Source organism: Poecilia formosa, unplaced genomic scaffold (assembly GCF_000485575.1).
Source record: "Poecilia formosa unplaced genomic scaffold, Poecilia_formosa-5.1.2 Scaffold184, whole genome shotgun sequence".
Lineage (NCBI taxonomy): Eukaryota > Metazoa > Chordata > Actinopteri > Cyprinodontiformes > Poeciliidae > Poecilia > Poecilia formosa.
Window position 1 is genome coordinate 517,778 of NW_006800123.1, and position 66,821 is coordinate 584,598.

Consider the following 66,821-nt stretch of genomic DNA (forward strand, 5'->3'; position numbering starts at 1 on the left):
ATGACAAAAAGTATGAATATGTGGAAAAAGCACTTTATGCCCAGTGTAAACACAGTGGAGGAATACTGTGATCCCGCGTCTCTTCCAATGATAATACAAACCTTTTTTAGTGAACATCATCATTTAGCAACAGGCCAAAATGCAGATGGACATATAATTAGAAATTGCTTACAGCTCCTCTTGTAATTTAAAATAACAAGAAGGTTACAGTGCAGCAGAGATAGTGTGAATATTTGCATGTTGTTTGCATGTTTGCATGTCAACACATTCCTTCTGTGGAAACATTTGGGGACATTTGGATGTGATATTGTCAAACTTTACAGAGCACTTTTTGATTTATCAGCTGTTAGCTTTAAAGTCACAAGGATGCATGTTAAGTGCTTACCATGTGCTTTGCCTTGTCAGAGCGTCTTTTTCCCCATTTAAGCATCACTGTTTTACAGTTTTCCATCACATAATGCTACTGCTAAGTGCATGCAGGTGCATATACGTGCGTCTGTGGGGTGTTGAGATGAACTGCTTTTACCAGAACAGTTTCCCTCTCCACAGTCATTAATTACAGCTGAATTGTCGTTTCTTGCCTCCACCATAGCTTCCAGTAAAGATCTTTTATTAGTCCCTGGCTCTCCTCTCTGTGAAATATAAGTGCTCCGCTTCATGGAGCTACACAGAGACACCCTGTTTCTCTTTAGATTACTCTGTCAAAACATGGAAACTCGATAGCTGATTGTTAGGTAAGGAAAGGGAATTTTATTATTTATGCAGCACATTTTCAGCAGCAAGGCAATTAAAGTGCTTTACGCGAAATAAAAGGAAATACAAACAAAATAACAAACCAAAGGAAAGAGCAAAAGAAGAAGAATCTAATAATTTTGATCCAAAGTATATAAACTAGATACTCTTGTTCAGGGTTGCTAGATAAATATAAGTAAGTTTAATTCCTTTTCTGGGTTGTAGGAATAGGAATCTAAAAAGTAGTTGCTAAGGTAATTACTTAGCAACTAGGTAAGTAGTTGCTAATTTACCTAGCAACTCGTAATCTTAGAACTACTTACTAATAATCTAGGTTTGTTCTAATCCCTGTTCTGGGTTGCTGGATAAGTGTGAGTATGCGTCCTCTGAATTTTCTAAGTATGTCCAAATCTGTAAAAGTAATGAACTAAATGTTTCTATTATGGAAGTAGTTTTTCTGGTTATTAAAGTTGTTATTAAAGTTTTGACTGAATTTCAGCTCTGATATTGATATTTTCATGTGGCTTAAAATGTGTTTTCTTCCCTAAAGACCTTGAAAGAGGTTCGTCTTTATATTTGTTTTCAGTCCATTTCTGTAGCATGGGGAGAACAATTATTTATTATTATTCAACAAGAGTACTGTGGTTAAGCTACCAGTTCAGATTCAAATTAGAAATCTGACAAATGCATATAAGAAACTCTGGGCTCTTTTACTAAGATAGTATTATTTAAAGACTGTAATCTTTTGTATTTGTATTATTTTTGTATGTTTATTGAAATTTATGAGATTGTTTTATGAACTTACATTTATTGCCGTTGTTCTTCAACGCTTCGATGCAACTTTGCTTGTTTTGGAGTACAACATGAAGAACACAGTGTTCTTTTTAAGACTTTGAGCAGTCAGAGGAATTAAATGGGAACACATGGAGATACCTTAATCAAAAAGAAAAGCCCAGAGAGTCATATTCAGACAGGATCAGCACAAATAAAACACATAAGCTGTTTGAATCAAACCAAAAGTTGATTTTGGACCCCACAAACCCTCAGCAGCCTCTTCTGGGAGCGCTCTCCACTGGCTGTCTGGAAAGAACACATCATTTAAAGCTGGTTTTGTTTAGAGTTGGAACAGAGGCAATAAATGAAGGGTAGCTAATAAGTAGTTAGCAGAACTTATCATGGTTAAGAGGAGAGAAAAGTATACCACTATCCTGTTAATGCAAAAGGAGATGGACACTGCAGGCTTTGCAGACCTTTGCATTCCTTGCATAATTATACCCTGTTGTCAAGGAGGGAGGAAGGAAGGAGGGAGGGAGTGAGGAAAATGGGCAGCGGATCCAGAAAGCTCAAACTCTCTGAACTCTGGAAACTGTAAACAAGTGGGTGAAACGAACAATACACTTAAAGCAATATATCTTATCTTTTTAATATTTTTGGTTTTACTTTTTAAAGCTATGGAAACCGTAAGTCACACATGCAAAATCCCAAATCATAATCAAGGAATACAAAGTGATGATTTGGTTTTTTGGATTTCATATTTATGACATTTAATGTCAAAATCATGACTTCAGAACAAACCGTTTTGACTTTAAATTGAATGATTATAACTTCTGAAGTAAAAATTATGACTTTTTATTTTAAAACTATGGCTGTAAAAAGCCAAAGTTCTGACTTGGAACCCATGGTTCCCCTTTTGTATCTCATGATCATGACTTTAAATGTCAAATTTGGATTTTTTTTGCCTCCTATTACTGTCTTTAAATCCATAGTTACTTGTCTTATTCGTTTTCTGTTCTGATTTTTTTAATGTTATTTATTTATTTATTTATTTATTTATTTATTTATTTATTTGTTAGCCTTACTTTAAACATCCATACTTCTGTTTAACTTTAACTTACTGTTGTAGGCCAGAATTTCCCCACTTTGGGACAACAATGTATATTTCTATTCTATTAAGTTCTAATTATGAAACGCATGACTTTAAATGCGAGCATACTTTTTGTTTTTTAATTAAAAACAATTTTGTATCTCACAATCGTGACTCCTAGGAGTCAAAGTGTAATTTTGTATCTCATAATTCTGAATATCACATTTAAAATTAAAATATTTTAATAATGAAAGTCAAAATGTATTGACATCAACAAGTGGCTGGAGGAAGCTCAATAAAATTACTAAATATGACTAAAATACGTAATTGTGGCTGCTTCTCTTCAGAATTATTTAAAGATTCATAATTTTCCTTTCTCTTTCTCAAAACTACGATTTTAATTACACTTATAAAGTTAACGTCATCATTTTAAAGTCACAAAAAAACTCAACTGACTCACATTTTCGTTTTTTTTTCTTTCTTAAAAGTGGCTAAAATTGGCTATTTAAATCAGCTTCGCAGAGGCGCTAAATTAGTCTCTGAAGTCAGTTGAGTGTTTTCCCCTCAGTCATGCCACGTTTGACAGTACTGACGGGTTGAGCTAACCCTCCTCTTTCTGCTCCTCCTGCTGCTGCTCCTCTCTCTCTCTGCTGCAGCTGTCCGACGCTCTCAGAGGGCAGACGGAAAACTTCCCGAAGTTGCCTTTTTCCTCCGGCGCAGCGTTTGGGTTTCGGAGCTGGTCCCAACCTCCACGACAGCCCCCCCCAACCCCGCGGCAGCAGCCCCGGCATGCCGGACTCAAACGCCTGAAGGGCGGGATGGCATCGGCCGTGTTTGAAGGCACGTCTCTGGTCAACATGTTTGTCCGGGACTGCTGGGTTAACGGGATCCGGAGGCTCATCATCAGCCAGCGCGGAGAGGAAGAGGAGTTCTTCGAGATCCGAACCGAGTGGTCCGACAGGAACATTTTATACTTGCATCGGAGTTATTCCGACCTGGGGCGGCTCTTTAAAAGACTGCTGGAGTCCTTTCCGGAGGACAGAAAGGACTTATCTAAATCTCCGCTGATAGAAGGTCGGTAAGATGGGAGAAACAGATTGAGACAGACAGGAAATGATGACAGCCACTTAATATTAAAGCTGGTTGTTTAGACTGATGGAGAAAAATGCGCCAAAGGAATGCGCACTTTTACAAATATTGCCTTTTGAATGATATTACGCATACATCTGGCAGATTTTCAACCAAGGTATCTCTCAAAAGATAATTAGACATAATGAAAGAAGTATAAAAAACATTATAATTGTATTATGATCGAAATTGTATGTATAGCCAAATTTTGTTATATAGATTGACTGAGTTTGCTGGCTTTTTAATAGAAAGAAAAAAAATCCACCACATGCCTTTATCAGGAGCTGATTCCCTATTAGTCCCATGTTTCAGTGTTTATTAAATAGCCTACAGGATGATGAGAGTGGGTCCTCTTTGTACTTGGAAGCTGGATTTTCAAAATTCTGACAGAAACACAAGAGTCGGAATTCTGACTAGGAAAGTAAATGCTCACAAAACAACCCTGAGTTTTGCATCCAATATGGCTGCCAAGCATGTAAGATCTCAGGACAGTGGTGGGGTATTGGCACACATAGTGGTGAAAATTAGGGAGCCTGCTGCCTTACTGCTTTTGAAATCAATACATGATTTGGTTTGTGTTACTAGTAATAGTTATTCATAAGATGGCAGATCAAATCCTACTGTTGTCTGAGTTGCAAAGAGAGCACCCCCGACTAGGATGTGACATCTTTCCCATCTTGGAGCTCTGACCACCATGATAACTCATATCAAATTCATTCTGTTTTAGCTTCTATTTTTTGCCTAATCTCCCCAAAGCTTTCAGTGGGACTCCACCCTGCAACCCTTAGAAAACTTATGAGCATCTCTCCTGCATTGCAGAAATCTAACGTGCAGGAAATGTCCTCTTTTTGAGGTATTTGCAAAGTTCAAGACTCTTTTCCAGAAACTTGCATTCAATTGAACAGTACTTTTTTGGGGGGATATTCATGATTCTGCCTCAGACAGTGCAGCAGCTGTTGTTTTGGATTTCACCTATTTTTTTCTGTTGTTTGACCCCAGAACAGCTGTGGAAATAATTTCAAAATGTATGGGTTTGTTTTCAGCTTCAACACACTGCTGCGCATTGACTTGCAAAGTCTCAAACTTGTTCACATTTTATAGGGTCAAACTTCAGTGCATTTAATAGGATTTTAATGTGGTAGGCCACCGGAAGGAAGTGGAAGAAAAATACCAATGGGAACTCTGGAGGACTTGCAGAGATCTGCCGTGTTTGTGGGAGAATTTGACGACAAGACACCAATTAGTCATTTACTCTATTTGGATTTTATAGAGATACACGCCACAAAAAAAGCCCCTCTTAAAGTTTGCTACAAGCCAGGCAGGGAACACAGCAAACATGTGGAAGAAGATGTTTTTGTTAGGTGAGACAAGAATGAAACTTTTCACTTAACAGAATAGATCCAAACAAATTCATATGTTTTGATGGGCTAGCAAGTGTCCAAACTGATTATGCAATCTCGAATCTCCAGTTGGATTTGAAAAATGTATGCTCAGAGATGCTCTCCATCCAACCTGACTGAGTTTTAGCAGCTTTCAAAAGAATGGGTAGGAAGTTTCTGTAGAGTCAAGTGTTGCTGCTGCAACTGCAGCAAAACGTGCTTCTATTAACTCAGGGAGCCTGAAGGCAAATGCACAGGAATCACTTTCCTTTCACTTCACAATTATGCGCTACTTTGTGTGGATCCATCACACTGGTCTAAAAAAACGGTTGTGAATACTTTTTCTACGGCACCACATAAAGACTCCTAGGGATTATTATGATACAAATACAAAAGGATGATGATATGTTTAATAGTGGATATATTTGTTAAGGCTTTGAGGATACTCTGAGCTGCTCATATATAGCATTTACTTCAGCCTGTTTGAACAAGTTAATGATCAACAAGTTCTTCTTTAGGATGTGTTTGCAGCAGCCCTGAATGCAATTACAAATCCCTTCATCTTTATGCATCATAGTAAATGTCCATAGCCTTTGTACAGGCTGTTGGTTGATGTGTTCAATGAAAGGAAATTGTGGGATTTCTTAGTTTTGATGCATTAATCTGGGTTTTTAACTGAAAGCTCTGCTTTGCTCTAAGTACAGATGTTCAGATAAGCGTTTGTTCTCAGGATGTAAGTAAAGCCATCATATCAACCTCCCCCCCCCCTAAAAAAAAAACCTAACAGGTAAATTACTGTTTTGTGCTAAAATGACACCAAGGATCAGTTCAAAGGGAACTAAGGAATAATTTACTGTTGGAAGAAAATGAAACAGAAGTTGTTGTACCACTTAAATCAATGTCATTAAACCTGAAAGATATGAGTTATTTTGCTGTTCAGACAGGAAAAATAACTTTGCAAGAGAAAAAAAATTATTTAATTGCATGGCAAACTAAACTTTTTTGTTCTGCAGCTTCAGCTTGAATAACAGCAGAGTTTAAAGTTTGTGTCATCTCTATGTTGGACCTTTAGCCCTCAGTATTTTCAGCTTTGGGCGGTTCTATGCTGGAGTTGCCTCAGATTTGGCAGAGTTTCCTATTTATTCAGTGTTTGAGTTTCCTCTGCACTTCCCCTTTGTCTCTGCACCCCGCGAGCCGATGCAAGTCTTTCGGAAACATCCCTTTAGTGGAGGCTGGAAAAGCTCTGCTTCCTGCCTGGGCCCTGAAAGAGCTGACGGAGTTGTTGACAGCTCGCTGCCTTTCCTCTTTCTCTGTAGTGTTTGGTGTATTTTTGGGAAGAGGCGTTCTGGGTCACATGACCGACTTTTTGCTTCTTTATTTTGTCCGTCACACCTCTTATCCAGATCACAGCTGAGCAGTACATGCCAGGTTCATGTAGTCTAGGAAAGTTTGGATGAGTGAATATAAAATTTGATTGAAGTTTTTCCAGGTTTGAATAAATTTGGATTGAGAAAGCAGAGTGTTATTGATCTAATTTTCCTTTTGAATAAATAAAGCATTTTTGATTTTAATTAGAATAATAAAATGCCTCATTTATATATTTTATATTTAAATATAAACGTCTGAAGTTCTGACCTTCCTCCCATGTCCTTCTTTTCTTCCTTGTGCCCTCACCTCTTTTCCTCTTTTCCTCTTCCTTTTCTTCCTTCTGTCTTTCCAACATAAGAAGACAAAAGTCTTTCTCTCAGCCCGTCTTCTTTTGTCCTGCTTACCTCCTTTCCTATTCTTCCTTGCTCCCTTCTCCGTGTTCCTCCTTTCTATCCTTCTGCCTTTTATCGTTCCCTGTGTTCTTCATTCTCCTACCTCTTGTCCTTTCCAATATCCTTCCTTCTTTCTTTTCTTATAACCTTTCATCTTTCTTTCCATTTATCCTTCCTAGAAGAAAGTAGTTTTTTCTTTCCTTAATTACTTTTTTATGTCCTTCAATGGCTATTTCCTGTCCGTTTCTTTCTTGTTGTCTTTCTTTTTTCCTGTCTTCTGCCTCTCATTGTTCTTTCTTTCCTTGTGTCATTTCTCCCTCCGTCCTTTTAATGTCTCCAACCTCTCTTCTTTCCTTGTATCCTCCTTCTTGATTCTTATGTCTTTCCTTTCTTTGCTGTTTCTTGCTTTTCCATTTTTGTTATTAATTTTTTTTTCATCAGGAAAATCTCCACTGAGATTAAAAATCTCTTTTGCCAGAGAATCCTGGCCAAGACTGGCAGCAGGACACAAAATGCTCCATATTTAAAACTGCAGCTCTTCACTGTAGAAATTTTATGACGGTCTTAAGTATTTTGAACTAAACGTAGAGTATTGAAAAGTTTAGAATTTTTTCATGAAGTGTGTAGGAACTCTGTCAATGGATGCTGTTGATAGTTGAGGTAGAAGTTAAGCTCCTTCAGTCACTTAGGACCGCTTCAACAAGCCACCAGTATTCCAAACAACATGGGTTTAATTACATTCTTTCACATTCAATATTTCATTTGCGTGCCTCGAGCGCTGTTTAGACTGACGGCCCTTTCCCAGTCGACTTTCAAGCTGCAGTCGTGTTTTCCTGTAACTGTGAAGTACCCGGGCAACAAAGAAGGCGTGTAGGGCTTTTCAGACTGATGTCATGATGAGAAAGAGATTTCGAGAGCGACTGAGGGAGGAGGGGGACTGGCCATTTTTAACCTGGTGTTTACATGTGACCTCAGTGTGAACATCAGTTTCAGTTGGACACGATTGCTCATGGTTCATGTGAAGTAGGTGTAATTAAAAATAAAACTGGGTCACTGCTTCCTACAAATTAAAGACTCTAATTAAAATTGTTTAGGACTGATGAACAGTAATTTTCTTGCTGTTTTTGAATATTTTAGTAAACCATTGGGTTATTCTGGCATTAACAAACTATTGGATTCTGTGGCCCCGCCCACTACAAATAGCCTTTAAAAGTAAATAATGATGTTTTTGTGACATTCCAGGCTGCTCTTATATTGTTCTATTTATATAGACATGAAGATTAACCCCTTTCTTTCTATTAATTACAACAATCTGTAAATATTCATAATAAGGAGCAATTCTGAATTTAAAAACCACTTTCATCCTGTGAAATGATTACATGTGTTTAAAATACATTTAATGTACAAAGTCATTTGTAGCATATAATGAATATATTTTAGACCAGTTTCACTTAAAAAATGCAAACATATCTGATAAATGAGAGAACGCAGCAGCAGGTTTAATAGCTGCCTGGATGAAGATGTTTACAGACGTAGAGTTGTCAGCTTGTTGACGGCGACATTAAGAAATAACACGCTGACCAAACTGCTGTGTGTTGGTGGTTGAGTGATTATGTGCTAAACTGCTGACATATCCTTATCAGATCCTCACAGATGATGGTTGTGACTCTTACAACATCTTTTGACTATTCTAAGCTCCCCATTTAAAGATGAATTTGACATTTCTGAGCTCATATGTTTGATTATGTATTATAATCCTAATAATTATATAATTGCTATTTAACCTCAAACGAGGCAGTCTCTTGATTCTACCCAAAACTTACTGGCAGCTAAAAGGGAACGTCTTTAAGCTCTTCATAGTTGTCAGCTTTAAGGCCAGCAATCTAACTGAATAATCTTGGAGAGCATTGCATAATGAGTTATAGCATAACATCAGGAAGACAGGAAATCCACGCAGGAAATAGACGCTTAAACGGGAAATTGAAGGAAATGGTCTCAGGCATTTTAGTTGGAAAAACAAGACAGATTTGCTATGGCATTTTTTTCTGAAGGATAACTGGACAATTAGAAAATCTAAGCTCGTATGAAAAACATAGTTGACTTCGGTCTTGTATTGTGCTAATTGCAAGCGTGGCAAAAGAAGTGGTGCAGACGGGGTTTCCAGCAACACTGAAAGTACCATCTTCAGTGGGAATTTTCTTCTTATGTGGTTTAAAACCTTTCTCTGTCCTCCACCGCCGTTGATTGTACAAATCCTGGGAGACACATTTTACAGTGATCAGCTGATGTGAGTCACACACTGACTAAATAATGAAGCATATACCTTAGAAAGAGCAATGAGTGGTTCTCCTTCAGTTTCCTCACAGTGACTGCCCATGTTTTTCGTAACCATAGCTACAATAAAAAGTGGTGGCGTTTTCTTTCAGCCAGTTCATCAGCTGTTGTTCTATATGTATCCACAGAACAACAGAAACTTTCCAGCATTATCTGTATCTTATTAATGAGCTATAAGGGACTTGTTGATGATAATCTTTTTAACTTTTTAAAGCTTGAACAATGATATTGTCAACCAGTCCAATCCAGGCAAACACATTTTTAAGACTCCATGCTAAGAAAAACGTCTGGGCATTAAGATTCTCTAAATGTTTGAGGATTTAACCATCCAGTAATTCTTCAACCCCCTGGGAATGATGTAATCACTTTAAATGGTTGAGGGTGTGGGAGCACATAGCACCAGTTCTTCTATGCAACAGTGCCTGTTTTGTTTGTGCTGTTTAGATGAGACAGCGCCTCGTCAGTTTGACCTCAGTATTTGTTCTTCATACTTCTCACCACATCCCTTTATGTCGACATGGCAGTAAATGACGCCTCCCTGACCGCCCGCTCTGAGGGGTGGCAGCCTCATATCACCAAACGGGATGATATTTATCCACCCACTACCTTCCAAATATGCATTCCCTCTTTTGTTCAAGGCTTAAATTATCACAGACTTTGGTATGCAGCATCTGTTATTACCGTTCTGTGTTATTATGTGCTGTTAAACAAATGCCAGTGGTTGCACGGTAATTTTACAGCAACACTTTATGGAGTTTCTTGTGCTCCTGTTGCAAGAGCAGGTACCACGCAGCATTGTTGAGGAAAAGGTTACTTTAATAAAAGCTTGGCCACTTCTTTTATGCATCTAGATTGACCTTTTTTTAAAAAAAAAAAAAAAAATCGAACTTTTCCGATTGCTATGTCCTGACTTTGCAGATAGGTAACGCTCCGTTTCAGTAAAGGTCACAGCAACAGCCTTGATTAATTGTCAAAGTACAAAAATAGTTGTGCTTGGCATTTCAATTTTGGCAGTTTCTTTGTGTATTAAAGGTTTCTGTACATTGCATTGCTGAGAGGTGGATGGATACAGGGAGCAAATCCCTCAGCAGTGTAACAACTGACTTCGCAAAAACGTTTGGATTCTGACAATCTGTAATATCCTGATATACACATTTAAAGAAAAACATGCTGTACTAATCTTAGCAATATAATCATGATCATACCACTTACATGCAGTAAGCTACCAAATAAACAAACAAAATATTTTTTTTAGTATTGCTGGCCTTCTTATTATATTTATGTGATAACGCCAAATATGTTCTCCATATATAAAAATATATATATATCGATATTTTCTTCCCCCATCCATACATTCATTTTTTTTTCTTTTTTGCAGGTCTGGTGAAAATCAAAGATGCACATGACATTGAGGAGAAGTTGAATGAGGTGGAAAGACTTCTAAAGAATGCCATCAACATGCCATGCAAGGTTAGTAATTTAATTAAAACTGTTGGTATATTTTTAATGTGACAAGAAACTCTATTCATAATTATGCCATAAAATGGAGGGAGCAGGGCCAGAGAGATACCAAAGTCAAATAGCTACAACAAACCCTCTTGCCCAAATTCCATCGACTAAATAAATAACATACTGGTCCATATTTAGAGGATTAAATCATTAAAACTGCATCACATAACCAGCACCAGTATGATCATACAGTTGATTATAAGTTAAAGTTGATCACTTTATCTTTTAAAGGTGATATTTTGACAGATAAAATAAAATAAAAAAATTAAATGAAAACAGCAACAAAACCTTAAGAAGATGCAACAGATTCAGTATTATTTAAAAGGTCCTGTTTCGTCTAAAAACTTCCCTCCTCCAGTTTTCCAGGTCAGAGGTGATGTTGACTTTCTTTGAACGCTCGCCGCTGGACCAGGTGCTAAGGAATGACAAAGTCCACAGAATCCAGCCGTGCTTTCAGAGTCCAATCAACATATCAGGTACATGTACATGTGGAACATATTGATCAGTGAACTTATTTCATCCCCCAGCCTTTGATAAGTTCACGTGTGACGCAATGCTGCACTCTGTACCTTTCAGAAATCATGCGGTCGAACGGATTCTGTCTGGCCAACACAGAAACCATTGTATTTGATGATAGTATACCAGAGGAAAAAGAAAGGCCGTCGTCCACAGACTCCGGAGAGCACACGTGAGTATTGAGCTTACTTTGTAAGATAAGCTTAGAAATACTCTGTGCATGAAAAATCACATTGATCATGTCATTCTTGAGCTAACTTTTAAGTAAGATCATGTCAATTTTGCATCAAGTTTATTTTTTATTTTTTATTTTTAACTTCTGAATTTGCTATTTTTCCCCACAAATCCTGCTATTTCCATGTTCGCTTCTGAGTTGTTGAGTGATGAAGTCTTTAAATGTGACTGTCCAGCGCCTTCGTGCATTACAGGAAGTATGTCTGTACACCTCTTCCTTCCTTCTTTGTGTAGGAAGCAAAAGCGGAACACATTCCTTTTGGTACTTGCCACAAAGCAGCTTTTGAAAAATAAGAATGGGGTCAAAATGTCACAATTTACTGCTTACAGTTAAAATTATACCTATATTTTCAAATATATACATCCATATACACGTTTTAATGTTTAAGAAGTTCATCAAGATAATTTGTCATATTGTCAATGAACTCTACAAGAAGAACTATTTAAATGGCTTATTAAAAGCCCACAATAAATATGACATTTGTGCTTATGATGAGTGTAAACTTTTGACCGGACCTGTTTTGGGTTTTTCCCACAGGTACGAAGACGGAACAGAATTTTTGCCAATGGAAGCAGACGTGTGTGACCAGGAAACAGAAGCGTATGTCACCAACCTCTCCTACTACCATCTGGTCCCATTTGAAACGGACATCCTGGAATGAACACTTGTGGATGGATATTTCTCCTTCAGCCGAACTGAACTATGCAACTCTGCACATAGCTGCTCCAGCTCAACGCTGCTGCTCCTGAATGCAACCGTTTCTGGAGTTGGTGAACTTTGGAAGAATGCCGCAGCATCACCACTTCATTCCCTTCACGGGACGTCACCGGTGTGCCTCGTTTGGAGTCCTAACTCTTTATCATAAGTGTTACAGATCTGATGGTTTCAGCTAGACTAAGACATTTCTTTAAGATGCTAGTCATCCACTTTAACAGGACTAAAACCGATCAGCATTTGTAATAAACACCAGGTTGGGGGATCCATACATCAGTAATACAGCTGTAATTCATTGGACCATTCAGTGTTAATGTAATTGACCAGCAATCAATTTTATTGACTGGGCTGTTTTATCCTTTCTGGATTGCACATTTAAACCGCTAACCTGCTTTGCTAAGATATCCGTCATGGGATTTGTTGTCTGCTCTCCACCTACACGACTTCTCTCAAAACACTGTCTTAGAAAAAAGCTGTATTTTCACCTGTTTTCACTGTGATAGCTGTGATTGCACAAATGCTTTTCTAACATGTCAGCACTCCAAGATCCTAGTGAACTCAAACTCAGTTTGTTTGGATGCCAACTTATGGAAGAAAATGGAATCCTTTTCTGGGACAAACCTTTGTGGGAAAGTTAGGGATGCAACAATCTAAATTTTTGGTCCTGATACTGACACTAATCATTTCAATTACTGTAGGCATGTTTTAGTACCAATTTCAAGAACAAAAGTACATTACATTGAAATCATTGAGATCATTATTAAATGTTCTACATAGTATTGTGATTTACCCCCACTTAACTCTCAGACACCAGTGATCTTCAGGATACAGCAGCTTCCTTTTACAATAAATCCAACAAATAATTTTCCCCTGTTGGAGTTTCTTCAGCTCAGCCTAAGCCTTTAGCACAGTCACCCCAAATACATACTCATTTCACAAGTAGGAATATTGCTGAAAAGAATCATTTTCTTTCCAAAGTCCGTTTGTCTTAGTGATAAAATGTACATGTGTTGTTGTGTTTATTTGATGTAACAAGTGTGAGCCCTAATCCTGAAAGCTAAACCACTTCAGTGCTGTTGTTGCAGTTGAAGCGAGGAAAAGAAAGCTTTGTTTTCCAGCCCTGCTGGAGTCATTTCTGTCCCGCCCTGTGACATGACATGAGTTTGCTCAGTCAGCTTCGTTTGAGCGTGGGAGTCTGCGGCTTGGCCTGGGACGGCTAAACAAGACTTTTCTTTGTATGTAAAAGACAAATCACTTTGCTTGTTTGAATGTATGGAGAAAAAAAAAGATCTTTATTGGTCCTCCTGTCACTATAAAGAAGACCCTTACAGTTCTGAAAGCTCGGAGCTCAAAGGTTCATTGTATTTGTGTTGTTTTAGATGTTTTCGTTTCTATGTAAGCTAACAGCTTGTGCCCAGGTTTCTGCCACAGCAATTACAAAAGCATTCACATACTTGGCACATGAGCCGGGAGCATGTCCTCCGCATCAGCCCGCGTAGCTGCTCAGTCTTGATCTCTATTCACCCCCGTGAGAAAGTAAAGCTCTTTTAAGGGTGAGACACAACAAAAGCCCTTATTTATTTTTTTTGTTAGATTATCTTCTGAAGCAGCACATTACCTACGTTTTTGTTTTGCAAAGGTTTTGCAAAGGACCAAAAAGTTTCATTTTTAAAACTCGCAAGTCAGCTAGAAAGTTAGTTTAAGATGCGTTTGCTTCCTCAGTGCATGGCGTTGTGACTGCAGTTGTACTAAAGAAGTGCAATGTAGCAAAGGAAATGAGGAACAAATTGCTGGTACTTCAATTTCTGTGGTATTTTGACACATATCAATGCCTAACATGCCAGCTGTGTGTTTAGGAGTAATTGAAGCAAGATGGAATATAATATAACAAGAAATACATATGTGATGTTCAGCCATTTTCTGTGAATCAAACAATTCTCTGTCATGTTTGCTTTCATTATGTCTCATTTGAGGAGATAATTTGCAGTGTAAATATATTTCAATGAAGGTAACTAATTATTAAGTTGTTTGATAACCTAGAAACAATTCAGTATTAGATTCAGATTATCAGTCAGAGATGTTCTCAGACAAATAAATATGTTTTCAATAAATCATGATACTTGTTTTTGTTATTTATGAGTAATACACAATAATAAAGAATATAGGGTCAGTTTGAGGAAAACTCATTCAAATAATTTGTGCAATGAAGCACACTTGTAATATTATTTAACAGACCTTTGTGGGAAAGGTTTGCTAGAAATTGTTACATTTCTCATTTCTCAAATATTAAAGAATATTAAGATAGAAAATGATTGCTGAACTGTGGTTACCCACTTCAATGGGTATCCACAGACTTGGGTATACCCTATAGTTTGTTGGTTGTTTTAAATCATAAAGGACATAGTGAAATCTCATGGATGCAGAATTTTATTTTATGTCTCACATGCTTAGTAGGCTGACATTTTAGTCAGCTAGTTTAGAGGGACACCTTGTGGCCGATATCAGTAGTGACCTTCACTCTTATTTCCTTTTAAAAAAACATCTCAGAAGAGCATGTGGGGTGAAATAACTCAGAATACTGACGGTACAAATAGACCCACAAATAAGCACACCCCAAAACTACAATGACATTCATGTTTGCCTTTGTCTGTATTAGTACATTGCTAAATTGCAAACAAACAAACAAACAAACAAACAAACAAACAAACAAACAAACAAACAAACAAACAAACAAACAAACAAGAAACAGTGCACTAGAGCAAGAAAAGTAAATTATTATATAAAAAAGATAAAGATAAACATGCAATATGTTAACATGAATAAAAAATAAATAAATGACTTGGATATCCACAGTTCAGCGATCATTTTCTATCTTAATATTATTTAATATTTGAGGAATGAGAAATGTAACCAAAGTCAGAAAGTTAAAAGGGTACAACAACAACAACAACAACAACAACAACAACAACAACAACAACAACAACAACAACAACAACAAATACTAAAAGGACAATTAAATACAGTTTAGCTAGCTATGTAACAAACTAATAAAAATACTAGCCAATGGAATTTCCAAATTATATTACCACTAGTCCAAACGTTTTTTTCTTAAGTTAGATAAATTCAGTACAAAAATTACATGTATTATATATAACTGACAACAGATGCTCTATTGCTAATATATTATTAACATTTCATTAAATATACATAACAGTAAAGAAATGAAAATACAGAAATACTGAAGGAGTCATGAATAAAAAACATATTTAAAAACAAATGATCAGTTAATATAAAAATAAAGACATCTTACATTACTCATAATGGTATTCTATATTATTAATGATTTATGAAGTGTCTTCATCAAGACAATCAAGACAACTAACATGAAAAGTAAACATAAATGAACAAAAAATGTAAAAAGTTATGAACAAGGGTATTGTATTCATGTTCTAATATTTAATTCGCACCGTAATAAAAATCAGCTACTGTTGTACAATGAAAAGCGAAACAAAGCGAAGTAGAAAAATAGACTATTAAAATATATTATGATCTATTGCTGTTTGTTCTAATGTGTGAGTCTTTTTTCCCCCAGGGACCTGAAGATGTCCTAACATTTACACAGTATACGTGCTGTTCTTCTAATGTTTTATTCATTATCCACAATGATATTTTTCAACAAAAAACAAAACAAAACAAACAAACAAAACCAAACAAAAAAAATCCTGGAAAAAAAAAATCCTGACGTAAAGCTTTTTGGACTGCTGCGTAAATCTGCGCATGCGCATCGACCACAGCGTTAGCAGCAGCATTTCCTGCTTGCTCTTTCTACTTAAAGCAATGGCAAAAGTCAGGGCTTCCGTGATTTGTGGAGGTACGTTTACTTTCTTGCCTTTTGCACCCCCAACAGTTTAACACATACACTTTCATGTCCGGCGTTTAGAACGACGTCTGAAGCGGCTGCTATATTAACTTTGGCCCAGACTGAGGCACAGTTAGCCTGGGAGGGCGACAGTAGCTTTAGCTGGTGATGCTTCAGTCATTAGGGGCTCATAGTTGCAGGTTGTCTCTAATTTAAACATGCCAATTTTTTTCTGTCTTTCACTGTTGCAGTTCTGGCAGCTTTCTTGAGCTCAGCGGTGTTTGCTTTTGTTGAAGATCTCGATGAAACGTAAGTGATGCTTTTCTAAATTAAATTTCCAGCTACAATGTCTGATTGAAGCTTGACCATGTAATAGTGCAACTTCCTGAGTTTACAAACATGCTTTGTAAAACCATGTTTGTATGCATGGTTGGACAGTGATTGTTTAAGGTGTTAACACCTGAAAACGCGATACTTGTTAATGTAATGCATGACTTATATTGGCATTTTGGAAATTGGAATGCAAAATTTCTCTACATATTTTTCATTTAAATCGTACAAAAACAATTTTTTTCTTTTGTAAGCTTATTAAATAAAACCTTAAAAGTTTAAGATTTTATTTCTATATTCTTGATTCGGTGTTTGCATGAGCCAGTTACCGGTATCAAGATGCACCATAGTTTGAAAAAAAAAAGTATAATTTCAAAACTACAAAGATCCATAGCACTCCCACAGTTTAAAGTCCTTTAAATGAGAAGTAAGAGAAAGTAGCCAACCAGCATAGCCACAGATTTCTGCAGCTGTGTGGAGTTTAGAGTAATGTAGCAGTCCCCTCTGCCCCATCTGTTGCTGCCAGTTCAAAAGACCCACTACACGTTTCTGTTGGTTATGAAAGAGAAATGTGACTGTTTGGGAATCCCTCAGCTTACAAAATATACTAAAAGTTGTATGAGAAAACTAAAGCAATCACCTTTTCCCTCATTTATTAAGGTAGCAATACAGAGCAGAACAGCAAGACAGTAAAATATGCCGCATTGCAAACCTGCAATGCGACATGCATCTTTTATTTGAAAGATGTTTATCTCATAAACATAACAGATAAACATAACAAAAAGAAATGTTTCCACATTTAAAACTAATAATACATGAAAAGTTGCTTAATAAACAGTAGGAAAAATGACAGGTTCCAAGTTTTTAAATGAAGATAATTAGATTATGTTATAAATCTATATTTTCTTTTAAATACTTGTCTTGACACCACACACAGTATATCACTCAAATAGAGTTTTTTGGTGTCTTTAAATATCTGCTGAATCAGTATAACTTTGTTTTTTTTTCTTCTAATTTTCTGTGATAGATTTAAAGACACCAGGGCAAATGACATCTGGCTGGTTGACGTGAGTCTGACATTTAACACACATGCAAACACAAAGTGATTCACTGAATCCATTGAAGTGTGGTTAACTTTGGGTTGAGCACGCCGCTGCCCGGATCATCTCTTGTGGATGTGGTGGCTGCTGGGGAGGGTGTGCGCGCGCCGTCCTCTGTGTTGGTGATTAGTTAAGAAGTCAAGCATGCGGAGAAAAGCCCAGGGGGATTGGAGAGCTGTGGTGTTTGGGTCTGGGTCAAATCAGTGGCAAACGTGCCTTACCAGCTAGTTTGGTCTCCAGGAATAACTTCTGTTATTAGGGTTATTGGAACATTAGTGTTTGCATAAGCTGTTGCAACGTGGAAATATAAAACGTATAACACTGACCAGAGGCCCTAACCTGTATTTGAAGTTTTAGGGATGTATTCATTAGTTTTGAATCCAATATCTAAAGATTCAACACCAGCGTTAAACTAATGAAGTTGGCAGCAAATAGTACAATGCTTTGAGAAAGTGTTTGCCCCATTGCACATGTCTTCCGGTTTTGCCTTTATGCTACACTTAAGTGTTTAATATCATAAAACTGATTTTTGCTTTCAAAGATGGCATGAGTAAATATAAAAAGTGGTTTTCAAAGCCATTTTCTATGTATTAGAGGGGACAAAAACAAAGTCAATCCTTTCCCGCCTTCATTTACTAAACCATGAATTAACTATGTTTAGTTGGCAGACTGAGTTCAGCTTCACTAAGCACACCCAGGCCTGCTTGCTGCAAGTCCTGCAGAATCAAGAAATCCTTTAAATGTTACATATCTGACCGATTAATACAGTATTAACTGTTCTTAAGTGTCTTAAAGTTTCTGTTTAGTCTTGCAAAACCATTATTATGGCTTTTATACTTGAATAAAACACAATTGCAGCGATGTCCACAATTGGATAAAACACAGAACGATGTTGAGCCTTCCTCGGAGGGGGTGGCCTATCAAAATGACTCCTAGAACACATCCATGACTATCAGGAGGTTACAAAACCCCAAAAGCAAAATCTAAAGCACAGCAGGCCTTACTTGCCTCCACTGCTCATAATTCTACAACAAAACAGAGACTGGACAGAAACTCCATATGAGAGTTTCAGGGTGAAAGCAGAAAGGCTTGTCCCACTTTTCCTAAAAGCATCTTGAATTTTTGGAAAAACTTCTGTGGGCTTATGAAACAAAAGCTTTTGGAATCAAACCAAATAAATCACTTGCAAACACATTATGCTATATCTCAACATCAGTTATGCCCCTCTGACTTTAATAATACATGTCTTAATAGACTGTACAATAACACCACAAACAACCTGTAGACACACGGGGCGTTTTTTAGTCATTAGAAATGAATGAATCGGGACAATGAGGTGTGAACAGTGGCGCTTTAGATTTTTCTTTTGTATTTGAGAGTTGCAGCGTGAAATGCTTTTGTTTTCAGAGAGATAACTTTCCTCTTGTTCTATCTTCCAGTTCTACGCTCCGTGGTGCGGTTACTGCAAAAAACTCGAGCCGGTATGGTACGACGTGGGAGCAGAGCTGAAGAGATCGGGGTCACCGGTGCGTGTTGGGAAGATGGATGCCACTGCATACTCAGGTGAGTAAATCATTTTATAAATTACATTTAAGTAGATAAATATCCTTGCGAGACTAAATCAGATGGCTACCTCAAGATTTAAAAAGACAGTGGTCTAACTATTGTTTCTGGTGTAATGTGAGTGTTATTTTTATGAATTGCAGGAATGGCTTCAGAGTTTGGTGTTCGAGGCTATCCAACAATAAAGCTGTAAGTGTTTACCTTTGATTTTCTGGAAAATACTCACAGGGCTACTAGTGACAAGCATTACATGCAAAAATACTATTTAAAAGTTCCCATAATGCATCTGTTTTTGAAAAACTTTGCACACATCAGTTGTGCAGGGCTAGTTAAAAAAGATGCAGTAATTGTGGCCAATTTCCAATCCAGCTTTATCTATGAAGCATTTCAAAACATAATGCAGGACCAACTTCTAAAATAATATAACATATGCATCATTACAATTATAATCAGATTCTCTGTAGCATTTATTTATTATTAAGATTGTATTAAACAGACTTGAGCATTAATGTTAAACACAATCTAAATTAAGTAGTTTTCAGGTTAGGAAAACTACTTCCTGCTGTTCTGTTCATTACAGACAAACGACAGGATAACTAGTAGGTATGTTCAGGTTCTTGAGTTGTTTCTTAATGGCCAAGGTGTCTGTGCATCCTTAAAAAGTCTTAAATTTATGCTTCAAACAAGTCGAGCAAACTCAAGTCATTCTGGCATCTCTTTAGAATGACTTTAACTTTTACAAAGAATATGATGCAATAAGTTTTATGCTTTTTAAACTGACTTTTTGAAACCTTGTTATGCCTTTATACCAAAATTACTCATACTTAAGTTGTTGCAACTAACTGATGTTACTTTGATCAACTGTTGATTGGCAGGACAAATACCAAAATACTGTCATTTCTTTCTGTCAGTTTAAAACCTTTATATGCTCAACATGCAGTTATGATGTTATTCTCCTCCATTTTTGTTCCTTAACCTTTTTCTAATTTGTGTCATTATTAGAATCGTGTGTTGGCTCTGTTTATGCCTCGTCCCCTGAGAGCCAACCAGTGGGGATACCCTAAGATAACTAACCATATTCAGGAGGGGAAAATGTGTTGTTGTGTTTTCCTGGAGGCATAACTAAATGACAGGCTCTGTTCACACATTTTGCACTTGAATTTGATTACGTTTGGCTCTCCCAGATGCTGTCAGTTATATGTTAGAATATCTAATGCTCGGTTTTATTTTTCCAGCATTATTTACAGATATGCTCCATAATCCCTGGCTTCCTGTTGGTGCCATTTTCACTGATCCCGTCTGTTGTGAGAAACGATTTCTTGAATGACAAGTGACATCTTCCCCATTAAATCTCTGGCTCTATGTAGACGCCAGCTGCGTAACGGCAGAGCGCATGTTGACATGAGAATAAATGATCAGGGTCTCCTCCATGTGTTTGAAGCTGGGCCATTTATCAGTGGCGCTGCCATAATGGGCTTCCCATTTGGTTTCATCTGGTTCATTTGGGAAAGTGCCACAGGATCACGGCGGGGCTCTTGACATTAAACCTAGCAAGTGATGAAACAGGCATCGAATCGCACGAGATGCCTCCCTTGATGAGAGGAGACTTGATTTAGAGGCTGTTTGCCCCTGAGCTCATTAGGCCCTGTGGGCTGATGAAACCTTGGTGATCCTTAATGTGCTCTGCTTGGAACGGGAGATAATTAGGACAAAGGTTATTTTGTTTTTATTTTCTTTTTTGGTGCTATATTTTAGACTAACCTGACTTTTGATGTGTATGTTTTTTTTGTAGTAAGCCTGATTGGGACAATACTGACAACTGAAGCTGGATTTACTTAAGATGAATATTCATCAGGTTCTATGTTGATCATTTAAGTTCAAGTTATAATTCAAGACAACTTTGTGGCTAATAAACTGCACACAACACATCACTATAACATTTGCAAATAAATCCTCAGGGCTATGACATGTTAAAAAAAAATTACATTCTGCATCAATATTTTGCTTTCTTTCCTTCTGTTTAGCATGAACTATATTTTTTTGTTATTCACATTGCTCTTTGTTTATTGCAGAAGAGCCTTCTGCAATACATTAAGATTCACATTAAGATTCTCCTTACGTAGAAAATTAAAGTTGCTTTCGAAGTGAAAGCAGCACAACTGGATTTGTGCGTAGATTTACAGATGCGTTCATGCTTGGTTTAACATTTTTTTATGTGACCCAGATGAGAAGATGTAAGGGGCGAGGCCTGCGGCTTACAAAATGTTCAGATATAATACACACTATCGTATTCACTTTTGATGACTGTGGCTTTAAATGGACAGCATTGTAAAGCTGATCAGGCAATAAAATCCCAATTGGCTTGTTGAATATTTAACGTTACATTCTGGTGTAGTTTTTATTTTATTTATTTTATTTATTTTTTGCTCCAATGTGTAGGTAAAACATCTGGTCAAATACCAGGTCTACATGGAGCTGCATCGCTGTGTGTGCATGAGTCATGGCGTTGATGTTAACAGGGTGTGAAGAGGTGGGGGTGTTCTTTTCTGCCGCACATTTAAGCCCCGAATACCAGCTGAGCCTTACTGAAATTCTGTGGTACGTCAGAGTACTGATGCTGACTCTGTGCAGGCCCTAATGGCCTCTACCAGCATGGGCGGTTGGCATTATCACACCAACATGTTAATGAGGTCATTGGGTTTCAATGGCCTCCAGAGTCTCTCAGTGCCACGCTGCACCTTTGGGATCTGTCTGAAAGTGAGAGCCATGGCATTAACAGGCAGCTGACGAATCTGCAGCAACAGTTTTATGAATGTGGGAGGAATGTGTCAGGGTTTTTTATTCTTTATTGAATCTCATGCATAAAGTATTAGCCCTACTTTGTAAGTCTGTGTGTGTTACTCTAAAGCCTAAGTTGTATTAGGACATTTTATTCCGTTAAGCCACCAAGAATCTGAAATGCTGTCTAAATGCATCATTTTAAGCCTTCATGTAAAGGGTGGCCTAGCATAAATTTGTATTAATGTGCAGCCAAGATGTTATTTGCAAATTACTTATCAGTTTATGACCAAATCACATCAGGTTACTGTCTTTTTGTTGTATACATAGCACCATATTACAGAATAAGAACATTTCTCTGGGATGTACAACAGATTAGTGTTGATACCTCCCACAAATGGATGAAACCAAAAAATAGATGAAATGTAAAATTATAGTTTCACAAAGGAATATGTTACTAACCAGAATTGGACAATTTTTCCACTTGGTGGGATCTAACCACGAGAGGCGGAAATTTCTGCAACTTTCTGTATTTAGTGGAAACATTAAATACAGAAATGTAGGTTTCATGAAAAGTATGTTTATTACCTATTTAATGGTTGATATTTTGAAAAGGTATTTGCAGTCTGACAAGTGAGCATCAATGGAATGCATATTATAATTTATTGATGTTAAAAATAAAGTTGGAGGATGAAGGAAAAAACAGTTTTAAAGCTTTTAAGATCATTTTCTAAAACATGCTGAGACATGTCTGCTGTTCATTCAGGCTCTGTGTGAGAACAAGACTTTAAGGTGAGAACAGGAAGGGTGAAAAGTATTGTAAAGTTGTATTCTTATGAGCTTTCCACCTATGCATTTTATTGAAAATGCAGAAACCGGCAATGATTATTGAAAATTGTAGAGTTAAGGCAAAACTCTTATTGTTTGAGGAATACACTCACATAACACAGTTTTAACAATGTTACCTGGTAACTTTAGTAATTTCTAATAGGTGATGCCAACTCATAAATTGATAATTTGATTAATAAATTTGTGTCAGTTTAGTTTGACACTCTTGTTACTATGAAACTTGAGGATTTTTCCAGAAGGTTCTCAAATAAAAATTCAAAGCTGGCCGTTAATACGGATGTCTTTCTTGCATGCTTGTCCTGTCGACTCAGCCATTGCATAATACGTCCATTTCCCTTTCCTTCAGAAAGTCTTGGGTTCCTCTTGCATTATGTTCTGGGTCACTGTCCATTTGTGTCTGGCTGTGAAGTGTCACCCAAACAGTTTTGGAGCATTTGCCTGAGTTGGAGCAGATGGTTCATCCCTGAACAGCCAAGAATTAATCTGTCGTCTTCTGTCTTTTTAAAGAAAGTGTCTTGTGACCTGTTGTAACAGGAAGCCGTGTCTGTCTGTCTGATGTCTCATGCTGAAAGTGGATTAAATGAGTTTGTCTGAAACCTTTTAGCTGAGGAATATGTTGACATTTATCATATTTGTCTGAAAAATGCTGTTTTAGATCGAGTTTGAGTTATTAGAATGTTATTGTGGGTTTTTAATTTGATATCAATAACTATTTTTCTCCTTACCTTTTATGTTGTACATTTTTTTTTCTCTGGGATAATTACCCGGATACCCCTTAGTGAGTTTTCATCACTTAGCTGGATGTTGTGAGGTGTTTTTTCTTTTGTTTTTGTTTTTTTCATGGAGATGATGCCTTCATTATCTACTGTTGGTTTCTTTAATGTTGCTGAACTCATCAGTTTTCAGTGTAACAGCTAGTTAATTTGGCCACTGTTAATGGGCTCGCCGTCTCTTTGATGGGTTTGTTTTAAGTTTTGGACCCAACTCTCTAATATCATGGCAGCCTTTATTTCCAAGTACCTCTTAAATTTGGAATATGAAATAGCTCAAATTAAAGTGATGGATTTTGACCGTCTGATGGATTTGTGATGAGCTCCTACCAGGAATAGGAGTGATTTCAGGATTTTTCAGACACTGATGAGTATAGACAAAGAAAGTTGGAGAATTGAACATATGTCTTTCTAGACTGTCTAAATGTTCTTTCCTTTCTTTCTTCCTCTCTCCCTCTCTCTGTCCTTCCTTTCCATCTTCCTGGCTCATTTTTCTTCTCCTTTCCTCACACCCTCACATCCTTAACTTCCTTCTTGCTTCATTGTGCCTCTGCTTCTGTCTCTCCATCCTGGCTTCTAACTGTCCATCTCTCTTTCCTCCATTCCTTATTTTTGTCTGCCTTTCTTCTGTCCTTGCTTTATTCCTTCTATTTTTATTTCTTCCTTTCTAACTTCTATTTTTTCCTTCTTTCCTTGTCTTTTAATCTGTCCTTCCTTACCTGTGTCCCACCGTTACTCCTTTCTTGTTGTCCTTTTTTGTGTGGTCCCTTTTGTCTTTCATTTAATTCCTCTTTGTGTTATTCTTTTGTTCCTCAACAGTTACAGTTGCTTGAACCAAAAGTGAAGCTTTCCTGCAGTGGAAATACCTGTCATGAAAATTAAATTAATAGATCTTTTTTTTTTTTTTTTTGCATGATCATAAATTATTTAAAAGTCTTGGCTTTGAAATGTGTAGACGTTGGGTTTAGATAACAGCTAAAAGAGCTTTATAAGGATTCATGTGTGACAGTATGACTTTGTCTACATTACATCAGTATTACCTCCTAAAACTTGCTTCCAGTCATGTGAAAACCATAAACGGCTTTTCACCCCTGCTTTGTCTCTCTTTGTCGTGCAGGTTAAAGGGCGACCTTGCCTACAGCTACAAGGGACCCAGAACAAAAGACGATATTGTGGAGTTTGCCAACAGGGTGGCGGGGTGAGTCTCGGACCGAAACAATATGACATGCAGCTAAGAACTCAGCAGAACTTCCCCCTTTATTTTCCAAGTGCCACATGCTGTGCTAATGAAAGCTCATCCAAGCCTGCTTTATCAACACCGAACACAGTTGTTTCATAGCTCAGCGGATGCCTCTGATGCTCCACTTTAAGCCACTGCATAAAGCGAGCCCGACAGATTTTCTCCTCCTTCAGGGGAAATCAAACTCCATCCATGACAGAGGGGATGATCAAAAGCTTGGCCCCAGCTTGAGAGAGGGAAACGTTTTTTTCCTCTTAGCAAACCTCCACTAGGTGGAGCCATCAGTGTATAAATCAACAGCTTGACTTCCCTGAAAGTGCATGTTTTCGCTGTCTCCATTTGAGGTAACGACCCATCCAAATAAATCATATTTTGTGGTTTTTTTTCCTCCAGACCAGCCGTCCGGGCTCTTCCTAGCAAGCAGATGTTTGAACACATGTTGAAGAGACACGATGTTCTTTTTGTGTACGTCGGTGCAGAGTCTCCTTTGAAAGTAAGCACCACCCATGAAATGAGACGTTGTTTTTGTTCCAAGCCTTTTCAGAACAGACGGTGCTGAAAATGTAGACTGGATAAATAAAAATCACACTCATCTTGTTCCTTTATTACCGTTGAAAACAGTTAAAAGCTGATTTCTTTTTTTCTGTTTGCAGGAGAAGTACAATGATGCGGCGTCTGAACTTATTGTTTATACTTACTTCTTCTCAGCTTCAGAGGAAGCTTTGCCTGAGGTAAATCATTTGTTTGTGTATTTTCAGTTCAGTGAAAGGACCTTTGATACAATTTTGTTAGTGCTTTTTCTATGCTTCCTATAATTCTCTGCCAAAATCAGAATTTTCAGGCAAGCTTTTTAAAGATTGTGATCGTCCATAAAACTGCAATCGGTGCATCCTACTATATGAAGAGGAAAACTACCATGTTCATCATCCTGAACACACCACTACAACATTAAGACTTCAACTTTACAATAAGACATAGTCCAATTTAAAGCTTATTTATGTGTCAGAATTGCTCAGTATTTACAAAGTTTTTAATTCAGGGGGACAGAAAGCAAATGTAAGCCACACTTTTCAAACTTTACAGTTTATCATGTTGCTCTACTTTCTGTTGGTGTAAAACATGAAATCCCAAATAAATATCCTGAAGTTTGCAGCTGTAACATGACAAAAGGTGAAAAAGTTCCATGTGTATAAATGTCTAAAACTGTATGCACTTCACATATGCACAGAAAGTCTCACAGAAATTCTGAACTATCCCTTTAAAAGTGCTGTGAAAAGGCAGGTCTTTTGGTAAATGTAACAAAACGAGATGACGGTAAACCTCATAAATTGCTCCATGCTTTCTTTTAAATCATATTCTTTGACTTTTATTGTTTCCTGTAGTGTTTATGTTGCAGTTATTATGATTTATAAAGTTGTAGTCAAATCAGCTTCAAGTGATCTTTTAATGACAATGAAGTAACACCGGGTTTTGTTTTTTCCCCAACAGTCCGTGTCTTTGTCAGAGCTGCCCGCAGTCGTCGTCTTCAAGGATGGATCCCACTTTACTTATGATGGTAGGTATCTTGTTACTCTGGTCTTTGTCTAACACATTCTCCCTTGTCTTGTACTTTTCTTTCCCGCTGTTGTTCTATCATTTCCCTCACCGCACAAGCTTATGGTGTGCCCGGCTCATCATAAACCAGCCTGGGCTCTGCCCTCTATTATAGCCGTGTGGTTAGGCCAGGGATGTCACGGTGGTTTGTCTCTGGGCGGACTTGCATAGTGGGCCTCGCTGTTGGGGCCTGTTCTGAGTGGGCGTTGGAGACCGCGGTTTCAGAAAAAGAAACAAGCACCATGCTTGTTCGCTGTCTACACAGTTAAATAAAGCTGAGAACTGAACCGACACTGAAGCAACGACAAAATCCGAGCTGAACGGTTTGATTTCTCACAGACGGGCTTCCTAGGTAGTCAGAAATTTTCTGGAAAACTGTGGAGTTTGATCCCAGGTGTGGATATCAGTGGAAAAATACAGTAGAGAGTGGAAAATATGTGCATTTAAGAGACCTTATATTCCATCCATTCTAAGCTTCAAAGAAGTAGTTTAGGATAATCATGCTTAGTTTGGATAAGTAAACTAAAAATAAGATTCACTTCTATTAGTCATATTGATTCCATTTAATAATGACTTATATTGAACAGTGACACTTTAGCATTTATTCCTATTAATGTTAAAGTTTGTTAGCAAATTAAAACAACATTAAACTGACAGATCTCTCTCGTGGAAATAGGAAAAAGGAAAATAGTTTATGAGACACGGGTACCAATCAGTTTTTCAGAGTTGGAACACCGTACTGTGGTCCAGGTCTTGGGTCACCTAACAGCAAACTGGACTGGGTCTCAGCTCAGCCCACAGGGAATCTCAGCACACAGCTGCTGTTTGACCCAAAGGCCGTTCTGCTTGCAAGATATAGCCGCTCGCTCTTCTGGCCCAGATCATTGGATGGTTTCCCACTTTGGATAACGCTGGAGCCAAATAAGAGATGAAAAAACAAACTATTTAAGAAGTTGCTGAGTAATGTCGATCATTTTGAGGTTTTGAGGGAAAGTGAGAAAACGTGTCATTACAAAAATCTATCTACGGGAACAAAAAGGAGACGATACATAAAACTCTCTTCACAACTGAGTTCTCACGAGTTAATCAGGATTTGTCTGGTGTTCCCTCTGGATTCTGCATGTTTCTCTGTTTTACTTTTTATTTTTCTGAGTCATCTTTCAATCCGCTCTTGGGATCAGACAGCCAAGGATGGAAATTAGTCACCTGTGGCTTTGTTGTATTAAACAGCCAATAGGAAAAATATATTTTGTTACAACCTTGAAAAAGAGGAAACATGTAAGTAACTGCTTTTTCTGAGTCCAGCTTAGAAATAGACAGTGTTAATAAGATTTTTGAATGTTTAAGTTGATCAAATAAATCATTCAGATACTTTGACATGCATTACATTCAGTCAGTTACATTCTTTTGGGCTTATTAACTAAGCAAGGTCATGAAAATATGAATTGAAGATGCCATTGGCAAGAGATAAAAGATTGTGATCACTAACTGGAAGAGTAATGAAAAGAAGTATTTGTAGAGGACAGCTCAATGTGTTTGAAAGGTCAAATCTGAAGTGGACTCGGTCGCTACAGATTATGATTTCATGTGACCTTTCCTCCTTACTCTGTTCGTTTTCTTCTTCAAATCTGGATTCTGTACAAATATCTTCTAAAAATCATTGCTTACTTGGTTTTAAAATTCAAAAGTCAGCTAAAAGGAATGGAAAACTTCAGATTTAAATCTTAAGTATGGCAAAATGTGTAAGAACCATTCACAGATGTTAAGAGGAGCTGGAATTATTATAATGCTTAAGGGATTCACTGATCCCTAAGGAGATACCAGTTTCTGAAAAAATATTAAATTAAAACCTATTCATATACATATTTTTTTATTCTTAACCCTTTAAAGATTTGCATGGTTCCTTTGTGACATTCGTTGATGTGCTGGTCAGTCTTTTAAAGATAAATATTCTTACAAAAGGAAACAACCAGAAGATGAAAAATGTTTGCTCTCAAATATATTACACACACATTCATACAATAATCTAACATTATCAGTGACACACACTACAAGACACACACACTAGCTCTTGTTAAAAGGAATGTAGTTTCAAAAATGGCATTTTCAGTGCTTCCTAATGGGACATTTCTCTCAACACAGAAATGTCTGCTATTGTGTAGGTTTAAGGTTTGATTGATTGCAGTTTGAGAAATTCAAGCTGTATGTATCCAACAAAGCCAAACTAGCTTGAAAATAAAGAAACAAACATTACAAAATGTATTTAGAAACTCTTCCGATTTACGCTTTTCACCGCAGCAGTGTGAGTTTACCATGTTGCTTCATTATGCGTTGAACATCAACGCCGGATTCAACCTCGACGGGCAGCCTGAAGCGGAAGTGAAGAGCGTCGAGGCACAGTGCCAGTACGAACGGCCCCCAGTAGTGGCTGTTGGGAAGGTTGGGTACACGCCGCACGGCCCTCAGTAAAAAATCCATCTGCGTTGGGGTCTTGTAGCCCACACCCAACTGCTCCACCTGAGCGCTGCAGAACACGGGCTTGGTGCTCCAGAACCGCAGGAGCAGAGGCTCGCCGCAGCAGACGTTGACCACAAAAACGCCACTCTCAGGAGAGTCCTCCGGGACCCGGATGCAGAGGATGCGCGTGTCTGGCATCGCCATGGATGCGGCGGATTAAACCTGTCAAAGATGGAGCAGCCAAACTGGATGATAAAACGACCCACTGCGTGCTTCTCTTCTCCTCTGTTCTAATCTCTGAAAGTAAAAACACTTTTATTATCGAACATCACGGCTGCAGCTCGTTAAGCAGTCAATGACAGCAGAGAGAAATCCTTCTACTCCTCTCGTCCACTTCCAAGTCCTTGTTTTTGTTTCCTCTTCTGTAGCTCCACAGCATCTGTTTGTCTGCTTTGCTTTATTTCTCAGGCTTGTCTCGCTTAAATTGCTCTGACTTGATCCTTCATAAGAGAACTGATCCTAAATCATGTGATGTGGTTTTCTGTATCCCTCACTTTGCATGACGTTCTGTCAGAAAGTGTTTTATCAAATGTAATTTGGCTGAACTTCCGTGACGCGTTTGCATAGCTGTCCAGTTTTATTTCAGGCAGTGTGGATGTTGCATTGAAAAAGTTTTCCCACCTTTGAGACTTGCACATTTCTTTCAAACTGTGAACTGGGTGGAAATATGTGATATATGGTTTTTAAAAATTGTACAAGTAAAAATCTGAAGGTTGTAGTCTGCATACTGATTCCCTCTTACTCTGTTACCCCTAAATTAAATGCAGTACCACCAGTTCCTTTCAGAAGTAAGAAACATCACAGCATTAATCCATCCATCATCCGAAAATTTACTTCGATAAATCTGCTAAAACTGAGAGGCTGATCAAGGAGAGTATTGATTAGAAAAGCTGCCAATATGGCTACTGTAATCCGACCTTTACGCAAGACTTGCAAGAAGGGAACTCCTTAATTAAGTCATAAGACGACCTAATTAAGAACAGAAGTTTTTACAAACTTCTTTGTTTTGAGGTCACCTAGCTATTACTCACTTTGATACACAGTGAAGGATCGTGATGTGGGGATGCTCGTCTTCAGCAAGGACAGGGAAGCTGGTCCAGGTTGATGGGAATATACATAAAGTTAAATACTGGACAATCAGAACAAATCTTAAAAGGTCAAATATCATCTGAACTGTGACTGTAACACTAGAAACATGGCAGGAGCAGCATCATGCTGTGGGGATGCTTTCTTGAACCATCTTCCTTGACAAATGACTCTCCAGGTTGACTGGACTTGAACTAATTAAAAAACAAAAGGACAAAATGTGTTGGTCTGCCACAGACGTGAGTTGGACCTAAATAAAAGGAGGAAAAGAAGTTTGTGTTTAAAATGCAGAACAGTTGAAGGGATATGAACTGCTTGGCACAGCACTGAGTGGCTTTCATGTTCATCTCTTCATGAGCTGCATTGTTGTTTTGTTTTTTTTTATCTCTTGGCTTTAGAGGTTGGCTCTTCCTAGGATATGCAAACAATGTCTTCCCCTGGCAGTTCTTTTTTTTATTTTTTATTTTTTATTTTTTTTTATTTTTAGGTTTTGAGTTAGTTCAGATTCAAAAACGCTTGTTAGGAATTCACTGCTGCACCTCGGTGCTCTTACTGTGCAGGTCTGTGTTGTTTTAAAGAAGAGTTCCCACTGAGCAGAGACACGCTGCCCAAAAGCCAGCCCTCACTTTGTGTAACGTGATATTTGACACAGTGTTGTTTTAGCTTTGATTGCCGTTGCTGCACACTTCCCAAAACAGCAGCATCCCGCTTTTGAAGAACGCCATTAAAATATAGTCCGGCACTGAGCCTCATGCATATTTAACAACTAAAATCCTCAGTGCCGTGCTGCTGTGCTGGTGTAAGCTGTTACTGTGCTGCAGGCTCTCAGTAGTGTTGATCATTATGTGCGTGTGGATGAAGACACTGACTGACATGGTCTGTTTTATACAAAGACAGAAAAACATTATCTTTAGGATAGAAGTTGTTTTTGTCATTGCTTCTTTCACTAGATTGCCATATTCCAAGGGTTCCAACTCAGTCTGGAAAGTTTTGGAATCTGATTTCAGTACTTTTCAGGTTTGAATTGGTACAAAATAAAATGAGCATTGAAAAACTTGTTTTTCCACATTGTATGTTTTCTTTGTGTGAATGTTGTGCTACTTCTTCTACCTTTTTTCTTTAATCGCTCTTCCTTTTTGCCGTTTTTTGTTTCATCCCATGTCTTTCCTTAAGTCTTTTTTTCACTTTCTTGTGTCCTATTTTTTTCATTCTTTCTTGCTTTTGTCCTTTATTTTGTCCTATATTTCATCCTTCCCCTCATCCTTCCTTTTGTTCTTTCTTTGCTCCACATGTGAAATCTGCCAACTGTTCTTATGCAGGACTGAAAACCCTGGAAATTCTAGTCTGGAATTTTTTTTACATGGAAAATGTGTTTTACAACCCCAATTTACCCTTTTTACTACTCTCAGTTGCATCAGTGCTTTCTTCTAATCTGCATCAGTGGTTAATGGTTTGATGGTGTTGCACCTTTTAAGGAAATGTTCATGGATGTGGCTGCTTTGAGGTAGAACTTGTTTCACGGCTGCTGATTGGGTTCATTTAAAGTAGAGACTGAATAACGAGTCATAAAAATGACAGTGTTTAGATAAGCTAGACACAGCCAGTGTTTACCTCGGATTATTTGAATAGGGCCAACGTGCTGAAGTAAAAGCTAACAGATAACATTTTTACCTTTGCTTCTGTTTCTCTAGTTTAAATTAGGCTTAATGTGAATGAGTCAGTCCTTGTAAACAACAATGTTAAAATGCTACAGTGTTCTACGATTACAGTAAAAATGGAAAAAGCATTTAAAAATCCTTGCTTTCCTTCACTTAATGCTACAGATGACAACTGGTAAGAGTTCAGTTTTTTTTTATGCAGCTGACTGGTCATAGCTTACATATCACCCTCCACGTTTATTTGCATCTCTGGTAAAAGACATGATGTCACATAAATTCATTTTCTGCCTGATTTGAATGGCAGTTCTGCAGTATTTAATAGATTACGGCTGTGTGGAGGACAGTATCTAAGCAATATTGTTTCACAGTGCTCCACTTACAGTTTAACAGCCAACCAGACTGCGACAGATTCTTTGTATATCAAACCTCAACAACATGAGAGCCGGTGCTCTCCTATGCGGTGTTTACGCGCATGTTCACCATTTCAACACAGTTTGTGGAACTGTGTGAATTATTACTGTAATGGTCCAGTTATAAAGTTAATTATTCTCACCCTGAAATGTTGGATTATTGAACTGATAACCATCAGACCACTTGATCTCATAGTGAACTGAAAGGTGGCACTTAGTCTCAGCCTTTCCAGCCTGAGACTAAGTATTAAATCCATAACCATTAAGTTATAAATTATGATGCTGGGTTGTGAAATGTGTATGAAGTATTACAAAACAAACACAGGTCAACTTTTTTTATGAGGGAAAAAAAGGGACAATTTATTAAGGTGGTGTAACACAAAAGTAGCTCACCAGGTTTTGACACGGCATAACCCCATGAATTTCACACTATTGATTCCATCAGACAATCACTATTCACAACAGGAGCAACATGGAAAAAGCGACACACATTCTGTAAAGATGAGACAATAGTTGCTGTTTCAAAAAATAACTTTCAATTCAAGCATACATGGCATTTTATGAAACAGTTAGTTTCTCTCTTCCGGTTGTCCATATTCGTGGCCTTCGAAGAACCCGACTTCCGGAGACCGGGCCGTTTGACACATAAATGCAAACATTTTACAAGGACTTGCATAAATAACCAATGCTTAGCCTGGTGGGGACACAAGGAAAGCCTGGTGGCCCGCCAGGCTTATAATACACTGGGGGAAACCCTGAAACAGATTCACAGTGTATTTGGTGGGATGGAGGTTTCTACTCTTGATGTTTGATCTGAATTTTAGAACCTGGTGAAGACCAGATAATTTATTCATTAAATGCTATAATTAAGAGATTGTAGGATTAAAAGAGCCTTTCATTAGAAGCTATAACTGTTTAGTTCATCTATAGCATTACCTTGAAATCTCATGGTAATCCCTCTAATAGTTGGTGTCGTTTTTTATTCTCAGTCTTCTTATCCATCAGGTCTTGAGCGTCAGATCTCATTTCCTGCTCTCATTGTAATGTGTCTTAGTGCTTTATGGATGCGTGTCACATTATCTTATTCTCTGTAACGGAAGAAATCTTTTCATTTTTTACACTTTATGTTCAACCGTCTGTCTTTTCATCCTCATCAACCTTCTGTGTCTGTTAAAGTTCTCTTTGATGAAGCTACCTTCCCTCCTCTGCTTTTCTCCACTGTCATTCTGTTTCTTTCTATTTGCATAGACTCCCAGGTCTTTTCTACCATTAACCTTCATCCTTGAAATGTGTCAGCGCTCCCTCCTACCTCAGCTCCAAATTCCTGACACCAGATCATCCCCTCTCCACCCACTGTCTGTTTTTATTCCCCTTCCTGCCCCTCATTTCTCCATGTTGTCTCCCCACTGTGCGAACTCTTGGCTGACGGGCTCCTGTAGGGCAGCATGAAATTTCTGAGCCTCATGCCCCGAGAAGAGAGCGACTCTAATTTGATTCAAGGTGAAGCAAGTTGAGTCGTGTACAAGAGCTTCATCAGATGGTACAACCTTAAAAAGAACGCGGCCCCAAGCCCCCACCTTCTTTTCTCGATTCGCTCTCGCTCTGTTGCTTCTGGGGAAAAGTTGGGCAGCTGCATGCTGTCTATAAAGCCAAAGCATCTGTGGGAAGAAGTCTTTGGAATGTCTACCAGATCGACTGACTCAGCAGGCTTTTACAGCAACACTCCATTGCCTTCGCATAGCAGCAAGGCTCTGGGAGAAATGCATTCTAATGTAACTGTACGGCACAGCCTTGCACATTTAAAAGCGCGTTCAAGGGTTTTAAGTTGTCATGTTCGGTATTGTGCCCTCGGCTCCTTTGAGGCCCTGCAGCATGAGAATCATGTTAAAAATCATCAGTGTTCCTGTAGTTACTTAAGTGGCAGCGTAAAGGTCAGGATAACTTATTAACATGTCATATTAAGGTTCCGGCTACATTTGACAGTAATTATGTGCATCCTTTTGCTTTCCTCAGCTTTTTTAGTTTCTAAAATGCCTCACTGATCTTGTTCTATAACCCTCATACTGCCTCCAGATGTTTGTCTAGAAATGATATGTTTTTTTTTTTTTCTTTTTGTACATGACATGCATAAGATACAATGCCTTGCAAAAAAATATTGTCTTTGACCTTATATCCTTTGAATTATTTTCACATTTGGTGACATTTTGTCAGGTCATGACTGCAAAGCTTGCTATACTTTGAGATTTTACACGACGGACTATTACAAAGTAGCACATAGAAGAAAAAGAATGACATCAGATTTTTTAAGAGTTTTACAAGTAGAAATAAGATAAGTGTGGCATCCATTTGTATTCAGCAGCCCTGACTCAGAATTTTGTAGAACCATCTTCTGTTGCGATTACAGCTTCAAGTCTTAGTTGCACTATCATCTTTTCACATCTAGCGACAAAGACTTTCTTCTTTCAGGAATTGTTCAAGCTCATTGAGACTGTTCAGGTTTTGCCACATATTCTGAATTGGATTCAGGTGGGGACTCTGATTGGATCATTCTAACATAAATCCATTTCATCTAAACTATTCTATTGTGTGTGGATATATAGATGTATGTTTATGGTTGTGAACCTCCACCACTCAAGTCTTTTGCAGGATCTGACTTTTTTCCAGGATTGCCCTGTATTTTGGAATTATATTCCACAGAAAAATCAGGGACTAGATGCATCTGCAGAAACTGAACTGTAGATAGCTGTAAATTTTTAGTATGAAAGATGCTAATGAAGACGGGTGCGAAATTTACCTGGAGAGAAAAAAATAGATTTATGACAACTTGGGTTTGTTGTAATCAATATTGCCTTAACAAGATTCAGCTGTTATATAGTACTCGCATGTCTTACTCATATTGCACAGCACTAAACAATAGCTTTCTTCTTCCCTCTTTTTCTTCAAGATTAAATTTGCAATGTAAACAACTAATATTTGTTACTTTAATACTCATAATCCACATGAGCTGTGGATCTCTGTCATTCCTCCAAAACTAAAAAAATATTATAACCGTAGTTGAACTATATTTTATTTAGGGGCATCAGAGTATAACAAGAGCTGAAGACTCAACACATTTTGGCTTTTTAAAAACAGTTGAAAACTGTCATTTTCTTCACACTTCACAATTATGAACTGCTTTATGTTGGTCTTCCATATACAAATAATATTTCCACTTTGTTGGCTGTCAAAGTGGTTTGTTTACTTGTCCATAGTAGTGTATGCATTAAAAATAGTATGAAATAGTTTTTTCTTCCTTGCTTTTTGTGATTGACAAGCAGAACTGATGAGAGAATCGGGGCAGAATGGAAAATATTAATGTCAAATGGATAATTTAGTATTTTTGACAACCATTTATTTGATAAATAAAACATGTTTTGTTCATTCTACATAACTGTTGACAATCCACCCCGAGTAAAATATTCTCAACCCTGTTATTTTTTATCTGTTCACTTGTCATCTATCCGTCTAAAGTGCCGTTTATGACCCAGACCACTTCAGACTCCTCTGATCTTTGTTTACGTGCCCCGTGTCTGTGAATGCTCAGACAGTGTCTCGCTCTTTACCCCCCAAAGAGGTTACATGTTGTAAACATTGTGATCTTCTGACAGTCCAGCCATCAATACTTTGCTATGCTTTGCTTTTGATATCGACAGGTTGTGCGGTGAATCTCAATAAGCTGCTCTGTCCCTTTGTGTCTGAAAGATTCCCCCGCTGTATGTTTGCAGAGTATGAGGACGGCAGCCTGTCGTCGTGGGTGAACAGGGAGCGCTTCCAGGGTTACCTTCATATTGACGGCTTTACCTTGTATGAGCTTGGAGAAACAGGTAGCGTATTCCACTTGCAGACTTATTTCATTTTCATCTTTTTTGATCTAAAGAATGTTATTTTGCAGCAAAGAATATTGTTCCTTAACATCCACATGTAACTTTCCAAGAGATTTTCCAGCATAACCCCCAATTAAAAAAAAAAAAATGTCACTGTTATACACATAAATGTAGCAAATTGTAACATTTACAGAGTTAAATTTGAGATGTGTAGCGGCCATCCAGTTCTGTTTCATCACATACATTTGTGACTTTTAGTGATATATATGATTTACAATTTTTCAGATTTGGTTAAGTATTTGTCAGAAAATTTTCATAATTTTTATTTTAAGTTTTTTAACAATAATTCTGCATATATGTTTGAATTTATAGTTAGTTTTCTGTAATCCATAGAGGATTAATTAGAAAATAAAGGCTCAAATTAGGGCTGGACAATATTGTTTGAAAATAAAATCTACAATTTTCTCATACCAAATCTGATTTCTGATTTTAATTAAAAAAAATAAAAAATTATTGCTTCCCTTTCTGAAAAAGACATGACATAAGACAGAAAATATTTCCCAAAACTGCATTTTATTACAATCATCCCTTTGGTGAATTGATTTGAATTTGAAGTCCAAATAAATGTACATCTGTAGAAAAACACTTATCACCCTACCCAAGGCCTAGCATCTTATTTGACAACACTCTGAACAATGGAAATACAAGTGGATGGATGAAAAAATAAATCCAGTTATTCCAAAAATTAATCTTAAACAATCGCACACCCTTAGCTCAAATATATGGTATAGATCCCGAGCCACTCTTTATGCTGGAAGTAACAACAATTCAAGAAAACTAAAATAACTGGCAATTTTAAAAATTCAAACACCAAATATACTTCAATATGCATTAATACGCACAGTGGAAATCATTTTAGCGCTATGGTAGAAGCCAGCATCAGCAGTCATCCTTGTCTCCTTTCTTGGTGCCCAGAGCCAAGGAGCATATGAGAACTTCTTCCTGGAAATATACTTTAGTTATATTTTGACAATGTTTCTTTACCAGATGAAACGGAGCTCAAATTTTTTACAGACTCATTTTAATGCTTTATATTTTGCGCTGTAGCTGTGGTTTTTATTCTTTTATTTTGTTCTTTCATGCATGTAGCTCTTCTTTAATCTTTACAACCAAAGACGCTGGTAAACATTTCTAAACTGCATATTAAAACACAAGCATAAATCAAGCATGTCAGCAAAACGTTGTTATATAAAGAACGCCCTAATGTTTGACAGCCTCGCCCTCAAACGTGTCGCTTGCCATAGGGCAGCTTTAAAATTAAAAGTCAAACATCTTCTATCAGAAGCTTGTTCAGCTTCAATTGTACTCATGGAGCTATTTTTTGCTCAGTCTTTATGCCCTCCAGAAACAGCCAGATTTGTTATTCTTGTTCAAAAACCCCTTTCCTTGTAAAGGTAATTTAAGCTCAAATGTGAAATGCAAACTGCCTCTTAAACAGCGGTACATTGATACTCTGTGCAGTGCTTCTCTAATATTAGACGCAGTATTTTCTTCCTTTATGGGCTTTATTCTTACAGCATTAGACCAGCTGTGGTTTGATGGGTAAGTGGCTGGATTCCAACAAGGTGTGCGGTTTAATGCATGGATTTTCTATATGTTCACGTTTCCTAAGGCAAGAGAGTTAACCCTGATGTTGTCCCTAAATTACTTACTGGTGCAAAAATGTTGGAATAATCTGTACACTTCTCCACTTGGCTTTCATTCCTTTACATTTTACTTCCATTAAACTGAAATTTCTCAGACTTTGTAAGCTCTTTTCTTTATTTTAACGGCACACAATTTCATACTGAAAATATCCAGTACAGCATTGTCAACCTAAGTGGAACTAGGAGTGCAGTGCAATGTTTTGTTGGGCAACTTTTAAGTGACACCCAAACAAAACAGAGTGAACTCCCAGCTGTCTTTATGCTCTGATATTTGGAGAGATTAAGGTTTCTCACGCAGCTACAGAAAGAAAGGTTGAGCGACCATGTCATGGTGTGCATTTTTCAACAGCAGTAAGCCACACAGCTCGCTCTGCACTTAGCTGAATTGCTCACCTAAAACAACTTCAAACTAAATGTAAGCATCTCAGAAATGGAAGAAAAATCAACTTATGTCCAAATGCAGCAGGTTGTAGAATCCAATCAGACGATGTAGCATACAGTTCACTCCCTGAAGGGGCTTCTCCACTGGAGTGGCTTTGACCGGTTCTGACCCAGTCCAAATTCATCTCCATTTGGTTGCTTTACACGGTTCTTCCCCGTTTTCATATTTATTTCAGGAGTAGTACAAGCCGTGCCAGACAGCAGACTGAATTCAATGATTGTCTTATTTATGTCACTGCAAACTCCATACAACATTTCAACCACAAAAGTGGGCTGGCAGACATGTTGTCTACTGCCATAAAGCTGCACAACGTGGAGAAGCATAATTATGAATTTAATCTTGAGCACCGCCATGAGCACACGTGTCAACATTTGGAGTGGAATGATCGCGTTTCGCTGCCCTGCAAACAGGATGACAGTCAGAAACAAAACGGCGAGAAACTGCATCTCTAGTCGGCGGTCTGTTGGATGGAGCAGTCAGAACTACATCATATTAATTAGTTGTGATGTGCAGTTATTTCTTTGTTTTGAATTTTTCTTTTTAAATAAAGTTCATGTGTGGATTTTGCTTTACATATATTGACCTCATTACCTAAGTCTAAGACCTTGAGGTTCTCCATTGCCGAGTGTTGCTGCAAACCTCATTAGAATGTCGACCAAAGCTGCGACGCGCTACCCGCCGCCCAAATTCCTGCCTTAATTCACACCCACAATACAGAGGAACAAACTGTACCGTTTTGGCTGTGATTAATCACCTTTGGTAGAACCAAACCAGACATTAACCAGTTAGAAGGAGACATGATAATGGAGAAGTGGTTTAAGTCTGGAGACACGGGATTGCCACTGGTTGCGGGATCTCATCTCCATTTCTCTCTGCATTGGGATTTCCTCCAGTGTTGAAAATTCTTGTTATTCCATCATGGAGAAAACACAGTCCCACTTCCTCCATCATAAGCAGTTGGTAAAGAAAAATTTGGCAAGTTATTTATGGGTGTAACCCCTGTACGCAACTCTATTTGACCTACACATGTGGCCCCATTTTGAAGAGAGAATAAACAGGCTTTCCAGTGGTAAAAGGTTAATTACGTAGAAGCATTGTAACAACACCAAAAACAGCCAAAACACAAACCTTACTATTGTACTTCTCTCTGTGTAAGTGAATACTGTTTGATTCTATTTAGGCTACTTCAAGTTGCTTTCTTTCTCCTTTAAGCCAGACTTCCTGCTTTTTAAACCTTAGCAATAATGCCTTAATTGGATAAACAATGTGTGACTGTTCAAAAATTTGCAGTTTTGATTCATGTGAAGGCTTGAAGGAAGTAAAAAAAAAAAAAGTTGGCAGAAGCCCTGTTGCTGGAGTCTTTTCAACCGAATATCACATTTCATGGACTGCAGCTCAGTGGAGCTGCTGGGATGACATTTTATGCTTAAAAAAATCCCCCCCTCCATCCCACACATCATAAGTCATACTGACACAGAACTCTGTACCCACATCTAAATACTGGCCTGACCCAAAAAAATCAATGAGGAGCCTGAAACTGTAATTTAGGGTTATTTAACTGTGAGGATTTAAAGGACAGAGAGGCAGACAGGGAGATGAATTGGGTGCATATTGAAAGCAGAATATGTTTGGCGATATTAAAAAGCACTTCTCCTTTTATGTCGTCGTGCACTGGGATATTGGAAGGTTATTCTTCAGAAGCGGAGACAACCGCAATAACAGCACAGGAGAACCAGAAAACATTTGTCATCTTCCACGAACCAATCTTTGTGTCCTCTCGTTTTTCTACATCTATCACATAGATATCACGCTCGCTGCATATTTATACTGGATTTAAGGCGCAAACTGTTAGTCTTCAGCTGGGTAAACAATACAGTCATTAAACCAGTGGATTATAAAACTGAGCTGGCTATAGTTTCTGAAAATGCTCTGGCAAATTTACAGAAAAACGATGTGAGGTCTCAGATGGATGCATTAAATTAGATTCCGTCGCCAAGCGGCTCTTTAAGCTTGCAGCAGACGATCTTTTAACTTGATGGACTTGAACATTTATAGGTTGTTCAGAAATTCTCTCTGATGAAGCATGATTTCATTCTCATCCCGAACGTTTTGATGTGAGCGATGATCAGAGCTTTGGCATTAAGAATCCAAAACATCTTGACCTGCGTGGCACGGTACTCGAGCCTCAATGATGGAAGAGCTCGAATTGATTCTCGTTTTTAAATATGGGCCTGTAGAAAACAACCTTGAGTTTTATATTTCACTGTGTTTGCTCTCCATCTCTGAGTCGCAAATAACACCAAGCATCATGCAGAGAGACTTGATAGCAGAGAGTAGCAAGCTGAAAAACTGGTGTGTAATAATAAATCTCTGAATCCGATTTCTGTAGAGGCATGTTTCGCATTAAACGCCAAACTTCTGAAGCAGGACTTAAGCTCATGCAAACTGTTGATAAAGTGAAAAAGCAACAGAAAAACATTTTGGCTTGTCTCTCCGTATGTCCAATTAATGCCGTATCTGATGAAGTCTGAGACAATTGAAAATGAAAACATGAATAAAGCTTTGGTCAGTTTAGAGTGTGATGAAGGCTAAATAGTTGGGCTTCATATACAAAGGTTTTGGCTGTATTTGTTCTTTTTCTACCCCATATTTATACTTGTATTCATACCCCTCACAGATTTTCATTTAAAGTTTTAATTATTCAACCAAGAATTCAATTATATTATTCATATGGCGCCGATTTACAACACATCATCTCAAGGCACTTAACACAAAAGAAATTCAGTTCAGTCCAATCATGCATACAGGCCGATTGGTCCTAGGTGAGCTTAAAATAGGCAGAGCTGAGCTGGAGATTTTATCTGAGAATGATTTGGTGTAAAAAATGTTTTGTATAGACCTATACAAAATTGTGTATACAAAAATTGTCTATACAAAAATATGTGTAAAAGTATAATAGGCCCCCCTTTAAAAAAATCCTCAGCCTTATTTACTTACATTAAAACAAAAACACTGACGCATAAGAAGTGTTAGATTCTTGCTGGCTGACTCGAAAACAAATAGTAAATTACTAATAGTAACAGTAAATACCAACATTTCAAATAGCCATTCAGCTCTTGGAAAAGAAACTACCACAAATTCAGAAGTGGATTAATGTCAACTGGAATGAAGTGAACAACTTCTAAGCACAAAGTTCTTTGGTGAAATTAATGTTTCCATGTGAGTAATTTTCCATTATAGCTACATAATCCTGCAGTGATGACCGCAGTAATCATGCTCCTTAGCTGGTCGTACTATTGCGCCATAACAATAATCGTTGTCTCTGCAGAAGAAAGTGAGACATCTTACAATTATTGCAACATTTGGACCTGTAATTTGCAGTGGAAACCTGTGATTGCTTAATGAGCTGCAAGCTTTTCTAACGGCATTGTTACCACACAGACCGATACAAGCCAGAAAGAAGGTACGTGAACATATGAGGAGCTTAGAAGATAAATATTGGGGGGTTTGGGTTTACTTTATGAAGCATGATAAAATAATCATATTCAAATCGCTGGTTAATATTAAAATAGAAGAGAATTAAGTCATTGTTCCTTTTTGGCTTAACAGGAAGTGTATCCCAGATTAAAAAAAAACTGCACTGATGTTTCAAAATCCCAGTACTCTTTCAGACAAGCCGCTGATGAATTATTTTCTATGCATATTATTCTAGTTCAGTGTACCTTCTTAAGTTCTCCAAATCCTTGCTGGCATTAATTATGCACATTCCCGCTTGAGAAACTCCCATGAAGACAGGCACTCTGCAGTGGGAAGAAATGCACACAAACTAAGCCGTATATTAAGATTTCTTCTCTGCATTGCAAGTATTTATCTCTTCTCCTGACTCCAGGCTGTCCACTTTCTCTACATAACCTTTCTGCATCAGTGACCAGCAGGGGGCAGACTGCCTCTTTCATCTAAATGTCAAGGGGCTTCCTGCCTCAAACAGTAGCAGCTTAAATAGGAGACCTTTTTAAGTTGTGTAAGAGTTTGTTGTCTTTTTTTTTTTTAAGTAGACCTATTTGTCATTTCATGGGTTTTGGTTTTGAATGGCACCGAAATAGCTCTGCAACCAACTGAGCACTTGTTTCCTGCACAACGAAGCAGAAAGCTGAAGTTAGTTTAATGTTTGAGTGATTAATGGGTAAATCACCCTCCATGCCTCTTCCTTTCTTTTCCCTATCGAGCGCTGCTGAAGCATCTCTCATGCAGCTCCTACAGCTCGGAAAAGTCTGGAAGATCTGAATTAATATGGAAGATAAAAAATCTGTCCGTCCGTCCATTTATATGTCTAACTTTCCCTCCGTCCATCTGTTTGTTCCTCCTTTCATTCGTTTGTTCATCTTTCTGTTCGTCCATCCATTAGTGATCAAGTTTATGTGCCTTGGTTTCACATGATTCCAGCGTACAAATATTTAACATGCATCCACAGATCTGACTGTTCATACACCAGTGCATCTGTACATCCAGTCACACTTCCGCCCATTAAGTCTAATATCTGCTGTAAATTTCCTATGAATTATTATTTCAGACATACTTAATGAATATTGTCTCTAAATATCAGAGCACCTCTGAGATTTCCTTTAGGAAAAAGAAGTAATTTTGATACAAAAGTTGCATAAGAAGCCTCCTGCCAGTGTCTAACTGGTCTCAAATTGTTTCCATCTTTTCTTTATTCTGCATCTGAAAACAAAAAAAAAAAGTGTAATCAATGTCTTCCTGCCACAGGTAAGCTGGTGGCAATTGCAATCATCGACGAGAAAGACCCCACAGAGCAGAGCGGCAGGTAAAGAGAAGACAGAAATTAAAAAGCTGTGCCCGTAATAAACAAATGGCTCGCCACCGCAGCTGCATTTTGGTGTGTGGCTTTCGAATAGAGATAAGACTGACTGTTATTGTTTGGAGCTGCCCACAAATTGCAGCCAGCGGCTAAAAATAAATAAAAAATAAGGAAAAAAAGGGATGGGCTCTGACTTATGTGGCTTTTCACTCTCTTCTCATTTGCTTTTAGATTAAAGACCTTGATGCAGCAGGTGGCGAAGGAATACAGAGAACAGTTTAACAGGTGAGGCACGGAGACACGATGAGGTCAGAGATGAAAATCCAATTTATACGTTTATTTCAGGACGGCGTACTCGCTGGGGAAATGCTGCCAGTCTATTCACAAGCAAGTTTATGCCGTTGTCAGGGCACGTCTGTTTTCCTTTTCTTTTTCTTTTTTTTTGTAGCGGTTCAGTAGAAAGGTAATTATGTGAAATGTCAGCTTCCAAATTTAGGTGTTCTTTTCAGCTGTCAATCACCGCCGCAGCTCAGCCTTTATTAATGCATAATTTTCTGTTTTCCTGCGCGATAACTCTGTACCGGGGTGTTTATGTTGCGTGCTGCGCTGCTCGACCTGTTCTCATGCTGGAACGCTGCTCTGTAACAAGGCAAATAAAAACAAAGCAGTGTATAATTTCAGGAGAAGCTATTTTTGCTCCACGAGGATGGGAAAGAAAAGGAAGCGGATTTTAACAAAGGGCTGTCAAATGAAAGTGTGCTGATTGTGCGCAGTGGGTTAACTTAAAGCACAGCTGGTGGGTCATCCTCCAGCTGAAGGATTCTGGTTAAAGCAGGAATGTACTGTGCTGAAGTGGCTGCTGCGTTTGAATAAAGATGTCCTCCTCAAACCGCTGTGATCAAAGCGCTTCTCCCTCTCCAGGCATTCCCATTAGGGCTGATTGAATTACTCAGATCCCTATCATCAATTATACCACTATCTGCCACACTGCCTTCCGCTGTTTCTTCTTCTTTTTTTTCTTCCCCCAAAGATGTCTGAATTTGAGTTCCCCCCACTGAGATCAGAGCCGCCTGCAGGGTTCTGACACACCTAAACGGAGCTTGTAATTACAAGTCGCTGGCTGCAGTGTCGCCCCCGGTGGTAGGTGGAGGTAGCACATGCAGAGAAGAGATCACAGGAGAGGGCTGACATTTGAATGAGCCGATGCCGTTTGATGCAGCGCTGTGGTATTCAGCTCACCCACCATTTGGTGGCGTTCGTGGGCAAACGGGATTCTCGTCAGTCGGTGGGCATGAATGTGCTGGAACTGAGCACATGTTGCTTTGTCTTGGTTTTGATCTGCCAGTTGGAGCTGAAAATAAAAAAAGCTTTATCACAAAGTCTCACAAACTGAGACCTCTGAGCCTTAATTTCTATCCTTAAAGGAGTTTAGACTCTCATAATTCCTCATTTAAAGCCCACGAGAGTCCGAGTAAGCATACTTCTAGACCCAATGTTTAGTTTTACACGTTATAATGTTCACATTATCCAAGAATAGATTTTTTTAGGAGTTCTATGGCATTGTTTTGGTTTTAGATCCCATAAATTTGCAATGCTGGTTTTTCAGTTCACTCTACTCTGCTCATTTAGCTGTTTTTAGTGGTAAAAATAAAAACAACTTTTCAAACCCAGCCCAAAACGGCAAAGTAAAGGAACAGAAAGCAGTGTGCTTTTAGCGTACCGGGAATGGGTTTTTCCACAAAACCAGAAAATAGAAGGACTATTGGGCTTGAAGGGATTTAAAAGAAACTTCAGTGGTGTAGCTTGCTAATATTTTTTCTTTTAAAATAAATTATTTTTGCCAATTTTAATCTAATAATACCAGAGCTCATTATGAATTCAGGGCAGATATTTTTGCAGGAAGTTGAAATCTAAACTTGCTGCACCATGGATGGCTGCATGGATGGATTATTAGTTATTGTTTATTGGAAGGATGGTTGCGACAACAATGCATGGTTTGGATGGATGGATGGATAGATAGAGAAATAAATGAGTTAATAAATGAATGGAGGGATTGATAAATGGATGAATGGATTCATAGAACACCAAAACAGAGGAATCGGAGGCATGATGTGTAACACGACGGCCTCCGTTTTCCAACATGGCTGATTCATACAAGCCGCTTTTCTGCACATTAGTTGATTTGAAGACCTTTGAATTTTCAAGTTTGAAATCAACTTAAGTTTATATAATTGACTCAGGACTTTGGATGAAAATGGAGCAGGGAACATCAAACATTTCTTTCTATTTTTGAGATGCTGTAATGTGTAACATTGTTGTTTGTTTAAAATCAATAGTCTTTTATTTAAATCTGCTTGACTGGTGTTCACTTAATTAAAAATATACTCTGTAAACTTACCCATATAAAACTACAAGTGTGGGAGTGTTTAATTAAACTTATATTGCACTCTTAGCAGCCTGCTTAATGGTTCGATGCAAGTCTGTGGAAAGATTAGCATGCATAGGGACCAGATCTGCTTAAAAATAAATTAAGAGGCAAAATTTGAATACAAAATAATAAAAAAAAACGGTTATATCCTTTCCTAGTCACATTTTCAGTGTTGCATTTCCTCACTTCTCTTGTCGCTCTTAGAGGTGTAAATCATTTTCTACCTAATTCAGATCCGTATCTCACTCCGCTGCCGTTTCCAGCGCTGGCTTTTACTTTATGATGAGTTTTATTCCCAGTCCAGTTTGCTATTGTCAGTACGATTACCTCGAACATTGACTGAAGGTTTTCTTTTTTTTTTTTTCTTTCTTTCTTTCATTGCCTCCACAAAATTTATTATATTTTTCAGTCTTAATAATCATGCCATTCACATAAGCACATGCGGTACTGCTTAGCACCCTGGGGACGATCCTCCTATATGTAGCAATGATTCAAAATGAATATAATGTATATGTGCGGGCCGTCGCAATCAGTCATTCGGCGAAAGTCGCCAGTTTCTCTGGCCCTCCCCACCCCTTCCCTCATCTGCTTGCAATGTGTTCTTCTCAGACATAGTGCAGTACAATGAGGTACAAATTGAATTCCTCCTCCTTCCTTATCATTTAGATAAATAACCCAAGACTTTTCTGTGGCGAAGGAGATGAGGATAGGGACGGTGCAGGATGGAGCTTTGGGGATGTTTTATTTTCCATTCCCTCCCACAGTGACAAAAGCGTTCTTAAGTTTTCAGCAGCGGGCACCTCATGTTACTTTTAACCAAGTTTTCTATTTGTGTGATATTGTGCATTGAAGATACTGTCCTGGTTTGTGCTAACAATATACGGCCCACAGAGACGGGAGATAGAGTTCATTTTACTCGCTCTTATTTTTCTTGCATCTCCAGAGACTTCCAGTTTGGCCACATGGATGGGAACGACTACATTAACGGCCTCATTATGGGGTGAGTGTCTCTCCCCTCGTGTCACACTCTTCTCTTTCAGCCTCACCTTACCTTCTGTCAGCCACTTATCTAGGTCTGCAGTGGCTTGTGATGCCGGCCTTTGCCATTAAGGATTCTGTCTTCAGGAGAGGTCAGTTACACCGAAATGCTGCCATTTTAACTTGTGCTGCTTCTTGGACCTTCAGTCACCAAGGCCCAACAAACACAAAACATTCACAAGCTGCTGTAGATTTGCATGTGAAAGGGCCGTGTGGAATGAAGACCTACTTAAGAAATTTTTACAAATGATCATTTTACCACTTCACTAAGGTATCTCTAAATAAAATTCAGTGCAATTAAATGTCCTCAACGGCCTTGTATTAGTTCTCCTGTGTACAAATTCGGCTGTTCTGTAAAGGCCTAAGATGTGTGTTAGAGAATATCGGCAGGTCAGCAAGTACATGAATGCAAAAAGATTCTGCAAGCTGGTCAGGGAAAAGTTGTGAAAAAGATTAAAGCAGACAAATATAAAAGCTCTGAACACCTCTCAGAGCTTTGTTCAGTCCATCGTGAAAACCGAAAGTGTGTAACAACAGCAAAGGCTAAACTGATGGGTCAGGTAAGGAGAGGATTGGTGAGAAAAGCAGCCAAGTAGTTTATGGTAACCCTTTAGGTCCCATAGAGACCCATCGCTCTGGTTAAAGAATCTGTTGAGGGGACAAGTATTAGTTGTTCGTTTCACCAATCTGTCCTTTATGGGAAGTAGTAGTCCTGTTTCCAGATTGTAACAGGCCATATAGAGAACACTACAAATGTCTGGAAGAAGGTTTTCTCAGATGAGACCAAGATTAAACTTTTTGTTGGCCTTACTAGAGAGGAAATATTTATGGAGTTGTTTTTTGCAAAGGAGTTTTTGCTTCTCTTTCAGGTCAGGGTGACCTGGTGCCTCCCTTTGCCTTTGCCATGACTTGAAAAGAATGATGTTTGGACAGATAAGAACAACAATCCTTGATTAATTGTTATTCGGCACATCTGAAATGGAGCAGATGTTGATATCCAAGAGGTCCCAAATTGTTTCTGGGAAATTCCAGTACACATTCACTGTAAACAACGGCTGAAGCTCCTGCGTAAATTAAGGGTAGTAGTGCCATTGGGCAAAACTTTCCAATACACACCAGTAGAGTTGAAACCCTATAAAAAAAAGTGATGCCAGAAGCCAGTTTCAAAGCCTTTTCACAAACAAAAATGGATGAAAATATCAATGTGTAGATGTGCCACTTGGTTAGGATGGTTTGGTTCTCAAACACATGCAGATATAACTGCAGTGCTCCTTATAGGGCTGGTCCTTTTTTTTCAGAGGTGTCACAGTAAAATGGCCTGAATAGAAATAGACAACACTTTTAAGATAAAAAGAAAAAAAATAAATAAAAATCCCCCCCTGCTAAATCCAAATTAACTACATTGATTGTGTTGTAATGTGACAAAATTAGAAATGTTGAAGGCGGGTTTTGTCGGGCTCCGTATTGATGGATTGAATCTATAGAGATCTTAATGTTTTTGCCTCATAGTGTAGCAGTAATAATGAAGGACGATCCGGCTGGAGCAGCTTTGTACCCGGTCTGGGGCCGACTGTTAGGGTGTCATGCTCTGAGAGACCCTCCATCTGACATGCCACACTTTTTAATTAGACTCAACCCCACAAGTGTTACAGACCAGCAGGGCTGCAGCGGCCGCTTGTCTGTTTTGTGTCAAGTAACTTCTAGTGCCTCGTTATGTGTGTCTGGTTAATTTAGTGTGAGAGCCTGCATGCGTAATGGCTCCGCTGCAGGATGTTATTTTAATTTGAGCATGTTATTGTTTGTCGGAGAGAGATTATAGCAGCCATACTCTTCTAAGTCCTGTCTAATTAAGTCAGCGATTCAGCAGCAGGCTGCAGATTCTAAATGTGACCAAATGCAACTGACAGAGTCCTAAATTTAAACAGGAAGTGAGTATATTTAGGATTAAAAGGGGTTAATTTGTGTTTCTAGGTCTGCATGGGAACATGCAGCAGGCACAATGCAGGGTTTCATTGGCTCTGAATGTGGCTGCGGCAGTGCAGGATTAATTGCTCTCTTTTGAGGAATAAAATCCTGCGTTGTCCACCAATCCTTTCCCCTTAGGAGGCTCATGGAAATAAATCTGATGGCTTTTTATCTGCCTTTCTGTCATCGCCGTGATGACTGTCTGGCAGCGGTCTGTCTCTCACTAAAGGCGACCCCAGCTTTCATCAGGGGCACATAAACACACCCATGAACACACACATATCTAAGATAACTGCTCTGAGTCTCAAGGGTATCCTTGGGTTTGTTTTAATATAGGATTATTGCTAACATCTTTACCAGGCAGTGAAAGACTAAAGATGTGAGGTCTCATTGTGTGGGAGGAAGACTTTTATCAGAGGATGTGAATCATTAGAGAGTAACTTTAAATCAGCCTGTTAAAAATCTGTAGTTCCACTTGAATGTGAGTGATGATTGCTGGTGTTAGGGTTGGGGTGGTTTCACTCACAATCTTATTATTTTTAAAGCTATCCCGAGAAGTGGTAGTGGTGGTCATCAAACGGGAAGAGTGGCAGGGTTGACTCTCAAAGCGTGTGTGTTTTCACAGTATATACAGTGGACACCTGGTGTTGGTGGAGGTGAAGGTCCACAGCTATAGGGTAATATTCTATACCATGACACAAGGAGGATAGACATCAGTAATGGGAAAAATACAGGACAGCTGTGAAATGCAAAGAAACCGAACTTATCTACCAAATTAAAAAGAAGCGAAATAGAAATTGGTTGATGAAGCTGCTAAGATGAGATGGCTGAAGAGATGCAGAAATTTCTAAGTTTTTGTGTTTTAATTGACAACAAGCTCGTGTTTTCTCCAAACATCTAAGCTTTGACACAAGAGGTTGCAAAACAAAAACCTTTTCCTCACGAATCCTGCTGACTCCAACCAAAGACGACTTCATATTAAAACTGAACGGCACTTCAAAAAGAAAAAGAAAAAAAGGATTAATTCAAAGGTGTGGTCACTTTTGCACCAAGGTTATTGAATTTGTGTATTTTGTTTTGAAATTATTTATAATGGTTTAATCTCTTCAGGGCCACCATAGTATGAAGCAGCCGTTTTTGTTTGCATTGGAAAAGAAGTGACTCTGCTGGTGCAAGGCATGTTCCTTCATCATCACAGTGAACCCCCTGTAGTCCCACTTAGAGGCATAAAGGCTAATCCATATTTAGTTTAAATGAGGGCCATCTGTTGGAGTATGGTGGTGAAAATATGCATTCATTATGTCTGTGTGTGTGTGTGTGGGTGTGTGTGCGTGTGCGTGTTTGCAGCTCTCAGCTGGACAGAGTAGTGAAGTGTTGATGACTCCACCACACGGGTATGTGTGTGTGTGTGTGTGTTTGCACTCTGGATCTCAGCTGGGTGGTGGATTGGGACATTGATGGATATGTGTGTGCATGTGTGCAATTTGTTGCTGGGTTGAGTATCACCGCAGGGATGTGAGGTGGCGGCACAGTGATGAACTGTTTGTGTGACTGTGTGCATGTGTGTGTGTGCGCGCATCTAAGCAACGGCATACCTTATCTAAGCCAGGCTTTGGTGCTGCACAAGATGTGTGGAAAAAGGATTAGTTGTTTTATGACCTTATTCCTTATCTCACAAGGATTTATAATTCCTCTGCCGATTTGTGGAGATTAAGCAGCTCAGGAGTGTAAAGTGAAGGTTACTGTTTGAGTCCTCTGCTAAACTAAAGATGAGTGGACCTCTGGGCCACAGCATAGAGGCAGAGGGGCTTCCCTTAAGACGGCCTGTGATTTACTAAAAGGAGTTTTTCACCAATCGGGTTCCAGTGGTTGACCAGGGCTGGAGATGAAGCTAGAATCAGTTAAAGAAACAGTAAATGTTTCTACAGCTATATAGCGAACACCAATTATGTAGGTAAAATATTCTTGTTAATTCGACTTGTGTTTAATGTTAAACATTTGTAATTCTTACTATGCAAATTAATAGAAAAACTAAGTTCTTTATTTAAACTGACAAATCTACAGTAAATCTATAGAAATCTATAAAAAAAAATCACCAAATAATGAGCTGAGAACTTTTATTAAATGAATATTGGGATTTTAACATAAAACATGTTGGTAACTAAAACCTTTGTTTAAAGTTTTACATAAAAAAGTTTTCTTGCACTGCTCTTAAAGGAACATGCAGTATCATTGAGTTTTGAAATTTTAAAATAATTTAATGTTTTTTATGTCTTTTGCTGTAATAAACACAAACAAAGTCCCTGAGTTTCCCCACATTTTGCTGGAGAAACAGAAGAAACAACAGGATTCCTCATCTTATTAGAAGTCTTCTCTTTGAAAGAAACCCCGTGGGAAAAGTTAGGTTCCTCTCAGTATGAAACACTTTGTTTATCACACTACTGTATTATCTGTGTTCCAATTTGTTCTGTAAGATAACTGCATTTTGTTCCCACTTTGATAATGGCAACTTGTGATGCAGAGGTTAAGAAGCTGAAATGTCTTGTTCTGTTGTCTTTTTTTTCCTTTTTCTCAGGGAGGTGACAGTGCCTTCCGTTATCATCCTCAACACATCCAACGAGCAGTACTTCATGCCCAGCGAGCTGATTGAGAGCACGGACCAGCTGGTCCAATTCATCAGCAGCGTCCTGAACGGTTCTGCACAGGTTAACACCCTCCACTCCTCTCGTCTCCCTCCGCTGCTTTCTGTTTAAGCTTTCAGCTCAGAATAGCCCAGTCACCCGCTTCTCCTTGTGTTGTACCATTGTAATCACCTCAGTGCTCCTCATTAATCACACATGTTGTCTTGCATTGTAAGTCCTAAGACAATTTGCACAGTAAAAGAAATTGCAATCTCCTTTTGCATGTTTAGGTTCTGTTTAGGGCTCTGTCCCGCTTGGACAGATTATCAACAAGTCTTTGAAATCAAACGGCCAGATTCCTGCATTGCTCTGTAATGACAACCTTGAGAAGAGATTTCATGGTTAATTCCTGCTCTACAGTGAAGGCACCAGATGTATCAAACCATAAGCCAAACATCCAGAGGTTCTGTCTTCTTTTTTTTTTTTTTCTGTGCTATTTTTGGCTTCTTAAAACAAACCACCTCCCACAAAAAAGGGGAGCAGCAGAAACCTGCAGTTTTCTGTCGTCCGGTTCCGGGCAAAGCCTGAGCAGCTTTCAGCTTTTCACATCATGACCATAATGTTTACCTCTCTCACGGCTGGTCCGGGCTTCATGTGTACGCACGCAGAATAATAGTGGTTGGAAAGTATTCTGCTGTGGGTTTCCAGGGAATTCGTGAAGAAGGGGAGAACCCCCCTCCTCTATTAATGAATAAAATCTCTGAACAGATTACAGATGGTAAGTTTTGCTTCAGACATAAAAAGATAAGGATGGTGGTCTGTTCCAACTTTCCACTACTCCCTTTTTTATTTTTAGAAGATTTTGAACTCCCTTTTATTGTGGTGCACGACCAGCTTTAGCATTCGACTCTTCTATACTTGAAAAGCATTTCTTTCCCTTATGCTTCAGTAAGGGAAAGAAATGCTCAAACGGCGTTCTATAAAAAGCATTGTGAAAACTCCTGCATCCATCTCCCTGCAACAGAAGCTCAGTGTGCAACAGCTGCTACCGAAAAATTAGCCTCATGCCCTCTTCCAGCTAATTTACTGAGGTCCTGTTTGGGGCAGAGCTAATTAACTGGACATCCTGATGAATTAGCATCAGCACACATCATTCATTTCTAAGCCCAGATGCTTTTATAGGCAAATGAGGTCAGAGCTGAAACGTGGGACACGAACTAAAGCTGGGGACGTTTAGTCATTTTTTTTCCTGAAATACAAATTTCTATTGAAAACGTGTTAATCACATGACTTATCATATTTTTGCAGTATGTAAATCGCAAAGATGTTGTCAAGAACCACAAACAGACCCCAGTTTTTTCTATCCTTGATTGTTTTGCAACACGTTTCCCTAACCATCCCCTATATTTATAGTTTTTTTGCTCTTAACCCAAGGTGGCATTTAAAAAGGTCTTAAAAAGTCTTAAATTTGACTTCTTGCTGTAATCTGCAGATACCCTTCTATCTATCGACTAAATGCTTACACTCCCAACCGGCTGTTTAGCACAGTAAAGTCAACAAGCAAATATGAAAGAATTTGAAGGAAACAGATTTTTTGCATCTGAAGTGTTGAGTGTTTCAAGAAGTTAATGATCCTTTGAAGGAGATGCATGCATTTAATGCATATTTTAAAATTGCAGGTAAATAAAGCAATATGTAAAGTCCTTTACATAAATCCTAATAAGAACTGGATTGTTGTTGTTTTCCTCTAAGACTGTAGTGGCTCTTCTGTCTTCATTGAATTGTTTTTCTGCAGGCATACGGTGGTGACGGCTTCATCCAGCGGATCAAACGCGTGGCCTTTGATGCCAGGTCCACCATCATGGTAAGATGTTGAGATTTCGGCTCAGGCTGCTGCATGATGGCAGTCAGAGATTACTTTCCAAAGCACAGAGCAGTTGTGGTTTCATTTGCTTTTATGAGGAAAAAATATATAATTTCAGAAGTTGTGGTTTTGATGTGAAACCCTTTGGGTAAAAGACAAAAAAAAAAAGTTATTTCCAGTTATTATTTCTTCCCTCCATTACTTCAGTTTTGTGTGTCTGTGAGCCACGGCTTTTCCAAACCATCACTTGGAACTAAACAATCACAGAATTTAGATGTTTATATCTCTTTTTCAACCATTTCAGACTCTTTTTTTTTTATTGGTTTAAGATATTAGAGTGACAATCACCCGTCACAGCAATATGTTGAGCTGCAGCTCACATGTATTGAGATAAACCAACCATCTGACATTCTTTGTATTTCAACCCATTTTACAATGTCTCTCGTTTGGTGCAGAGACCTTAACGCAAAGCAGGTTTCCACCTAAATATAAACTTTTGCTACCTTTTGTACTTGCCGTTGTCTGTGTTTATGTAAGCAGTGTAAATGCTATGCAGGAAGCATAGAGAGCAGGTAGAAAACATCGCATGGATGCAGAGAAGCAAGCAGCAGAGCAGTGAGACTGGGAGGAGAAGAGGGACAGGAGGTTGGACTTGCTTCTCCTCCCACATTTGCCCTAAGTAGCTTTTTTGGGAGAGCAAGTGTTTATACTGCTCACGGGTGTGAGAGGAATGTATACACAGCTGTGTTGTAATGCATTACAGTCCACACACCAGTACTTGCGTTTGGGTTAAACGAATTACTGCTCTCCAACATGTCCTTTACGGAGGGATGTAGAAAAGCAGCCAGTAACATAAAGAACACTTGTTTTAGTTAAATTTAGAAAAGGAAATATTTGCTTTAGTTCCTCTTGGTCATAAAAATCTGAATAATTCTTATTTTTTCTGAGTTAATAGTGTAGCATTTGTATGTTTATATTTAGAGCCCATATCCCTCAGGAATTGAAAATATTTGCCTGAATGCGTGGGAGGACTTTCTCATGGGGCTGCGGGGAGTTTTGATGATAAAATAATTCTATGGCCTCATTCCTTGTGGTGATCCACTCCTAAACCCTGACGCAATATTTAAAGTGTCTTACATCTATTTAGAAGTAAAAAGGACTGGACTGATTCTCAAGTAAACTTCATCCTAATTTGGAAATACAAGTCTCATATTTTGAAGAGAGAGTTTAGAGGCATGCAAGTTGAGATGTTATCTGGTATGGTGTTTTCACAATCATTGATGATTTAGGGAGCCGTGTCAAAGTCTGCACTGCTGTCTACCAGGACATGTCGGAGCACGTCATGCTTCCCTCTGTTGACAAGCCTCTTAGAGATGCTGATTTCATTTTCCAGCAGGAGGATGTCTACCCTCAATAATTTATCAGCAAAAAGGTTGTTTTTTTTACTGAAAATGTTGCTTATGTTGTCAGTGTGTAACTTTTGACTAAAATTAATTTCAATTCATTAATTATAGATCCTGCAATCAACTCTATAAATCTTTTTTAGCAAGTCTCTCCACTAATACATACATAAATGACTCATACTGTACGGACGGTTGTGCCTAAAAAATATTAGCAAACTGGGACTAAACGGTAGAGAAAAAAGTTTAAAATGACAGTTTTAAGTAATTTTTTTAAGGTTAACACATCTTATAGAAGTTGAAGCGATGGGTTGAAGTGTATTTATTCCGCCTTGTTTAGAAATTATTTCCAAGGACATTGTAAGGATGTGCCGCTATTATCCATCAGTATTTGTGATTAAAGCATGCTAGACATTGGGAGCTCAAAGAATCAAGCCAATGTGTAATTAAAGTATATTTAATTGCAACGAATGATGGTGAACATTATCTGGAGTTCATGTTGATGTCAAAATGCAAAGTAGGATTTGTGGGAATATGTTTGTTGAAAGATCAAGTTTGATTAATTTACACAGCAATAATAAGCAAGAGTTTTGTTTTTACGTCACATATGTAAAAGGCATGAGTAAAAAAATGGAAAGAAATGAAACTCAACCTACTATTGTTTCCCAAAATAAGCGAGCTGTGAGCATCAGCATGACCAGAATAGAACAGAAACGGTTAATGGACATCACACTGACGCCAAGGAGCTTATCTAAATGAATCTCTGATGGGATCATGAGGAAGCAACATTAAGCCCAGTGAGTCATATCCAGACGAGTTGGCATAGTGCAACCAATCCTTACCTCATCTACTGTCTCATTGCTCTGCCGATTACCATCGCTTTTCCATCAGCAATAACCGGAGGTAACCTGAATTATTTTCCTCTCCAATTCTCAGTAGCAGTCACAATCTACGACCAAATGCTCCCTCCTGGGTATTTTTTTTATTTTTATCTGTGATATTGTCGTCAAATTATACATTTTTCACAAAGGACTAAAAATCTTCTCAGCTGACCTCTGCATTGAGGTTTAAAGTGGAGATGATGGATTGTACATTTTACTGCAGCAGTATGGAAATTGGAAAAAAAAAAGTAGCAGAATGAAGAAAGTGAACTTGCAATAATAGAAAATGCCTCAATTAGGGTATGGAGAAGATTTTGTAGAGTTCTGTATGGGTTTTGTATGAACCAATTTAGTGTTGTAAATTATAATGTGCAGAGTGTTCTAATAAGGAGAAAATTAGAATACAGTTTTACTTATTTAGGGAAGTATGTTGGTATTCTCTCATTGGACATAAATCCTGGAACCCATACAGTTACGCCCAAAATTATATTTAAAATAAATGGACAACAAAGTGGGGTAATTAAAAAAATTATATAATGGTTATCTGTCTATAAAACCATAGACTCTTTATGAGAAACCCAAAAAGCTGCTAATAAAAGCAGCCAAGTGAACACTGATTTTGGAAGCAGTGTTTGATAAACAGCTGCTGGGAGGAAGGGTCTATAATGATGCTCCTTTGCACACTTAGGATGCAGAAGTCTGTCACTGAAGGACCTCTGCAGTTCTGCATTAGCTTCACGTAAGAACATCCAAGTGAATAATAAAAATGTACAAAGAAAAACCAAACACAAATTAAGCTTAAAAAAAAAAAGTCTGTTTTTGTTCCTTCCAATTATTTCTGATCTGCTAATTAAAAACCTGGTGATGCAGTTCAAATGAATAACTAGATAACTGTGTTTTCATCTAAAGCTTAAAAGCATTTTCAGCTGATATACTTTGATCTGTAAATGGCATCTATTGAGAGGTTTGATGTTTGATAAACAGTGACTCATCACAGTTCAAACACACCGAAATGATACATTAATAGTATGTGCTGTTTTTTTTGTGCGAGAGGGAGTCGAAAAATAACAGCAGAGCTTGATAAGGAGGCAAAACTAAGATGAGGGATCCACTGACCCCTATTTCCTCTGTGTTTGCATCCAGCCTTCTCTTAAAAAGCGATCGTGGACAGTTCACGTGCGTAACTGTGGTTGGCAGCTTCATTATATTTTACCCAAAATCCAAGAGAGCAATCAGTATTGTTGTTACCAGTGGGATGTAGCGGATACCATGGATAATCAAACTATTCCTGCACAAGTTCACTTCGGTGTGGACTTTTGCTGGTTTGTAGGCAGTTGAAATTGTACTTGCAAGCTCAAATATATCCATAATACCAGTGATATTTGGTTCACGTTATCTGCTAGTTTAACGTGAACCATGTGCGTTTGATAGCCATAAACAAGCTTCTGGTATATTTCTGATTTTTTTACCAGCAAAATTGGTTTGTACAGAGTTAGCATGTTGAGAAGGTGGTGAGGGAAAACATGGTTGTGCATCTTCTTATAATGTAAATATCTACTGTTGGCTATAAGTGTAATGGTTACATACACTGTTAATTGAATGATAGATTACCAATGGGGCCTGAATAAGACATCAAGGTTGTTTTTGTCCCTTACTACAATTTAATCAAGTATTTAAAGTAGAATGAAATAACTTTCTTTTAACTCAGAAGTGGTTTAAGTTATAATTAGCATATCGTCATATGCAAATATGACGATATTAGCATATACCTATGCAATAATTATTTTTGCATAGGTCTCTTCAGTCTTACCAGATCATTCATTTGAAACATTGTTTCAATTCAAGTTATGATTCTAAAAATTCTCACATTTTTTCTCTTGGTTTAGGGGTCGTCCATGTTGAATTTGCTAATGTTAAATGAGTTTTAACCATGCGGTTGTAAATTTTACAAACACAAAGTTAACTTACTGCAAAAGCAAGATCTGGTCTTTTCTAATTAAGAAACTATGAAGAGGATAATTAGAAAAGCAGGACATTTTGATGTCTCACTTGGTTTGAAAGTAAATTTGAGACAGGAATGGATTAAATTATAAATTATTCTGTTTTAGTTTAGAAAGTTAACAGGATGATGTATTGCATATCGGCCACAAAACAGTGTTGAGCTTGTTTTTTTTTTTTCTTTGAAGTTTTCTGATTCCAGACAGTTCTGTCTTCTATTTCACAGAGCTTGTATTTATTATCATCATATGTTGAATTTAACGAGGAAAAGAGAAGCACCTTTTATGCAACCACTGTGTACAGCTAACACACTGGAGCGTCTTGTTAAGGTAGTCTGAGTGTAAATTACCATCAAAGGGACCATTAAAAAGCATATTCGCTGTAAAGTGAATCCACTCTGAGATCTTGGACCCCACAGGAGAGCCTTTTGCCTTGCCTGGGTAATCCAGACTTAATTAAGACAAGAAGGAAGGGTTTCACGAAAGGAATCTTCGCGAATGTTAATTTATGTAGATGATTAATGGCTTTTACCGCTGGTAAGTGTGTGCTCATTTAAATAGGATGCCGGAGTGTAAAGTTATTAATCTAACTTCTTTCTCCTGTCCTTTACCGTGTCTTTCTCTCCCTCTTTTCCCCCCTTTTTTTCTGTTCTCCGTTGCCTCCCTTCCTCCGACACCAGTCCGTGTTTCGCAGCTCTCCTCTGCTGGGCTGCTTCCTGTTCGGCCTCCCGCTCGGGGTAATCAGCCTGATGTGCTACGGCATCTGCACGGCCGAATCAGACGACGGCCTGGACGAAAAAAGGGAGGGGCTCACCGACGAGGAGGAAGAAGAGGACGATGAGGAAGAGGAGCAGCAGCGACAGGCCGCTGAGCTGGAAGGCCCCGAAGAGGAGGAGGACGCCGGAGAAAAGGATCCCGAGGAGAAGAAAACGGATTAATGCAGGAGCACACGGCGGACGGAGGATGATTGGCTCAGTCAGTGACATGAAACTCAAAGACGTGTGTGTGATGCTACTTTGCTCCTTTGTTTTTCATCTCACTACCACTCAAAGCCCCTCCAGCACCGACTCGTCCTCTACCTTTGAGTTCTGTGTGTCGTTTGCTGGACTGGCTGCCTGGTGGAGCCTCTGAGTAAAAAATAAAAAAAAATAAATAACAGCTTGTTCGGTTACAGAGCGTCAACAAAATTTACAAGAAGGGATGGCTGTGGACACATCACCTTATTTATTGAGATCCAATCATGTGATAGGTTTCACTTGGTCAGATATAGTTGCATCATTCAAAAACCACTAATAAAAACATTTTTTTTTTGTCATGTCCCAAAGCGTTTTATTTTTTCCTGTTTTAAAGTAAGAACCTTATGACATTTGAAACGGATACGTCTTGCCTTCGAACTCTGCTAGGAAACGATCAGGTTGTTTTTCTGTCCGTCAATCTGCAGCGCTTTGCGAAAAGTATTAACACCTCTTGAATTTTTTTCAAATAACTCCACAAACATCATTGTGTTGCATGAGGATTTTTGTGGTAGGTGAGCACAATTACCATTATTAATAATTATTCCAGCTTTGTACGTCTGAAGAGCACATTTTTGCTCTTCTTTGCAAAGCAGCTCAGGCTCAGACTGGATGGGAGTGTCTGTGAACATCAATTCGATGAGACATGGATTTGTTCTGAATCGTTCTGTTGTAGCTTCCTCTTAGGGATCGTTTTGGGCTGCTATGAACTATCTTGCCACAAAGGCACAAATGTCTGATAACAGATTCTCCCACCTGCGCTGTGGATCCCTGCAGCTCCCCCAGAGGTAACCACAGACTTATTGTTGGTCTTTCTAATAGGTTTTCCTGTACCTGGGCTGTCAGATTAGGCTGGTAGCCATGCGTTACTCTTTTCACTTATCAGTGACTTCTGAAGGCGATTGGGCTTGCATTATTTTTACTATACTATATTTTATACTTATGCAAACTATTTTGTTTTTTAAATTAGAAAATTGTCAATATTATATAAATGATGTTCTTTCACAAAAAATCCTCAAAAATGCTCTGAATTTTGTTGGCAGGTGTCAAAATGGGGGGGGGGGAAATAGGTCAAGGTGTATTAAAACTTTTGGAAGGCACTGTAAACTGAAGGTGATGTTGTTAATATGCTTGGAGAGAAAAAGAAGTGCCCAGGAAGGAGGACCTGCCATAACTGAAATGTGCTTATTTTTTTTGTACTGTATGACATTGCCTGAAAACATTTCTTCCCGCCGTTCTTGAACGGGCGCAAAGTGCAGAGACAGTCTTGCATTTAGCCTATTTTTCTGTCAGCCACCTGTCCATTTGGGTTGCAAAATGACGACAAGCGCTCGAATGGTAATTTGTATCACTCTTCGTGATGCCAAAAATAGGTGCGATTTCTTCCTTTTCTTTTTTTTTCTCTCTCCCCCTTTTTAAAAATCCATTTCCACCCAAAAATGACCAACCTCCTGAAAACATCTTGTATAGATGGGTTCTACCTGTCAAGCAAAAGCCATAACATGCATCAATGGCTCCTGTGGCTCTCCTAACAACTCTTATTCCTCAAACAGACAGGAGCTGTCTGTTGGCATGTTTCATTCTGTCCTCCATCACTGGTTCCTTTATACAATTTGCCTGGCAGGTGAAAGTTTACATTCAGTGCTCTGACATGCACACTGAACACAAGAAATATGAGGACCCTTTTTTTTTTGTTACATCCCATTTTCAACTGGTCTCAAGGTTATTTTTGTCTTGCTTTCGTTTCTCTATGACTAAAATTTGTGAATTAGATGAAATCCTTTGCAGGTTATGGCTTCATCTTCTTTTTTTTTTCTTTTTTTTTTTTTACTTATTTTATGTTTTTGTTTTTATGAAAAATGCACAAATGTTGTGGTTGGACCTTGAGTTCAACTTTATTGCTTTGAAAACATTCTGGTTCCCATTAAATAACTTTGTTTCCTCGAAATACCAGAGCTGAACATTTTCCAGTCTGTCCTGTTTTGAACTTTTTGGAAAAACCACCTAATTGTCGTTTAGAAATTGGGATAATAAAACTTTAAATTATCTCTGTAGAAACCGAGGACAGTTGAACATCTTCATGGACTGGAAACAGCTGGCCCTGCTGATAGATAAAATCTGCTCACCAGCAGCAAATAAAGTAAAATAAACCAGAATTTAAAGTGCTGTTTAAACTTGTTAAAACATAAATCTAGACTTATCAGCAAAAGCAGGCCTGATTTTTATTTTATTTATTTATTTTTTTTTAACAGATGGATGTCATCTGTAATCTCTACTGTGAAACTGAGCTTCCCTTGCCTTTGGTCTTTGTAGTTGCCTACTGTTCTTCAGCAAACTTTCCTCTTTGAGTGTGAACTGAGATTGTGTAACTTTATTAAAGATTTAAATAAAGATTTTCCCCTTTTTCTTGTCTTGTTGGCGTCTTTTTATAAAATATTTTTCAAAGCCTACATAAACTATGTTTTTATCAGGTAGTCTCCTCTATGGGGTTCAGTGAAATGCCAGAGTTGGTTTAGAAATTGAGAAGGAGCTTTTGTTCTCGGCGCTGCTTTGCAATTTCTAAAGGTGTTCCCCAAGGATCTATTTTAGGTCCCTTTGTATTTTCTATCTGTGTCAAAGTTATGCCAGAGTATGATTATATATGCAGATGATAGTCATTAGTTGGCTATCTTTTCAGTCACTTCATTGTCTTCTGAAACTAAAGTTGGATATTAACTAAAGGAAGATTAAATTTATGACTTCTAACTGATGCTGTGTTAAACCAAATGTTTCCCCCCCTGTTTTTATATGGTAAAAGTAAAGAAAATGCCTTTTTAAAACTCAGATCTTCACATATTTTGGCTAAAAAAACATTTTGTCTGGCATTAGAATATATATTTTAAAAAAAAGATAAAATATCTTAATTTATTCACAGAAACTTCTTGGAAATTATCTAACAAAAATTGACTCAGAGGTAGGTAAAATATACTCTTATTTTGCTGTCAAGGACTTATTTCAACTGGTGGGAACCATTGCGCCAACACAAAACTGTCTGCAGTTGTGAATGCTGGATTATAACTGATTATAGCATTAACATTTTGGCTGCTTTGCTTGGACAGCTGGACAAACCTGGCTGCTTAAAGCCCGTTGCAATAATGAGATAAAAACTGAGTTGGTACACAGTCCGGAAAATAGTATGGAAAAATTATTTCTTTGCAAACTACCTCCCTCTTTTCAGGGCCCAGTATTCTTTCTCCTTTGCTTAGTTTTGTCCTTTCTTCCTTTCATTCCTTCAGTCCTTCCTGGTTTTCTATCATTCTTTCTTTCCTTCTTTGTTCTTCCCTCTTTGCTCTCGTGTGTCTTTCATTCCATCCTTTCTTGTTTTGTGGACGTTCTTCCAGAATAATCCCTGCCATTCCTCTCCTTTTCCTTTATTGTGCACTTCATTCCTGGTGTCATTTGTCCTTTCTTTCTCCCTTCCTTTCCAAATTCTTTTTTTTTTATTGCTGTAACTAGAAAAGTACATTTAATATCTTATATTTAAAATGCAAACACTGGAAAATTTAGTCTACAAAAGTGACGTTCTTACTTTAAAAACATATCTAAGCTCTGTGTCAATAGGAATTTTGTGATTGTGAGAATTAAGATTTCAGTTCTTTATGGGTTTTTTTTGTTGGATGAACATATGAACATGTTTTGTATAGCCCACTGACCTAACCAACATTAAAAAAAAAGATCCATGCAATTTTCAAATAACACAAAAAGGTGTTTGAACCAACCCTACATGGTTAAAGTAATCACTCTCTAAGTCTAATAACTGTGCCACTATTGGTGTTAAAAACTGCCATCAAGTGTTTGTGATAACGTGACTCTTATCACTGTAGGGTCATTTCAAAAGTTTTTTATTTTAGCCTCACTGGAGGGTTTTTCAACATTAACTTTCTGTTTAAGGTCACAGCATAGCATCTCAATTAAATTTAAGTCCATGCTTTGACTAGACAGCTCCAAAAAACCCCATTTTGGTTTTGTGTGGTTAACAAAAGTTGGATATTTAGCTATTAATGAGTTTTGTGATGGCAAAGCAACAGCCTGAACATTCTTTGACAAAAGGGATTCCATGTTTCTACTGAACACACTATGAAATTAACCCAACTTGAAACTCGAATACGTTAAAAAAACATAAAATGTTGAGTTTAAGGAAGTGCACTTAAAGCCCAGGATTGCTGTGACATTCACGTCCAGGATAAGTCTCTGTAAACGTACAAGCCTCTAAATCCTTTCACTCTTTTTGCTCCCCTTTGCCTGTCCTTTTTCACATCCAGACAGCTATTTCTCATACAAACTTTAATTATTAACCAATAAATGTATTTTTTTCTCTAGCAGTGTAATCCAACGTAGATCCCTTTTCTCAATTATTGCAGATAGAATCATATTTTGGGGGGAAAAGGTTTAACCACAGGCGATTGCTTGATGGGGAACTCATTTATTTCTCCTCTTTGGGGAATCACAGCAATCACAAGTCAAACTGAGAGACGTGACTTCGCATAATGAAAAAATCCAAATGAACACCTTCTGAAGTCTATTACATGCACAGGCAGAGAAACAGAAAAATGCAAAAATAATAATAATAATAAAAAAACTGCTGCTTCAAAGTTTATATGTCTGCAAGTCGAGTGTAAAAGAGGAGGTGTTCATTTTTCGTCTGCATGCCGTTTTCAGGATAAGTTGCAACAAAAGGGGGGAGATAATATGTATATTACTACCTCAGAATCCTAGTCACTGAGTGGTGCTGGTGCAAAAAGTAATTCATCCCTCAATTACCTGGCCATATATTCTGAGAAAGAGTTTCATCGAGAGGCAAATGAAGGTGGCCTGCTGTCTCTTTTCTTTTCAAAATGCTAACAATCTTCCCCCACTATGCCACTCCGAGCTGCTCTCTCTCTGACGTTGAAATGGCAAATTAAGGCGAGGTGGTAATCATCTAATTTCTGGATGTCATGGGAGGAGTTTAATTCTTGGGGTTGGCACGCGGGAGGTCAAGGTAAAGAGAGAGGCTGTTATTTCAGTTAGCGCTTTACCGCTGCGTTTCGAGGGGGCTTCTGAGTTATGTTCATGCCACTCAACCAGATGAGGAATGGCTGATTAACTTGGCTCACCATGGAAACCAGCCCACACTGTCGTTCCCTGCGAGTCTTTGCAGATCGTGTCGGTAAAGCCAACACTTTTTGCATTAGGGGTGATAGATGGCTGCAGGTGCTGAGGTCCATCTGTTTAGTGGCACTTTAAGAAGGAAACCTAAATGCCTAATTGCACAGACAATGTTGGTAAATCTGCTCTTTGAGATACCCCACTCTCTACCTAGTAAGCAATATTTTATATCCGATCATATAGTCCTGTGAAATGAATCAGGACAGGTTGAATTTTTATACACTTGTATTTTGTCTTTATCAGTTTAGCAATGATAAAAAATTCTGTTAATGTAGTTAAACTAAATATATATATATATATATATATATATATATATATATATATATATATATATATATTTAACATGTAGTTAAAAAATAAGCATGATGAATGAATTAGGACTTCCCCACATTCTAACTTAAAATGGTTAAAATAAGAAACTAATAGACTTTTGACGTCTATCCAAAGAAGGTTAACTTGAATGCAGACTACAAGAAGCTAAAAGAGGTTTTGGAGATCTTACAACTGTTCACATGAAAGTGCATATCTTTAAAGACAAAACAAACAAACAAACAAACAAACAAAGAAAAAAAAAAACCCTATAAAGCCCAGACTGTCTGATAGAGAACAGCAGAGAAACATCTAAACTTTGCCTGGAGGACTGGAGTTTGACACCTCTAGAACATTTTTATTGAAATCTTTAGTTTAATGAATAAAACATGGTAGCTATTACCTGTAATTAAACAGCATTCTTTATAGAAATCTAAACATCTCATTTAAAAACATATTTAATAAGGTTTATTAGTTTTTTCAAAACTCTAAAAAGTAACAATCAAAATAATTCCTTGTGAATTCACACATCCTGTGTGAATGTTTTTGCTGGAGTTAATTCAGCTGGAAAAAAAAAAAAAAAAAAAAAAAAAAGCCTTTGACTTGGTGTAATAGCTGCCTGTCAGGATGTCAGCTGATAGATGGTGCGTGATGTTATACATTTCTTCCGAGCAGCCTGGCATTTTGGCAAACTTTCCATCTAGGCAGTGTGAAAATGACAAAACTGCAAACATGATTTCTATCTATCAGCCCTGATGTATCGCTTTCTGCATCGGAAATGATCAATCACACTCGAGAAGTCAGTAATAGGAAACAGATAAAAAAAAAAAAAAATCTTAGCAAATCCTCAGAAAAGTGTTACAGGGTTTAAAAAAATTGGACAGGAAGTGAAAAGATGTTTCGTTCTTCTGATTTTTTTTCTACTTCTATTTTATAAAGGAGTAAAAATCTATTAATGCACGAACATAGAGAGGATTTTTGCAGAGTTGTAAAAAAGCATTTGCCTCCTTACAGATTTCCTTTACTTCTTATTTTGTTTTTTAGATTACATGTTTTAGATCATCAGATTAATTTTAGTATCAGACAAAACAAACAAAATGAGTAAAAAAATGCAACGTTTCCACAGATTAATTTATTTATTAAGAAAACCTGAAATATTTCAAAGCCAGACAGGTTCTATGCATGATTTCCCCTTGTTAAATCATGAAATAGCTGTGATTGACATTATTTATTGCTCCAGTTTTTACTATGCTAGTAGTAAACAGGTCTGATACCTGGTAGAACTCTAACAACCATAAGAAAGGGCTAAAATATCTCAAAAAAACAACATATCGTTCCCTGATCTGAAGAATCTCAGGAATAATTTAGAAGCAAAGTCAACAACATCTTTCACACTGCAAAGACTTTGAAAGGTTGAATGAGGCATTGCATGTATGTACAATAATCCCTCTGGTTTTGGATGCTGCTCAGCTGGAACGATCTTTACTCTTATTTTTTTTTGCTTTGGGACAGTTGGTATGATCAGTAACCAACCCAACTACAACTTTGACAATCTGATTAACCTCTTAAACTCAGATGATACCTGAACTACAACTCCAAATCAGAGTGGAGTTAAATCAGAGGCTTTGTGGATATGGAGCATGACCAAAGTGCAGAGAGAGAAGGAGTTCAAACCATTCTTTCATCAGAAACTGATGGTATCATTCAGAACATGATACTGTGGAATATCGTCTTTTCTAAACATGCCATGATAGTGGAGACAGATTCATTGCAAGACTACTGGAGATCTTTCCTGCCCACAGAATCACCATCAACAAAGATTCTTGTACGACACGAATTAGGATGGTATTGAACTTCTCTTTTGGGATCAGGAAAGTGTTTTGGAATTGAACTAAAGAGACGTGAAGCAACTTTCTCAAACTTCTAACTGCAACCGGTTAAACCTGAAAGATCAAACAGAATGCTAACTGTTGTTGTGCGCTCGTCTACTGATGAGCTTTTAAAATGTCACGATAAAAATATGCTCAGACATTACTACCATTCCTTTGATCAACGTGCTTCGAAATGTTTTTTCCTTCATCCTCACTGACTCTTTTAATCTTCAACAGCTTGCTAAAGGTCCTTCTCATGGGCTGAATCACACCCGAGATGCTGTTATGTCCTTTGAGTCACATTACTGAAATATATGCAGCGCAACTCCTTCTGGCTACTTGCTTGTCAGCTTTGAAGTTAGTGTCCTTGGTGTACACAGTTCTTCAGATTTGTGCTCCTATATCAGCATTCACATTCTACACATTTCCTGAATAACTTTCATGAGATGTATTTAGGATGGGATTCCTCAACTTTAACACCACGTTGCATCAGGTAATTGTGATCCTTTTATATCGCCTTCTTTGCTGCTGTGGATCAACACGAACCCGACTCCAGACACTGTTCCTGGCAGACTCATTAAAGACTTTTAGGTATAATTGGGTCAAGGTTTTCAACAGCAGACTTTCAGTGTAGTTGGTCTGTCAGAAACTGTTAGCTCATAAATCTTTGGCCATGTAAATTCAGATTCAGGGTGCTTTTGGACCCAGCAAAGCAAAGGACAAAAAGGACTTAGCTACGTTTAGGGAATCAAAAACAATGGCAAAAATTAAAAATCTCATGCACATCTCCCAGGAGGAAGGAGTTTCACATCTGGAATCCACGTGGCATCATAGCGCTATAAAACTCGAAGAGCAGTAGCAGTTCCTCCTTTTTTCCAGCAGCATTGGTGAGGACACATTCGTGAACGTACTGATTTCGCTGGCCGAATAAAAAACTGAATTTTTGAAGAAATCTTGGCACCAAAATTTGTTTTGTAAAGTGAGGAGTCACTTTACTCCTGTAATGTAAAGTTATTCCATTTTTAATAATGTTTTCCTTTAATCTCAGCTCACTAACTTGCATAAAATATGTCCACATATTCCTTAAAACGATGCTAAACTGTGTTAGCATGCTTATGGTAGAAGTAAAACTAAAGCTCTGTTGATGTCAGGACGGCATTAGTTCAGCTCTGTTTGCAGCATGCCTTGTTCTCTTCATGCTGCCAGCATTACTACAAACACTAATATTTGTGTTAGTGGTATTAAAAAGTTCATATGGGGCTCAGGAGGATTTCTAAATAGTACAGCAGCTGCTATTTTCTTTAAGGTGAGCTGCCAATCCTGGATTTGACACCATCTGTCTGTTTGTATACATTTTCAGCCGCCATCTTTGTTTTCCAACATTTGATTCAATCAATCTCTGGCTAGTTAACACCTCATTAAGAATCAATTCAGAATCAATTCTTTTTTTGTGTGTGTAAGAAAAAGAATGACTTATCCAACATAATATATAT

General features: G+C 38.1%; 2 protein-coding genes across 2 annotated transcripts; both read left to right on the forward strand.

The window, feature by feature from the left end:
* Positions 1 to 3,186: 3,186 nt before the first annotated feature.
* pxdc1b (PX domain containing 1b) lies at positions 3,187 to 14,287 on the forward strand. Its single transcript, XM_007565950.2, has 5 exons — positions 3,187 to 3,670; positions 10,576 to 10,667; positions 11,065 to 11,182; positions 11,283 to 11,394; positions 11,995 to 14,287. The coding sequence occupies exons 1-5, from the start codon at positions 3,415 to 3,417 to the stop codon at positions 12,116 to 12,118; spliced, it is 702 nt and encodes a 233-aa protein (XP_007566012.1). The 5' UTR covers positions 3,187 to 3,414; the 3' UTR covers positions 12,119 to 14,287.
* A 1,646-nt stretch (positions 14,288 to 15,933) lies between these two features.
* tmx3b (thioredoxin related transmembrane protein 3b) lies at positions 15,934 to 60,366 on the forward strand. The gene is made up of 16 exons (XM_007565951.2): positions 15,934 to 16,042; positions 16,282 to 16,339; positions 17,388 to 17,427; positions 18,900 to 19,023; positions 19,167 to 19,212; positions 24,538 to 24,618; positions 25,054 to 25,153; positions 25,314 to 25,391; positions 26,149 to 26,215; positions 35,689 to 35,787; positions 42,703 to 42,760; positions 42,986 to 43,039; positions 46,126 to 46,182; positions 50,761 to 50,890; positions 52,602 to 52,670; positions 57,629 to 60,366. Exons 1-16 carry the CDS (start codon positions 15,949 to 15,951, stop codon positions 57,884 to 57,886), a joined length of 1,413 nt encoding a protein of 470 aa, XP_007566013.2. The 5' UTR covers positions 15,934 to 15,948; the 3' UTR covers positions 57,887 to 60,366.
* Positions 60,367 to 66,821: the final 6,455 nt, after the last annotated feature.

Excerpts from the sequence above, each read along its gene's own strand:
- pxdc1b (XM_007565950.2), top strand. The coding sequence starts at position 3,415 with ATGGCATCGGCCGTGTTTGAAGGCACGTCTCTGGTCAACATGTTTGTC. Across the intron at positions 3,671-10,575 it reads TAAATCTCCGCTGATAGAAG|GTCTGGTGAAAATCAAAGAT; the intron begins GTCGGTAAGATG and ends TCTTTTTTGCAG. Across the intron at positions 11,395-11,994 it reads ACAGACTCCGGAGAGCACAC|GTACGAAGACGGAACAGAAT; the intron begins GTGAGTATTGAG and ends TTTTTCCCACAG.
- tmx3b (XM_007565951.2), top strand. The coding sequence starts at position 15,949 with ATGCGCATCGACCACAGCGTTAGCAGCAGCATTTCCTGCTTGCTCTTT. Across the intron at positions 17,428-18,899 it reads ATGACATCTGGCTGGTTGAC|TTCTACGCTCCGTGGTGCGG; the intron begins GTGAGTCTGACA and ends TCTATCTTCCAG. Across the intron at positions 43,040-46,125 it reads TACAGAGAACAGTTTAACAG|AGACTTCCAGTTTGGCCACA; the intron begins GTGAGGCACGGA and ends TTGCATCTCCAG.